Source organism: Crinia signifera, chromosome 1 (assembly GCF_055691185.1).
Source record: "Crinia signifera chromosome 1, ASM5569118v1, whole genome shotgun sequence".
Taxonomy (NCBI): Eukaryota; Metazoa; Chordata; class Amphibia; order Anura; family Myobatrachidae; genus Crinia; species Crinia signifera.
In genome coordinates this window covers 72,236,205-72,299,773 of record NC_139217.1, presented here as the reverse complement: position 1 = coordinate 72,299,773, position 63,569 = coordinate 72,236,205, and the positions used below count along the sequence as shown (strand labels likewise).

At 45.3% G+C, this 63,569-nt stretch overlaps 1 protein-coding gene across 1 annotated transcript; it reads left to right on the top strand.

Annotated features, from left to right (window-relative positions):
• Positions 1 to 18,555: 18,555 nt before the first annotated feature.
• On the top strand, positions 18,556 to 61,796 carry NCAPG (non-SMC condensin I complex subunit G). Its single transcript, XM_083161670.1, has 21 exons — positions 18,556 to 18,881; positions 20,718 to 20,924; positions 23,880 to 24,108; positions 28,390 to 28,535; positions 28,697 to 28,781; positions 29,500 to 29,692; positions 30,434 to 30,583; positions 36,591 to 36,731; positions 37,585 to 37,708; positions 41,892 to 41,981; positions 44,273 to 44,452; positions 45,428 to 45,538; positions 49,585 to 49,704; positions 50,513 to 50,791; positions 51,817 to 51,998; positions 52,717 to 52,891; positions 53,676 to 53,837; positions 54,666 to 54,792; positions 55,937 to 56,026; positions 56,141 to 56,207; positions 61,565 to 61,796. Exons 1-21 carry the CDS (start codon positions 18,771 to 18,773, stop codon positions 61,683 to 61,685), a joined length of 3,090 nt encoding a protein of 1,029 aa, XP_083017796.1. The 5' UTR covers positions 18,556 to 18,770; the 3' UTR covers positions 61,686 to 61,796.
• The last annotated feature ends 1,773 nt before the right edge of the window (positions 61,797 to 63,569 follow it).

Here is a 63,569-nt window from a genome sequence, read left to right as displayed (position 1 = left end):
AACTGATCAGGGCTGATGCATTCAGGTCTCTTTATTTATACTTTTACTACATTTTGTGAATAGCGAATCAGTTAGCTGACTGCATTGGGTCACTGCCAGTTACAGTAAAGCCAGAGCAGTCTCACAGTCTCTGGCTTCACTTAGGGGGGGGATGTACTATGACGAAAATGCGGTAAAACCACCTTTGGGTGGCGATACCCTTTAGAAGCCTATGGGCTTCTATCGCCGCCCGCAGCCCCGCGTCCGCACCCCCCTCCCTGTCCTCTGTGATGCTCCTCATCCCCCAGCAGCATGTCACAGCTGGGGATGTCCTTACGGCTGCAGGGGTGAAGGAGGAGATGCCGGGGACACTGCAGAGCCCAGGAGGTGATGGAGACCCCTCGCAAACCACATTACAGGCATTGCGGGGGCCTCCGTCACCGCACCGCGATGCCAGCCGCATATGTTAGTACATATGCGCTGGCATCGCGGCGGTGAGGGGCGGCCATGTATATTAATACATCCCACCGAGGCAGAGAACAGAGGCAGATTTTATGTGGAGGGACTGCAGTCCTGCAGCCCATAGGTAAAAACCGCCTCTGGTAAGCTCTGTATTCCCTATATTGCTTTCCATAGGCAGTAGATAATGCAGAGATGCAGGTAGGATGGGCAATAAGTTCTGTTTACTTTAGCAGCAGTCCCATACCCCCCAACTGTCCCATTCCTGCAGCCTGACCGGCAGGGGACATAGTCAGCAGCTCCCGGAGCCGTTAGCCATCCCCCACAGCCATGCCCCACAGCGGCAAATATGGGGTGTGGCCTCACTGCAATAGTCCATGCCCCCTTATCACGAGGCCACATCCCCAAAATTTCGGGGGTGCGCAAGGCGTCCCTCCTCCCGCAGACTAAATGTTGGAACGTATGCATTCCTGCCCTCTTCTTTCGGAGTGAGCAGACTAGAGGGCCGAATCCAGCGGCGTAACTATAGCACCGCAGCCCCCGCCACCACGGGGGGGGGGGCCTGTGCATGTGGGGGCGCCGGGGGCTGCGGTGCTATAGTTAAACCCCCCCAATCCCCCGCAGACTTACCTATCTCGCTGGTCCCGGCGGCTCCGTTCTTCTGCTGAGGACCACCACAAAATGGCCACCCCCATATAGCACACAGTTCTCTGAAACTGTTTGCTGTATGGGGGCGGCCATTTTCTGGTGGTCCTCAGCAGAAGAACGGAGCCACCGGGACCAGCGCGATAGGTAAGGCTGTGGGGTATTGAGGGGGGGTTTGCATGGGCGGCGGCGGGGGTGCTTAGCGGGGTGGCGGCGGGGGGACGACACTCCCCCCTAACGGCGGGGGGGCGCCCAAAATGTAGCTACACCACTGGCCGAATCAGACCTGCTCACACAGGTCCGAAATTCATCCCCGTCCCCAATGGTGGGGGTCTGCACACACGCGATTATGCACATGTGCAAACCCTCGCAGCCTGCACCTTCTTCAACTTTTTCTTCCGCAGGGGCACTTGCTGACTGAGTGACAGGCAGTAGGCGTTCCGACGGTCCCGCCCAGCGTTTCATGGGCGTGCCCACAAAAACGGTGGGCGCGCCCATAGAAATGCTGGCCGGGCTCGTCAGTACAAAGGCGTGACCCTGCCTGCTCGGGGTGGGTGGATGTGACGCCAGCGCTCAGCCCAATTCGGCGGATAAGTCCTGGCTTTTTTAGAACGAACAGAGGATAAATCATTCGTTGGTGAGCGAACATGAATGATTTTACCTCTGTGCGGGCGCATGCGAGCGAATGTGTAAGCGTACACATCCGCTAACATTGCGTGCATTCGCCGTGGCTGTGTTTACCTGCTCGTTGGGCAGCAAATTTACGCAGCCTAGTGAGCAGGTCTGAATTACCCTAGGTTTTACCCCATACACCACTGATGTTAGTCTCGAAATGCCCTATACGATGAGACTTATGTGATGGGTAATATTACTCCACATGTGTGACAAGGATAATGCAGTAGCAGCATTATGACAACTCATACGGAATATAACACAAGTATATGGCCAGATTCCAAATGTTGGCAGCAGTTCCCACTGCCTCAGTAATGTGCTGCATGCTCTGCTGCCTGCCAAACTGGGAGCGCAGTCCCTAGCCCTAAATACGGAAGCGTTTCCGCCTTTTCTAATATTTACAATCTTCTAATATTTACAATCAGATTTATTCTGATTCTCAGATCAACTCCACATTCTGGGTATGGTCAAGGTCAGGGAGCTGAAAGTGATATAAGACTGGGTATAGAGCAGAACATTTCTTTTAAAGCATCATCATTTTTTTGTAAAGGTGCCCGTACACTAGTGCGATTTTATCCGATGCCATCCGATTTTAACGCATCGGGCCGATAAATCAGATGAAAAAAATGGGAAATCGCATGTGTTTCGCCTCTGGATCCTATCCGAAGCACAGTCCTGTGTTCATCGGATCGGAGCCGGAGATCATATGGCCTGTACTATAGATTCATTGGGGCAGATGTATTAAGCCTTAACAAAAGATAAATGCAAGGGTGATAACGAGAGATAAACGTCCAACCAATCAGCTCCTTACTGACTTTTTTCAAACACAGCCTGTAACATGGCAGCTAGCAGGTGATTGGCTGGACGTTTATCTCTCCTTATCACCCTGGCATTTATCTCTTGTTAAGACTTAATACATCTGCCCCAGTGTCTGTGCAACCTATGCTGGGGTCACATGCGATACAGGGTATGCAACAGAACCGTATACGATATATTGCATGTGATCCGGATCTCTGACCGGGGTATCGCATGAGATGTTAAAATGTGATACCTCACACATGTATGGGAGCCTTCACTCTTTTTTGTAGGTGAAGTAGTGAATGTTCTAAATAATCATCACCACATACTGTACTGAGGGAAATTTACTAAGATGTGTATTCTACTTTACATGTGATGTTGCTATGGGCAACCAATCAGAATCTACTTCTTATTTATTTAGCACCCTCTAGAAGATAGTAGACAGGATCTGATTGGTTGTCCATAGCAACATCACATGTGAAGTAGAATACACATCTTAGTAAATTTCCCCCACTGTATCTTGCAGAATACAAGTTTGCTGGCTACAGGTAGGCTAATAGTAATTACAAACAGAAAGAAGCAGTGCAAAACCAGTTAAATCACCTTATGCCCCTTTCAGACCGCACTTTGTAAACGGTATATTGCCGTTTTTTTACCGTTTTAAAACGGTAATCTGTGCGGTCTGAAAGGTGCAGGACCACTTAACCGGTTAGAAAATACCGTTTTTTCTAACCGGTTAAAATGCAGGGTCCTACCCGTTTCAGAACCGGTATTTTAGGCTCAAAATCGGGTCTGAAACGGTATTTAGGACCAAGCCAATGAGCTGGGTCCTAAATTCAGCGCAGTGAATATTTAATGAGCGCTCATTAAATATTCACAGCACTGGAGCCGCCCTGCGCCGCCCCGCGCACGTGTCGACACCCCCCGCGCGCATGTCGACGCCCCCCCCCGTGTCGACCTACCCCCCGTGCAGCCGGTATCTCCGTTGTGGATCCCGGCACTGCAGTTCTGTATGGTCGGAAGCACTTATGAAAAAAAGTGTCTTTCAGAAAATGGCTGCCCCATAGGAAAACCTGTTTAAAAAAACTGTCTTTCGTATGGGGGCAGCCATTTTCCAAAAGTCACTTTTCTTATAAGAAAAGTGACTTTTGGAAAATGGCTGCCCCCATACGAAAGACAGTTTTTTTAAACAGGTTTTCCTATGGGGCAGCCATTTTCTGAAAGACACTTTTTTTCATAAGTGCTTCCGACCATACTGAACTGCAGTGCCGGGATCCACAACGGAGGTGTACCGGCTGCACGGGGGTAGGTCGACAAGGGGGGGGGGGGGGTCGACACGCGCGGGGGGGGCGTCGACACGCGCGGGGGGTCGTTGACACGCGCGCGGGGGGAGGGGGGAGCTGCACGGAGGGGAGGGCTGAAGGCTGCACTGGCTTTGACCCTGTATTTGGAAAGTTTCCAAAAACGGGTCTGCCAGTGTCAAAAAATCGGCACTTAAACGGTAATATACCGTTTAAGAGCTGCGGTGTGAAAGGGGTTTTATCTGGCAGACCCGTTTTTGGAAACGTTTTCAAATACAGGGTCAAAGCCAGTTATGCGGTCTGAAAGCAGCATTAGTTAGGTCAGGTCAAGAAGCAAAGATCAATTGTCTGTAACAAAACAAAGGTCAATAACATCATAGAAAATCCAGGAAAAAGACAAACAAACAAACAAACAAACCTATAATTGATATCAAATTGTAATTGTCATGAAATTGAACACTGTCATTTTAGTCTTGCTAAGAAGACTTCAGAAAGGTGCATTTTATATTTAACCAGGGTTGCCTACTTTTGGGCTGCCCTCTCCAGGAGAGGGCAGACGGTACTTTGAGGATGGGGGGTGGAGGCGTGGCCACAAGGATGCGATCACGTGGGCCACGCCCCCATTGTGCAATGCTGATGTTTCAGGCATTGCACAGCAGAGGGTGGGGCTACAATGATGTGAGTTGCGTAATTCGGTTCCAAGGAACCCCGCCAAGAAGGGGGGTTGTGAGAGACAGGCAGCATTCCTTTCCGGGGGGGCTGGAAGGGGGACCCGATTTCCGGGACCCTACCGCCCATTCCGGGAGGGTAGGCAACAGTGGCGTAACTATAAATTTTGCTCCCCACTGCCAGTTTGTGGTGCCCCCCTTCCAGGATCCTCTACAGCGTGTTTCCCCAGTGTGTGACGTGATGACGTCACACGCATAATGGAGAAGCTGAAGCAGGAGAGAGGAAGAGAGACCAGCATACACTGCTGCTTCCCTTGGCTCCGACACATCCCAGGCCGCCCTAGCACACCCATCCGCCTGCCCATCCTGTACACAGTAGCCAATAGCTTGCTCTGTGTACAGTCAATTGAATCAGTGGGGGAATTTGTCATCTCTGCCATGGCCCCACCCGCGCTGCGGCTGACTCGCCTCCAGTGCTCAGTCAGTGGGCCGCGGCAGGCAGCAGCATGTCAGTGTGTCAAGCGGGTGCTGGCGCCCACACAGACCACGCTGCTTGCTCCCCCAAGCGGCTGCTGGGGCTGCCTTACAGTAGTTACGACACTGGTAGGCAACCCTGTATATAACACATAGCAAGGGTGAACACTTACTGGTATGCTCATTGATGGAGAGAAGGGCAAAACAAAACCCAGTTTCACAAATTTATTTATCATCCTAAAATTGCCAACCGAATACATTTCCTGGATGAATCGCTCGCATAAAGTGCAATAATTATGGCTAAAGACAGCATTTTCTTTTCAATTTCTGCATTCTGTTTCCTATCACCATCTCATGTGGTTTGCTGATGGTTTAAGTGTCTTTGTTCTATATATTTTTTTTCCTTTCTAAGGTGCATTTTCTCTTATAATTTAACCCTTTATGAAGTTTCCTGCTTATGTACCTTCACACGTTCTTGCAGTAAGCAAAGCTGTACCCTATATTTAAGATGTGACCTAACCAGTGACTTATACAATGATAATTCTATGTTTGTGTCATATGTATTTAATCTGCTTCTTAAAAATCTCAGGATTTTATTCCTATTTGCAACTACTGCTTTGCAATGTGTGCAGCTACTCAGCTCTCAGAAACTAATATTCCAAAGTACTTTTTTATTGTTTCACAAGGTTGACAAGAGCAGAAGGTGGAAACATAGAGTCAAGATATTGATATTATGCAAAGGCTAGTCTCAGCCTTCCCCCAGAGCAGATATCTACACTGGTATTTAATCTGATTATTTTTATTTTATTACCAGTTATTTATAAAGCGCACACATATTCTGCAGCACTTTACAGAGAATATTTGAACATTCACATCAGTCCCTGCCCCAGTGGAGCTTACAATCTATATTCCCTACCACATGTACACGCACACACATTCTTTCTAGGGTTAATTTAGTTGGGAGACAATTAACCTACCAGTATATTTTTGGAATGTGAGATGAAACCGGAGTACCCGGAGGAAACCCACGCAACCACCGGGAGAATATACAAACTCTGAACAGATAGGCATACAAAAATCGGGTCCCCCTCCTGGCCCCCCAGGAAGGTGGGCAAGTCTCCCGCATGCCCTCCCTGCCCCCCCCCCGGAGCCGCTGAAAGAAATGCCGAAATTAGCGGGTCCGTGGGAATGGAGCGGGACTAAATTGATGCAAATTATGTCATTTTAGCCCCGCCCCCTACTCACGGACCCGCAAATCGCCTGTCATCAGCCTTGTCCCTGCCCCCCGACCAGGAGATTCAGCTGTCCTCTCCGGGCTTCTCCCGGAGAGACAAAATCAAAAGTCGGCAAGCATGCAGTTACGGCCATGGTGGGAATCAAACTCATGACCCCAGCGCTGTGAGGCAGTAATGCCAACCAGTATGTGCAAACACTGAGATACCCACTTTCAGGACCCCCGTACTGAGTAGCACTGTTGGTGGCAACAGACAGGTCACCATTGACACACTATCGCATCCAGCATACAAACATGGCCATAACAGGCAGGGTAATACAAGCTCCATGGGGTGTTTTACAATAATTTGCACATGTGCAGTAGCAAATAGATCAAATACACAAATAATGACATTGTGCAAGGTTAGCAGCCTCCTCTGAATCAAGACCATATTTTCAATCGAGCAGTTGGTGTTCTTCTTCGTCTTATGGTCATTGCAGCTGCTATCGATAAGGAGGAGCAGAGATTACCATAGAGGAATAGAGAGGACATAAGCAGCAGCGACAGTTGATAGCAATGACCGTAATGACAGTGAAATTTTACTGGGTCCAGCAGCTGAACTCAGGCGTAATTCAATAGATCTTCTTGTCCTTACTATGACAACATTGTCCTTGGCAACACCACAATTATTGCCTTTGAAAATGTTTTAACTGTGTGGGAACATAACTGCATGCCTCTCAACTGTACCAATTTCAGAGAGACAGTCCTGTTATTCTGGGAATGTCTGGCTGTCCCACACATGGGCTGCAGTGTCCTGTGTAGGGGGAGCACTCTGACTTGCAGAGCACCTGTTATCTACATACATCGAGTTAGGGATGGAATCATCAATGGTCTAGGACTAGTTATGAATACTTTTAACATTGATTGAGAAAAAGTTGTGTCCAGACACAGCGCTTAGCCCCACACCCGCTATGCCGCCTCCCAGGCTTTCAATGGTCAACAGCTCATTTAAAACTAATGCAGGGGTGACCACCAGTGGGAAATAACATTACGGGTACCTGTACAAATGGTTTAACACCACTGAGGTTTATCCATCAATGGTACCATTGATGGTGACCATAGATGGATAACCCACCAATGACAATTACTACACGGCGCTGCTCAGGGAAAAAGGACTGTCCAGTAGCTCCTGGCACGCTGGGCAACCCCAAGCATGACAAAAAAGGGGACGTGGCTCATGGGTTCGGCACTATACAGCTATACACTTTTGTTTCCAAGCCCCGCCCCCTCAGATGACATCACATGTATAGGGGCAGGGCAGTGTAAAGAAAGACTGGAGATCATATATCTACAAATAATTGGGTACTTATGTATTAGCCGGGCGCCCGGCTACGCTACGTACGTTGTCAGCGTAGCCAAGCCGGGCGCCCTGCCAATATGTGAAGGGCGGGTGGCGGGTTTATAGTTATTTAATGTGTGAAGGGCGGGTGGCGGGTTTATACTTACTGCTCGTTGGGCTTAAGGGCGGTGGGCGAGCGGAGGGGGGATACAGCCGGCGGGGGTGAGCGGCAGCAATGTACGAGCGGAGGGAGGACACAGCTGGCGCGCGCGGGGGGGGGGGGGGAGCGGCAGCAATGTAGTCATTCAGTGTACTGCCGCTGGGGGAGCATCACATGTTTTCCATGCTCCCCCAGTACCACTACGCTAATTGTGTACAAGTGTGGCGAGCGCAAGAAAGCCACCGAGCCCGAAGCGCGGCGAGTGAACGCATATTCTCAATACACCACTACCCAAACTACGTAATGGGCGCCCTGCTAATACATAACCAATAATTGCATCTGAGTTTTGTAGTACTGAAGTACTTCCCGACACATGACGTAAATGTACGTCATGACTTCAAAGTGTCACCGCGTCTAGGGACGCGGTGACAGAGGGACGATGTCTGCTGTCCCTGACAGCAGACATTTTCCCTCATTGCCCAGGGGGGGCAGCGATGCCCCCCGCCATGGGCGATCGCTGCGATTGGCTGTTCAAACGTGAACAGCCAAAAGCAGCGTTTACTGTGTGATGTGCATAATTTTGACTCTGCTGCCCCCTAGTGTCCAAAAAAATTAAAAGCAGGTTGAAATAATGATGTAATAATAAGGTATAGATATGGTCTTTGTTAGTTATTAACTATTTTGAGTGGTATGATTATTTGTCTCACAAGCAGAAAATGTAACATTTTGCAAATTGCAAAATGTTCATTTTTTTTACGACATTTTGGTATTTTTCACAAAAAAAAAAAACTGTATCGACCAAAATTTATCACTAACTTGAAGTACAATGTGTCACGGGAAAACAATCTTAAAAATCACTGGGATAAGTAAAAGCAAAAAAAAGTTATCCCCACTTAAGTGATACCTGTCAGATTTGAAAAAAAGGCCTCTGTCAGGAAGGCAAAAACATGCTGCGTCGGTAAGGGGTTAAAATCTGCCAGTCACAAGCCAGGAATGGGGGGCACAGATATGTTTTTTTTATTTTGCCAATACAGTATCAGCAGCTTTCACATTAATGACTCGCTCAGTTTAGCATGTTGCTAATTCATTGGCTTTCTATGCCCCAGTCTCTCTAGAACATGTGGAATCACACATCAGGGTTTCTCATCCTGAATTCATTAATCACTCCTTAATTAAATTAAATGTACTGAGCAATGTGATCCATTAGGAAACCTCACAGCACAAAATTGTACAATGTGATCAGAATTTAATGGAGTTGGCATCAAGCAAGATTCTGAATTACCAACGTAAAAACCTGATATAACATTAACATTGTGATCTACTGTATGTGAGTACTGCTGTCCAGCGGCTGTCCAGAGGCGGAACTAGTGAGTTGTGGTCGCAGGTGCAAAAATATTGCTCGTTGCCAAGGGGGACAAATATTGCTCATTGCCAAGGGGGACGAATATTGCTCGTTGCCAAGGGGGGGGTCTAATATTGCTCGTTGCCGGGGGGGGGGGAATATTGCTCGTTGCCAGGGGGGACAAATATTGCTCGTTGCCAAGGGGGACAAATATTGCTCGTTGTCAAGGGGGACTAATATTGCTCGTTGGCAAAGGGGACAAATATTACTCCTTACCAAAGGGGAAAAATATTGCTCGTTGCCAAGGGGGACAAATAATGCTTGTTGCCTAGGGGGACCCCCTCCCCACCCGCTCCCTGTTCTGCCCGGCTGAGCTGACCCTGTCCACAGCTATTTTCAATTAAGTCTCCCGCTGGACCGCTAGCCAATAGACGATTGCGGTCCAGCAGCCATCAATGCTGCTCTCCCCATCAGCGGAGACACACAGCCAATCTACCCATCAGCGGGGGCACACAGGCCCTTTCCCCATCAGCGGGGGCACAGAGCCCCTTTCCCCATTAGCGGGGGCACACAGGCCCTATCCCTATCAGCGGGGGCACACAGGCCCTCTCCCCATCAGCGGGGACACACAGCCCTGTTCCCCAACATCGTGGGCACACAGCCCTTTCCCCATCAGCGGAGACACACAGGCCCTCTACCTATCAGCAGGGGCACACAGGCCCTTTCCCCATCAGCGGGGGGCATAGAGCCACTTTCCCCATCAGCGGGAGCACAGAGCCCCTTTCCCCATCAGCGGGGGCACACAGGCCCTTTCCCCCTCAGTGGGGGCACACAGGCCCTCTCCCCATCAGTGGAGGCACACAGGCCCTCTCCCCATCAGTGGGGGCACACAGGCCCTCTCCCCATCAGCGGGGGGCATACAGGCCCTCTCCCCATCAGCGGGGACATGCAGCCCCTCTACCCATCAGGGGGGGGGGGCATACAGGCCCTCTCCCCATCAACAGGGACACACAGCCCCTCTCCCCATCAGTGGGGGCACACAGGCCCTCTCCCCGTCAACGGGGGCCCATACCAATCAGCGGGGGCACACAGGTCTCAGCCTCAGCGGCACAGATGTTGGCAGCATAATGAAAATGTAGCTCCACTGACCACAGGGAGGGCAGAGCGGCCTCTGTGGAGAGGGAACCGAGTGCTGTATTTCTCAATTACATCACAGAGCTGCACCAGGGCTGGGAGAGCTGTCTATGTGCTGCCATATCACAAGCTAATTGGATTTTGCAGTCTGGCAGCCAATCAGGAACCACTACTGCCTGATTGGCTGTCGGACTGCAAGCTTATGGCCGGAGCCACATTTGGAATACAAACCACGCTGTTCGGCGCAGTGGCGTAACTATAAATATTGCTCATCCCCTGCCAAAAAGGTTTCTGGCGCCCCCTTCCTGCAATCAAGGGCGGGCTGGGCCAGGGGGCAGGGTGCCATGTGCCCCCTGGGCCGCTCAAACAGGTACTGTTGCGGGCCACCCAGGGCTGGATTTGCAGTGGATTAGTGGCAAGTATTATGGGCGGCAGGCAGCCAGTGGATGTCCGAGCGTGCCGCGGCTCCAGCTTGGCCGATCGGGCAGCGGCGAGTGATGAGCTCCCACATGATTCAAGTGAGCCGCTGTGCTGCTTGTCACTCACCGCTGCCTACTCGGCCATGCACTTGCAAGCCTGACAGTGTCAGAGGGGCCCGGCCGGGTATGAAGGACACCTACAAGGAGGTGCATCATCACCCCCCCTCTCCCCTTAACGACTTGGTCCAGTCCCATTCTAGCGGCCGTCATGACGATGATGCTGCGCTGCCCTTAAGTTTCTCTTGCCGCTGAGGATCTTCATGGAGCACGGGAGCAGCCCAGTCTCCCACCCGCGCCAGGCACAAGTGTAAGGTAGTGGCAGCAGCTGCTTTGAACGCCCTACAGCCCCACCGCTGAACTGTCCCTACAAGAGAGAGACATCCTGACAGTACCGACGGTGAGTTATTTGTCTGGGTCATATGTATACATGTGTATGAATATTCATGTAAGCATATTTATGTGTGTAGGTATGTATGTATGTATGTGTAGGTATATATGTATCAGTTTGTATGTGTATGTACTGTATGTATATATGTGCGTAGGTATATATGTATGTATGTATGTGTGTAAGTACAGTATATGTCACATCTGTATGACCGGTGGTTGGAATGCCAGGGGTCAGTACTGACACCAGCATCCTAATGGAGAGAATTCGTCCCCCTACACCCCTAACCCTCCCTTCCCGCAGCCTAAAGGTGCTCATACACGGTACAAAAAGTTTGCTGCCTGTACTTTTTTAACTAGATCGCATTGCATCTAGTTCAAAATGCTGGGTGCTTTAGCACGTCGCATGCGTGTTGAACTATATGCGATGTGATCTAGTTTAAAACGCACGGTGCGCATCGTGTATGGGCGGTGCTAGACACACCCATTGGGCGGTGTTAGACCCTTTGATGTTGCACCCCCTAATAAAATGTGCTGTGCAGGCCAATGGCCGCAGGCTTAGCACCCTGACTGCTAGTGAGCCCACACATGAACAGATAACGGGAATCCCTGACTATTTTCTAGTATTCCAGTGTCTTCTATTTGGCAATACATTTATTGGTACATGCAGAAGAGGGTTGTGTGGGTTTGGGATTACGCAGGGGGGCCCAGAAATATCAGTGTACAGGCATACCTCCCAACTGTCACGATTACAGAGGGACAGTCCCGATTTTCGGGTCCTGTCCCGTTGTCCCACCGGCGGCAGGCATTGTCCCGCTGCGGGGGGTGGCAGTTGGGAGACCCCCAATCTAATAGAATAGACGCTGTGCGCACAGCGTCTATTCTCGTATGAAAATGAGGTAGCAGCTAATTAGCATAAGCCACGCCCTCATTTGCATACACCCCACCCCCTTTTCGGACGCTCGCGCAGCATATTTCTTCAGCACACAAGTTGGGAGGTATGGTGTACAGGGCCCCAAGATTTCTGTTGCCGGCCCTGCATATATGTGCCCAACTCTTTCAGATGCCTTACTTTATGCCTTTTGAATATGTTACATGTCTACAATATGTGCATTTACTTTGCACAGCTACATAGAAACTTAGAATTTGACGGCAGATAAGAACCACTTGGCCCATCTAGTCTGCCCCTTTTTTTAAACATGTTACCTCAAACCATATTTGATCCTTATTTTTATGGAAGGATATCAATATGCTTATCCCAAGCATGTTTAAATTGTACTACTGTATTTGCGTCTACCACCTCTGTTGGGAGGCTATTCCACTTATCTACTACTCTTTCTGTGAAAAAATTCTTCCTCACATATACCCTGAATCTTCCTCCCTCTAGTTTCAGTGCATGTCCTCGTGTTCTGTTGCTCCTCTTCCTGTGAAGAATGTCTCCCACCTGTACCTTAATGTCTCCCACCTGTACCTTAAGTTTCTATCATGTCCCCCCTTTCCGTTCTCTGCTCTAAAGTATACATATTAAGATCTTTTAGTCTTTCCTGGTACGTTTTGTGATGTAGGCCATGCACCATTTTAGTTGCTCTTCTTTGTACAGTCTCTAATGTATTTATATCCTTCTGGAGATATGGCCTCCAGAACTGAACACAATACTCTAGGTGAGGTCGTACCAATGACCTATACAGTGGCATTATTACTTCTTTCTTTCTACTGCTGATACCTCTCCCTATGCAACCAAGCATCTGACTTGCCTTCTTCATTGCTCTGTTACATTGCCTACCTGCTTTTAAGTCCCCTGAAATAGTGACACCTAGATCCCTCTCTTCCTCTGTAGTTTCCATTATAGTGCCATTTATACTATATTGAGTCTTTGGATTTCTGAGACCCAAGTGCATGATTTTGCATTTTTTGGCATTAAACTGTAGTTGCCATTCTCTTGACCATTTCTCTAATCTGCCTAGATCCTCAATCATTTGTTTTACCCCTCCTGGTGTGTCTACCCTGTTGCATACCTTTGTGTCATCTGCAAAAAGGCACATTTTACCCTCAATTCCATTTGCAATACCACCAATAAAGATATTAAAAAGCACCGGTCCAAGTACAGATCCCTGGGGTACTCCACTTGTAACCTTTCCCTCCTTTGACTGTACTCCGTTTACTACAACTCTCTGTTTTCTGTCCTGCAACCACGCTCTTATCCATTCAACTATCTTAGAATCCAATCCCAAGCTTTCAAGTTTATTTAACAGTCTGCGATGTGGGACAGTGTCAAAAGCTTTACTAAAGTCTAGATAAGCTACATCTACAGCCCCACCTTGATCTATTACTTGAGTCACCCAGTCAAAAAAGTCAATAAGATTTGTTTGACATGATCTTCCCCCAGTAAACCCATGCTGTTTTGGATCCTGTAAATTGCTGGTTTTGAGATATTCTACAACTCTTTGTTTTAAGAGTGTTTCCATCAATTTCCCTACTACTGATGTAAGGCTCACTGGTCGATAGTTGCTTACCTCTTCCTTGCTTCCACTTTTGTGCAGTGGGACTAGTGGGATTCACTGTTTTCCAGTCCTCTGGGATTACTCCAGTAGCTAGTGACTGGTTGAATAATTCTGTTATTGGTTTTACCAGCTCCCCTTTAAGCTCTTTTAGTATCCTTGGATGTATCCCATCTGGCCCCATTGATTTATCCACTTTCAGTTTTGAGAGTTCTGTGAGGACCTTCTCCTCTGTAAATGTACTTGTCTCTCCCTCAGTTTTCTGACTATACTTGCAACTTAACTGTGGCCCCTTCCCCTCTCTTTCAGCAGTGAATACTGAGCAGAAATAATTATTAATATTATCTGCTATTACATTGTCCCCCTCAAGAAAACTTCCACTCTCTGTCTTCAGTCTAATTATTCCACTTTTTGTTTTTCTCCTTTCACTTATATACCTAAAAAAAGTTTCCCCCCCTTTACCCACTGACTGGGCCATTTTCTCTTTAGCCTGGATCTTGCAATACTGTAACCTTCCTTCTCTAACATATTGGGGGAAATCCAATTATCTGCGAAGCGTCAGACCAGCCTTTTCCGAAGCACCCAAACTTGCTCCTCTCCCGGCCTTATTTCTGAATGTTCTCACCCCTGCTTGCAGCCCTACTTGTGAGTATGTTTGGTTTAATGACTTGTGGGTGTAATAAATGTGCAAATAATTTGATTGACTCAATACATTTGCTTTAAAACTATCAAAAAATAGTATCACTTTAACCTGTGTGTCCATTACAAAGTCATAATTTGCTGCAGGGTCTATTTATAAAGATTTGCAGAGCGATAAAGTGGTGAGAAGTACCAGCCAAACAGCCCCTAACTGACATGTTACAGGTTGGGTTTAAAAATGACCAGTTAGGAGCTGGTTGTCTGGTACTTTATCACAGAGGCGTAGTAAATGGACCCTTTGTAGCGTCTATTGTGCTGCTACTGATGCGACTCCCTACAGCACTGGCCACCAACAGCCATGAACTCTCTAACTGAGCGGTGCCACTGTGCCAGTAGTAAGTGTGCAGCAGCGTGTCTGTTATTCACTACGAGTCTGAGTTAGAGATGGGTCGTTCATGAGCAAAGCGGATCTTGGTTTGGACGGATCCCACAAAAGAGTAAGTGAGCCACCAATCCCCCCCAAAAGTGTAGTAAGTCTTTTACTTTCAGTTTCGTTTTTCATTACAATGCATTTGCCTGAGCTCAGCACTGCCACCTGTGGCAGCTGAGATGTACTAACTCTGGAGACGCCCTCGATGGTTGCCATCGATGGTGATTATGCACCCAGCCATCGGTCAGTGTTTTACTCGGTCATATATGTTCTTATTTGTTCAGCTCAGTAGCGAACGCAGGGGGGGTTTCTGAGTACCCAGAAACCCCCCAGGAGTCTAAGGGCCCTAGGCTGAGAGCTGAGGGTCCCCTCTTTCCAAGGGTATAATAATTTTAAAAATCGGCCCTTGGGAACCAGAGATATCTGACTTCAAAGCAGTGGTCCCCATCCAAGCCTGTTAATTGCTATTCCCAGTCAGATATTTCAGGTTCGGTCTGACTTTTTTCTGAGGGTATATTCCAAAAGCTGGGACTCTCCCCCTTTGATGGACACTAGCAGCTTGTCTCTACTGTTCCCAGAACCAGAGATATCAGTCTTCCAGCAGCTGGTTACTGCTCCAGCTCCACACACCTGTTATGTAGTTTTATATACTCATTGGCGATTGCTCTGCCTCCTGAACTCTCATCCCCTAGTCCCATTTGGTAGGTGGAATTCTCTAGTTTTTAATTCCATTAAAATCTAAGAAATCTATTTCTGGGAACTGGAGATATCTACAGTCAAGCAAGCTGTCTCCCACCAGAAAATTATGAATAACAAGCCCACTCCACTATACACCTCTCCTCTACATATTGAACATCCTCTACCCCCCTGGAAGTTATGTATCAGGGCCCCTTCATTCAGCCCAATGCCCCCTTCTCCCACCCCATCTCCCACCATCTGTGCAATAAAGGGGTAATTAGTGGAAATTACTGATCCAGGCCCTACATGCTGAGCGGTTGATATAATACCCCCTACCACCTGGGGGACATCAAAGCTTCCCCCACCCCTACCGCTGGAGGATCAGTAGGTGCCCCAATACATTGCTATGCCCAGGGGTCTACACTGTTGTTGACGCCCCTGTATGTATGTATATATATATATATATATATATGTGTGTGTGTGTGTATATATATATATATATATATATATATATATATATATATATATATAGAGCAAAAAGAAGAGGGCACTCACCAATTGTAGAATGTAGTTTGAAGAGAAAAATGTATTTATGCTTACATGACAGGGCTAACGTTTCGGTCTTGTTCAGACCTTTGTCAAAGCCAAGCAATACAGAGAGCAGGTCCTTCCACCATGAACACCCAATGCATACTGGCCACCACAGCAGTATATATACCTGTTACACATCACATGGTATATCAAACAGCCAATCATAATAACCTGGCATTAAACTCATATTCTAACAAAACTGTATAGTTGCTACACAAGTTGTATGGCAGATAGGCATTGCGCTATGCTAATCAAGGTTAATTTATATGAAAAAAAGCAAAGAATACTATAAAAAAGGGAAAACGAACTCACATAGTATTGGCCGGAAGTTGTGTGCGCTCCATGTTGCTGGAACGCATATCGGGTCCCGGAAATGCCCATAAGCAATGTGGTGTGGGTGCTGGAAATAAGCTACATTACCACAGCCAGTATAAATAGCGCAGATAGCGTCTTACCTCAGGCGCTACTAGAATAAAAGGTAACTTACAGAAAAAACGAGGAACAAGCAGTAGCTTGTAAGCTGCCTCGTATAACCAGGAAGTAGCATGCGTTCCAAGCTGTTGGAACGCATGCCGGAAAACAGGAAGTGGCAATAACGCTGTCAGCGCAGCCCTGGTGACCTAACCAACCTCAGGGAGAGCTGGAAAACTAGCGCAAAGAAGCGCATGAAAAACTTATAAGTAATGTATCTTATTAAAGAAGGCACACAACATACCCATTAAATAATCGCTGGAGACACATTTATAAACTAAATATATAATGGGCAATATGTTGAATTGATAATATAACCTTTGATGAGCAAAACGCTGCTATGTTGCCAAGACAACCAGTATAGACATGATATATGGTACACAGGCTAAACACTGTTATAATGGTGGTCAGAAAAATCTCATAATATGCACAAAAAATTTATACAAAAATACAGACAAGACAAACAGATAACACATATATATATAAAAAAAGGCAGATGTCGACGATGTCGACCATAGCCCTCCACTAGAGTGGGTAAAATGTAACATAGGATGCCTCATCAGTATCCTATCTGACTCTACCAAAATCAGCCAAAGTTCACAAAAAAACATTCAAGGAGTTATATTCGTTCAATCCCTTCGGGGTAACCGTCCCCAACGTAGCAATCCATTTTGCCTCTCGTTGCTTTAATTTTCGTTCCCGATCGCCTCCTCTCGGGAGTGGGGGTATATGGTCAATGACCATACATTTAAGACTTGAGATGGAATGTCCCATACGGAGAAAATGTAATGCCACTGGCTTATCACTTTTGTTTGTATCTAGCGCTTGTCGAATTGAGTGGCGATGGTTCGCCATGCGCTCTCTAAAACTACGTGTCGTCATGCCGACGTACATCTGACCGCACGGGCACGTTAATGTGTAGATCACATGGTTGGATGTACAAGTCAGCCTGTGACGTATCTGTATCGACTTGCCACTATGTGGGTGGGCGAATGTCGCACCCGAAGACATTGACCTGCAAGTCGTGCAGTCAGCACATCGGAAGCAGCCCTTACGGCCAGGTGTAAGCCAGGTTGATGCCCCCTTCTCAGGTTGTAGGGTTGGTCTCATAAGAAGTTGTTTAAGGTTAGGACCCCTACGATAAGACAACATAGGAGGCTTTTTGCTGATGTTCCGAAACTTGGCGTCGGACGTAATCACAGGCCAATGTTTTCTGACCACTTTTTCAAGGTGGTGGGAATCGGTGTTAAAGGTGGATGTGTAGATCATACGATCCTGGTCAAACACACGCTTTGTATCCGTGGCATCGAACCTTGCTCTTGCTTTAGTCAAACAACGCTGGATGGTGTGGGGTGAGTACCCTCTTTCAAGAAAGCGCTGTCCCATCTCAGTCAGCTGTTCTTCTGCTAAAATATCAGAGCTGTTATTTCTCATAACTCTGAGAAACTGAGAAATCGGAAGGCTCTCTTTGAGGGAGGGCGGGTGGTGACTCGTGGCGTAGAGGACCGTATTCCGGTCAGTCTCTTTCCGAAAGAGGGTGGAGCTTAGTGTGTGGCCATCCTTGTACACGGTGACATCAAGGAAGTTCATTTTTTCACTGTCGATGTTGTATGTGAACTTTATCGGGTTGTCAAGCTGATTAAGAGACTGTACCATCTCAAAAAATTCTGCCTTGGTGCCATCCCATAATAAAAACACATCGTCTATAAAACGTTTATAGAACCGTATTTTAGAACCAAAGCGTGGTAACAAAATAGTCCTCTCGTACTGACCCATATAAATGTTGGCATATGCGGGTGCCAGGTGTGTGTGTGTGTATATATATATATATATATAATTATTATTATTTATATACATTTGGACTATCTATAATTCTTTAACTGACCCGGCATATACTGGGTCACCTAAGTGTCCATCGTTGTGCTTTGCTCCGCCCCTCTGGAAACCCCCTTCTGAAAATCCTGCGTTTGCCACTGCAGCTCACTGTTTAAAAGTAAAAAAATAAATGTTGATTTTACCGTTTATGGCAATAAATGATTGTAAAACAAATTATGTTTCATTATTATCAAATTACCCTTTTTTTTTCAAAGAGAGCAGACGAGTCGCCTAAAAGATACGGATCTTTCCACGGATCGATCACTCCATTCTAGCTCTTTCTATTGACCCGTTTTGCGGCCCATCTCTAGTCTGAGTACTACGTGCTGTCACTCACAAGTGCGCATGCGCAGGGTGTCCTCCGCTGTCGCTCGCTGGTCACGTGGTGTTTGAGTGCGATGCTGCAGACAGTGCGCAGGCGCAGATTTTTGAACGCGAGCGGGATCCATCATCCGGGGGGAAGTTACTGACCGATTGCTGCCGCTGTTCGTTACCGCGTCTCACTGCTCTAGCGATTAGCACCGTGGGGCGAGTTGCAGACATGACCGTGGAGAAGAAAGGTCTCCAGATAAAGGAGGTGTTTGACCTGTCCCAGAAGCCGCACCAGAACCATGCCAAGCTCATTTCCGCCCTCAGGGTTACCTACGATAAGGTGTGTGTCAAGTGTTCTTTAAATGTACCCCATTATCACCAGGGGGGCGCATGCTGAGATTTGTAGTTCCAGAAGAGCAGGCACTTTCTTGTTGCGACCCCCTGGTACTGCTGCCGGCTGTGGGGGTCCCTGGGCTGGTGCTTGGTTACTGCAGGGCAAAACAATGCAGAAATAATACCTGTATAATGTACAAATTGTTTTATTTATGGACCAACAAACATGATGATTACAAGATCCTGCTTGGGATGGACATGGAGGAGTTTGCCATTAATAGCAGCATTAGTGCTGAACAGAACCTTGACTGCTAGGTGGAGGTACTGAGGGGCAGGAGATAAGTGATAGCGTTCATTCTAGCACCCGCTATCTTTGAAAACCCATGCAGTTCCTCTTCCCTGCCTGGGGTGTCACTGTCTGCTGTAGTGCTTCTAGCACGATGTGGTCTGTATATCAGCACTGATATGCAAACCAGACGTGTGCTAGAAAAACCACAGCAGACAGTGACACCCCAGGCAGGGAAGAGGAACTGCATGGGTTTTCAAAGATAGCGGGTGCTAGAATAAACATTACAGTAATTTACCCTTGGGTGGGTGGAGAGACTTTGCTGCTCAATGGTTGATGTCCACGTCTAAAGGTGCCCACACACACTGCAATAATTGCATGCGTTTTGGTTCCCATCGCATAACACGCAATTTGCATGCAATGCGATCGGGACCTAGTTCAAAAAGTAAGTGGAGCACATACTCTTTGAATTGTGCGATGGGATGCCCGCGGGAGCGCGCATCACAAAGCAAAAATGCTCCGTGTATGGGCACCTTTATAGGAACACAATCCTGTTCTTTGGTCTATGTTGCTACTTATCAACTTGAAGCCGATCGGAACAGCTGAAAGCTACCCGCATCTAAAGGGGCCCATATATCCGTCATCTATCGCGGGCTGTGTTGGGTGATTTGCAAAATGCAACATGTTGGACAAAATGAATTTGCTGATTCCGAGTCAAAAATGATCCAAATTGGACAAGGCTGAAGGTGGCTTCTTATTCGTAATCCAGCTTCTTATTCAGAAAATAGGCTGGCAAAGGGGACCTATGCCCCTTTGCCAGGCTATTTCATGACTAAAATCGCATTGGCACAGGCAAAATACAATTGAGATTTGTGTCATGGATATTTTTTGTTTGTACAATAATAATTTAACGATCCTGCTTAATTTAATTGTTTTAATATTAACATTTTCTGAAGCACGACTGGTGCCAACCTACATACTGTATCGTAGTATGCCTATAACTCTTCCCGGACAGCCCGCTGTGGCAGGGCAGCTGAGCCGGAAAATTTCCAGGCATACCACCAAAATGCCACTATCTATATGTATACCACCAAAACAGTTAAGAGTACATAATCAAAAAAACCGCCATGTAAGTTAACATAATGTTTCAAGGGCAACAACTCTTTTTTCAGGACCACTGGTGGATCACATAAAGTGCTTTGCAGTGTCGGTAATACATGTTGGTGTTATTGCTCCCTGATTCGCGTCTTATCAATGTGAAGCCGGAAGAGCTTTGGTGGAATAAGTACCACTGTAGTAGTATATCTCCACCCAAATAACCAGGATGAGATGTCGGCAACTGTACCACAATTTGTCTGCTATTGAGTTGGCATTATTTTATTATTAGTATTATTGTCGTTGACATAATTGGCATATACCTAGCGAATACTCATCTAAATGGTGGTTGTTGCGTACTTACCTGTCTGTTTCAGAAATGACTATCCCTTTATCTCCAGTTGTTCCCTAGGTGGGATCTGTGCGTGACACTGACTTTCTTTTTTATTTTGGATTCCACAGATTGAGGATAAATCCATTTTTCTGGAAGAATTTATTCACTACTTGAAGTACCCTTTAATAATATACAGGAGAGAGCCAGCCGTGGAAAGGGTTATGGATTTTGTGGCCAAGTTTGTGGCTTCATTTCACAATTCTGATAATGAAGAGGAAGATGAAATGGATGAAGAAAATTCCCCTGTCAATTACTTAGTTAATTTCCTTCTACAGGTATGAGTGGCCATTATTGGCCATGTAGTGGCGGGGAGGGTGTTCCTGTGTTTCCAGACTGTTGTGGGGGTGGGGGGTGTATTTTACACTATATTTTACGCTATCCATGATAGCGTATAGTGGTGGCCTAATTTGTATACAATACACTGCATGTAGGTTTTTTTCCTGTTTTTTTTTTTTTTTTTGGCACTGTATAAAATATTTTTCACAGGAGCTATAACCTGTGCTATTTATATGCTCTGCATGCAACATTGGATGGTGTAATTAGTGTTCATTCTACCACCATGCATCTTCCAAAATGCATGCAGTTCCTCTTTTCTGCCTACGGTGTCGCTTTCTGCTTTGGTACTTCTAGCACAGGCTGGTCTGTATTTCCATACTGATATGCAGACCATACTGTACTAGAAACAGACAGTATTAGGGTGGCCTGCGCAGTGTGTCTTGGTTTTAGGTCATGCTGTGCAGGCCGCACTGCTGTGCCTCCCCTGCCGGAACACTCCACCTGACTCTCAAGCATCTCCGGCATCACACCCACCACCTTCCTCCACTCCGTTGCCGCCTGCCTGGCTTCACCGTTCCCCCTAGTAAGTCAATGTGGGGGACAGGGGCCGGGTTTCTTTTAGGGATGGGAATCCTGGGATTGAGCATTTTTCAATCCCGATTCCAAGGATTGAAAAAATGCCCAGGGATTGGCATCCTTACACATTATAAAGTGACACCCCAGACAGGGAGGAGGTTTTATAAGACGCAGGGTTGTAGAATGAACACTAGTTCTGAAAATACTCTTATAAAGAAGTAGCAGAATCAAGTGTAACTGATTTTTGTTCAAAGAAATGTTTGTAATTTGTGTTCAGTGGCAAGCCTTTTATATGGTTCAGTCTTATTTTGTTTAATTCCAGGCCAAATGTTTCCTATTGATAGTCAGCAAATAATATGAAGTAAATTGTACTTATCAGTCATCATTAGCTTAGGGCTGGGGTAGCCAACCCTAGTCCTCGAGAGCTACCAACAGTGCATGTTTTGCAGGTCTCCTCACAGAATCACAAGTGAGCTAATTAGCTCCATCTGTAGATCTTTTAAAATGTGTCAGTCATTAATGAGTGCAGCTGTGCAGCAGCTAGGTTGTATGGGAAATGTGAACTGTTGGTAGCTCTCGAGCGCTAGGGTTGGCTACCACTGGCTTAGGTTATGTGATGGTAGGCTGGGTTGCGCTACTGTTTGTCCACATTTTATGATTGGCAGCATTGGTTTTGCCTATCACATGAGCCATAAATAATTTGATTTGACAATCGCCCTGGACCATCACCTGGTGGCACCACTTTAAGTACCCCATTGCACTCTGTGGTATCAGTTATGGAACCACTGGACTGGCCTGACTATTTAAAAATTATGTACAAGAATTTACAGTAAATCTTATTTATAGAGCAACTTTCTGACCGTTTCACTTGATAAAAAAATGCACACCTAGTAATCTACTATATGGGGAGAACTTGGTCTGTGATATTTCTAGCCAGATATTTAGGGGATGCGGTCATTTGGTCTACTGCATTATGGTCGAAAGTCATTAGGTCGAATCCATTAGGTCGACATGCTAAAAGGTCGACATGACTCTAGGTCGACATGGGAAAAGGTCGACATGATTCTAGTTCGAAAGGTCATTAGTTCGACAGGTCATTAGTTCGACAAGGTCATTAGTTCGACATTGTCTATGTCGACATTCACAAGGTCGACATGGAGTTTTTCACTGTTTTTTGAGCCAACATGTGCCGACAGGCGGTATTTCATGCCCTACCATCCACTAGGGCGTGGTGGGAGAATAAAATAGTGTGCCGAGCGTAGCGAGCGATGCGAGGGGATGCAGTGCACTTTAAACTGTGTCCATGTCGACTGTGTTGACATTCAGGTAAAAAAACAGTGAAAAACCCCATGTCGACCTTGTGAATGTCGACATAGACAATGTCGAACTAATGACCTGTCGAACTAATGACCTTTCGACCTAGAATCATGTCGACCTTTTCCCATGTCGACCTAGAGTCATGTCGACCTTTTAGCATGTCGACCTAATGGATTCGACCTAATGAATTTCGACCATAATGCAATAGACCAAATGATCCCAACCCATATTTAGTCTATGCTATAGTCTAAAGTAAACTTGTTTCTCAAGGACAGAACTGTAAGCCTGGTAGGATAAGGCTGTGCATTCTGCTCTCAGGGGTAACTCTTTCAGCTCCAAATTAAACATGGTTGTCTGTAACCAAAGATAAAATGTGTAATTCTTTATAGGATGAGAGTTGTGAAGCTAATTATCTGGATAGCTCAGGAGAATTTAGCAGCGTCGTTTGTTCATTGTTTCCCTAGTCCCAAATAAAGGCAGGCAACCTATAAGGTGATATTTGACACAGGAGAATTGCGCTACAATCTGAGAGGCCTCTGATTGGCTTCATAGCTAAATCTTTTTCCTCCTATGAGAAGGCTGATGCATTGACTAGATCCACGTAACAACCTGAATATCTCATATCCTAATTCCCAACCACTGCATGGTTGATGCCAATGCTCCAGGAGCTATTGCTTTTGGTAGAAAATGGCAACCAGAAGTGTTACCCTTTCATTTTATACCTTTATTAACATTTGTTTATTTAGAACAGTTGTTCAGAACCTCGGTCCTCACACACAGTTCATGTTTTCCAGGTCACCTATGAATTTTTATAATGTGGCAGCTGCAGGTGACCTGGAAAACGTGCACTGTGTGGGGGTCCTGAGGACCAAGGTTGAGAACCACTGATTTAGAATGTTCTATGGTGCTTTACTAAGGGGAACAACCATATTCAAAAAATAAAAAAGCAGTCTAGAGTCTACATGGTGGTAATAGCTTAATAACCATAGCTACAGGAAAGTGTTATGCCCTTTTTTAATGCATCTATTCTTAAGAATATTCTGTATAATCTTTGTTTTCAGTCTCATACAGCTAATAGCATGGCAGTGAGGTTCCGGGTTTGCCAGCTTATTTATAAGCTATTGGTAAATCTGCCAGAAAATGCTCAGATCGATGATGATTTGTTTGATAAGATCCATGATGCCATGCTGATACGGGTGACAGACCGAGTGCCCAATGTGCGGATTCAAGCAGTGCTGGCACTGGCTAGGCTTCAGGACCCGAGCGATGTAAACTGTCCAGTTTCCAATGGTGAGAATAAAGTTTTATTGCACTTCAATATTATGTTAATAAGCATATCTCTAGAGAATCAGTTACACTGCCTGCTTTGTAATACATGGAGAACTGGTATCATTATACATTGTTTTTACAACCTCGTAATGTGGAGCGTTTATACTGGAGTAGATTCTGTTGTCTGTTCCATCCTTGCTATATAGCCTGCAAAAACAACTATGAATAGGTGAGGTTGCTGTAGTTACATCACTAAAAGCTCAGACGTACCCACCTTAGTGAGTGTTTTGAACTCTAAAAAAAAATAAAAAATAATTCTGTGATGTATGTCAGTGTTTAAAGAGTAATTTTTGACATTCTGTGTTTTTATATGGGCTATTCATGTTCTACTGGCAGTATTTTTAGATATTCAGAGATTGCATACATACATACATACATACATACATGTGCCACGGTGTATTATGGAGACCGTGATGAATTTGGGCTGTCATTTCGGTGGACAATGTGGTATAATCTGCCACATACTAAAACATTTTTCACCTTATGATCCTTTTATATGGTCACCTCCACCCAGTTCATGCAGAACAAACAGAGTTTGGATCTAAACAAGGATAATGATGGGGGAGATAGGAAATCCATTTATGTGGCATTGTTTTGTGGGCTGTTGCGCTAATCATCAGGAGTGATCACCTACCCCCTTTGCTTTATTCGAGCAGTAACCGGTAAAGCAGTGTTTCCCAAATTTTGGCCTTAAGTACCCCCTACTGTTCATGTTTTCAAGGTCACCTGACAATTGCACTCATTACTTACTGACACATTTTACAAGATACACGGGTGGAGCTAATTACCTCCCTTGAGATTCTATAGTAGATGTATAAAGCAGTGATAAAGGAGGAGAAGTGATAAAGTGCCTGGTACTTTATCACTGGCCAATTAGCTCCTGACTGTCTTTTATTTTTTAAACCCAGCCTGTAACTTAACAGTCAGGAGCTGATTGGTCGGTGATAAAGTACCAGGCACTTTATCACTTCTCCAACCTTATCACTGCTTCATACATCTACCCCTCAGTGAGGATACCTGGAAAACGTGCACTATTCCCAGTTACAACACCACCCATTCCACAGTGAAATGAGGTATTAATCAGGTGACTTTTAGCATAATGCGTGACCTGGGGCCAGATCCGCTTAACTAATAAACAGAACCAAAAACAGTGACGTGCATTGTCCACCCCACTCCTGTAATATAAATGAGTGGAGCAACATCACCTAGGGAAACCCCTGTGCAGAGAAAGAGAAGCGCTGTGGAAAATATTTATTTAATTTATTGCCAAATATTTACATTGCGAACACATATTCCGCAGCATTTCGCAGATAATATTTGAAGTCACATCAGTCCCTGCCCCAGTGGAGCTTACAATCTATAAACCCTACCACTGTTCAGATTCTTCTGTGTACAAGGCTGATGGGAACTTCTTATGGGAAACTGAGTGCAGTTAGCAGAAGCATCCTGTGGTAACCATTGTATCATTCCTGTAGAGAACATTGAATGATCCATATAATCCTGGAAATGCCTGCAACAATTAGAAATATAGTGTTTAGTCTAACGGGATGCAGTTACAATCCCGGCGTTCAAAATCCCAGCCGCCGAAATCCCAACACTTTCTCCCTCTATGGGTGTCCACGTCACCCATAGAGGGAGAATAAATGAGTGTGCCGAGCGTAGCGAGGCACCGAGCCCACGCAGCGAGCCCGCAAGAACGGCGATTTCCCCCCCCCCCCCCCCCTTGTCGGGATTTCAGCAGTTGGGATTCCGGTGTCGGGATTTAGTACCACTCCCAGTCTAACACCCTACATCTTTCAAAGCCTGTAAGGGTAAATAATTGAAAGGGGCTGTGCAAGTCAAGTGGGAAAATGCTAGTCACACTTAGAAGAAAGGGGTGGAGTGCTCCACCTCTGGATGAGTTATTTGTATCTAAAAATTAACTTTTATTGGGTTTTAGATAAAATAGGTACTAGACAGACATATACAGACGTTGACACACAAACATATAGACATGTATTAAATCACACTACAGTATCTGTGCCCCACGGGCACTGTGTCCTCTTGTACTACCTCCGCAGAGGTTAGTTGTGTAAAGATTCCCCAAGTGGGGTCACTTGGCCCTGTCCCCTGACCTATACGGTTGTCCCACTGAGTCCAATGTCCCTGTTTCAGGGAGGGGGTCTTTCTGTTTTGGGGTCAAGGGTTACGCTGTTAGGGCCTAGATGTTCCTGTGACGGACAGGATGGATCCTGGGGTTCTGGTCATACAATCAACCTGTTGCTTAAAGGCTTCGTTGGTAGCTGGTAATAAACAGGGTTCACACTTTCTAACAGTTTATGCAATATATACCGTTACTGGATTGATGTTATTGTATATCACACGCAGGTTCTAGTTACCCACAAAATCGTGGACACTGTTACGATATAGCCGCCGGAACTAGTGGTAAAAACCCCAAAACCGCCCCCTTCTTTTGAGCTAGTATCTTATATCCCATCCTTATCTAATCTTAGACCATTCTAAACTCAGATTTAAGTTTTCAATTGATTACGATACGTAATCACAAAACCAAAGAGTGCCCCAACAAAAGAGAGAGTCGTTCCTTCTTTTCTTTCTACATATTCTTACTCTCTAGGGCGCACCTCCACACCTGTGATCTATAAGGGAACCTCCTGTTCTCATACCATCAACTTACTGTGGACGTTAACACTCATTTATTCATATTCATCGATTATTAGACATACCTGTGCACTGGTCCATCTCCCCTTAAATCCAACATCTTTCAAAGCCTGTGCCCTTCCTCTTTCCTGCCTGGGGTGTGGTGCTTCTAGCACAGCGTGGTCTGTATTTCAGCACTGAAATGCAGACCAGATCTGTGTTAGAAGCACCACAGCAGAAGGCAAGAGGAACTGCATGGGTTTTGAAAGATGTGGGGTGCTAAATAGTATTTTTACGGATAGAAGGGTATGTGAAATGTGTATCTACAGTGTTTTGCCTGTCATTAAATCAGAACTGCTAGACTACTAATATTAATATAGTGATAGGCCTGAAAAAATGCCAAAGGCTGCTCCACAGCTTCTGCAATGTTAATATTTGCTTTGTGTCCCTATTGGCAAGGGAGAATGTTTGTTTTTTATCCCGCCAACGCACCATATTTCAAATGGGTGAAAAGCCCCGTACACAATTTCAGCCAATATCGCCAGGGATATGGTTGCTGAGTGACCATATCCCCGTGCGTACGCGATGACGGTCGCTAGGAGCGCAGTACTGGTTGCAGGAGCATGCTTCTGCGACCAGCGGCTATCTACTTCAATGACTCTGTTTTCATCAGCGATCATCGCTGGTCACTGATGAAAACGGGACACTCAGCAGTTTGGTCGCTGAGCGATATTAAGTCAAAATTGCTCAGCGACCATATTGCTCCGTGTGTACAGAGCTTAAGGACTTACCATTCTGGAAGTCAGGATTCTTCCAAAATACAAGAAGGGATATATAAGAATTTAAACAAGCATGATCCCCAAAAATGTAATTTTTTATATTTATTTTACTTAACTTTTTTTTTTGTTAAAAATAGAATATTAAGTTTGGTACACCTAAGGTTCCTGTAGCTATCTGTTACTGAAGGGAAAACTGGCAGAACTTAGACAATTGAATACCCCTTTCACACTGGAAAGCGATTGCAATACAGTTACAAACTCCTGGATGCGAAACGGCTTGCAAGATCTTTCACACTATCCGCCTGTCCCGGCATAAAGCCGGGCGGTGACATAATCGGGAGGTGGGGCAGCGCTAGGAGATGTCGGCATCTCCCAGTGGCGCCTTTACAGTGCAGTGAACGGGGATTCACGTTCACGTTGGAACCGGGACAGACTTCCAGGACCCTTTCACACTGACCAGTTTCCCAGGTTGTTGCACGTTCATGTGCTATAACCCCTAAAATATTTATCCGTGTGAAAGGAGTATTAATTGCTTAGATTTTTTTTGTTATGTTTTTGGTTCCCTTTCTTCCTAGTTTCCAGGCATTGTACAAGCTGCTACTTCTGGCGGCATTACAATTGTCAGCAATAACTTGTACAGTAGCTAGAAGCACGGCAGACTACTACATCAGCAGAGCACAATGCTGAACTAGTGCTTGTCGTAAAATGCCTGGGGGGGACAGGCTTGTTCCTGTAGGATTCATATAGATCTTCTCACATTTTTTTTTTTTTTTGCTCATGTTAAAGTCAAAATTAAGTTAGTAACTATCCATCCTTCACTTTGTAGTATACATGCACTTGCTGGAAAATGACTTGAATGCAGAAGTACGGAGAGCAGTGTTATCTTGTATTGCCCCATCTGCCAGGACCTTGCCAAAAATTGTGGGTCGCACCATGGATGTGAAGGAACTTGTGCGGAAGCTTGCGTACCAGGTGACTTAGTGGTGCTTGTAGCACCGTGATGTGTGGTAAAACAAGGGTAAAGCGGTTCAGAGATGTACAGTGCTGGGAATGGGGAGTATAAAAGTGTATGCATTACATGTTAAGTATTGGTTTGCAAATTGACTCCCTGTCTATTTTGCCCCCTAATAAAGGTTTTGGCGGAAAAGGTTCACCTAAGAGCATTAACCATTGCTCAGAGAGTTAAACTCTTGCAACAAGGCCTGAATGACAGATCAGGTAAGATCACATGACCAGGGCTTTTCAAGGCTACAGAATGTGTGGGCTGCACATGATCAGTTTTCTAATGATTCGCTCCATTGTGCTACAAAGATTTCAGTCTAGAATGACCTCCACTAATAATTCATAGCTAAAATATTTGCGTCCTTCAAATGTTAGACCTGAAAGAAACTTTAGCAATATTTGAATAAATTGTGATTTTTTTTTTTTTTTTTTTTTAGAGATATTCAGAGCACTGCAATTCTTATACTGGATAAAGGTGCATACACACTGGGCGGTTTTTGCCCATCTAATCGATTTTCCCGGGGGTAGATTGCTTTCCATCCCGTCGCTCATCTGCTGGTAATACCAGCAGATGAGCGGTGGCCGACGATGTGGGATCACTCATCGCCAGGCCGTACACACACTAGGCGGCTTTTGAGCTGATAGCAGCTCAAATGACAAAATGCCCAGTGTGTATGGGCCTTAACTTTGTTCCATGTTACTTTCTGCTTGAACTAGTTACCAGGACGTCATAATGACTGAACACCATAACTGTTATGTTAGCCCCGGCGGCTGTGCGCGTCCGAATGGAGCAGCACTCAAAATGCTCCATTGGATGCCGTCTAGTTACCACTGGCACCCACAACGCTTGAATTTCCCCAATAGACGTGAGGTGCAATGTTAGCCTTTTATTATATAGGAACTATAAATTAATTGTAAAATATTCATCTTTTAGTGGCAGTGAAGGAAATTATGCAGAAGAATCTGCTGCAGTCATGGCTGAAATATACAGAGGGGAACATCTTGGAGTTGCTTCATCGCCTGGATGTAGAGAATTCTCCAGAAGTTGCCGTTTCTGCACTAAATGCAATGTTCTCTCTCTCTTCTCTTGGCGACCTTGTTGAAAAGTGCAAAAACATTGATGAAAGGTAAAATTATTAGATATTTTTTAAATAAATCCATTGCATGCAAAGTTAGTTATTCATAACATGTGTATCTTTTTGAAAATCCACAATTGTGGTGCAAAATTGGGGCGTAAGGAGACAAGTTGATGTGCCTTTGCTAGTGCTTCCATTGTAGTGGCACATATGTGAATCTCGTGGCTGATTGCATTGACCAGATATTGTTTTAAATTAATTAATACGCTTAGCCCGTTTCATCTTTGTTAGGGGCTGGCGATAGAATCCCGAGCCCCTTCCAGCCTTTGGAAGGTAGCGCACGTGCACAAGACGCTTGTGCGCCCCGTTCCGACTGAGCTCCCCCCGGTTCTCGCCGCCGACTCTTGCCCTCACCTCCCCGCACTGCCCCCCCCCAGCCCTGCCCATCCCTGAAGCGGAGACTGACAGGGTCACGCCGCCGAGAGATTGTGACGCGCATCCCAGTCTGATGGAGTCCCTCTCCGCCAGCGGCGAAATTCTCGCCAGCGCCGGCAATGAAAAAGAGGGGCTCCATCTGTAGATACACGGAGGACAGCTGTGGGTTTGGTTTTTCTGTTTAATTTCCTTTCATGGGGCAATTTCTGTTTGTAGCTGTTATGTGACATTCCATCTTAGATGCCCTATAAATGGTGTACAGTATTTCACACCAGTCTTTATACTTATTTCAGGCATAGAACTAATGCAAAAATGTTGTTGTTGTTGAGCTACATTCTGTCAATTTTACTTTCTTAGGAAATTGATACCCCTGGACACTCTGAGCCCAGAAAATGTTCTGTATTGGAAAACCCTGTGTGAATATTTAAAGTCAAAAGATGATGAGGGAGAGGCTGCCCTAGAGCACATATTACCAGAGCCAGCTGTTTATGTGGAGTATCTGTTGAGGTAAGATTTGTTAAAGTAAAATAAGTTCAATAGGGCCATCTTGGGTGAGTTCAGTATCACTATTTATAGTCCAAAATCTGCTGCTATTTGCCATTTGCAAACTGGTGGCCCATTATGCAATAGATAACACCTATCCTTACATATCCATTCCCTATAGATTGTAAGCTTGCGAGCAGGGCCTTCCTACCATTTTGATTGTCTGTAACTACCCTCTTTGTTTTATTACGGTTTCCATTTGTAAAGCGCAACAGAATTTGCTGCGCTATATAAGAACCTGTTAATAAACAACATTTTCTATTATGGAGGTGCAAAGTATTGTACTGATTCTGTTCCGTGAAGGTATGCAACAGAGCCCATTAGGATAGTTGCAGTAAAAACAATTAACAAACATTTTAAAAGTAGCAGGTAAATAACTTATGAACTGATTTCCTAAAATTTCTTGCAGCAGGTTCCAAACTCAACTTTTTACTTGTTTCCTAGCACGGCCACACCGATTTTGATCGGGTCGGAAAAATCGCGTCGATCGCATCGCATGCGATGTGACCGACGCGATGGACCCGATTTTTACATTGATTCAAATGTGAATAGGGTCCCTGGGACCCTATTTTACATTGGATTCAATGTAAAATTGTCCCCAGACCCCAATTTTAACCCCCCTGATGGCTCAAATGCCCCCATTGTGAACGACACCCTACGATTGACGGCAACCCGAAGCGTAGCGAGCCCGCGATTGCAATGTTAAAAATATTTTAACATTAAACCCTATGGCAAAATCGCATTCATCTCATCGGTCGCGTGCCATGTTAATGCACGCGATGAACGCGATTTTGCCTTTGCTGGCAAAATGGACCAGATTTCAAAGGAAATCGGGTCCATCGCGATACTCGTGTACCTTAACTTAAGGTACACGAGTAGTAACGATTGTGGCCGTGCTAGGAAACAAGTACCCTTAACTCTTCATGTTTAGAGGTACCGCAGCTCTGAATCCCAACTGTACAGCTGTATTTCTAAAACACTATATAGGACAAATGAAACCATTGGTAAAATACATTTTATTTATATGCTGCCAGGGCTGAATATCCAAGAATTTTTATTGGATATTTTCATAGAAGAAAAACAAATATTAAGCATGTTTAAAGACTCTCCTGGTCTAGTTGCACGGATACAAGACAACTAAGCTTTGCCGATGTTATAACTTCTGCCCATTAATTATTTTTTTAGAAGGATTAACTCTTCATTGCTTGTGACTGTTCAGGCAAACATTGTGAAGCATACTTAAAAATACAGTAAACATTAATGCTTTAATGGATTAATGCTGTCATTTGTCTTTTTTCTGTATTTCTCTGTCATTCATTAGGGATACTGGGGCAGATGTATGATGTGTCATTATGGGGGAGAAGGGGTATCGGCGCACGTTATGTGCACTGATACCGCTTCTCCCCCATGTATGATAGAGCCGGGAATGCGGTAATGGACAGGGGCGCTATGCGCCCCTGTCCATATCGGCGCTGCTATCAAAATGATAGCAGGCCGAATGTATGAACGGTCAGCATCGCTGACCGTTCCGCACGAAGCCTGCTTTGGCTTCGCCAGCATCAGGCTGGCGAAGCCCTATCTAAACAGCAGGGACAGCGCTGTCCCTGCTGTTAGGTCTGGGCTGCGCTGGGGATCTCGCGTGAACAGCGAGATCCTGCGCATGCCCAGTGCGGCCGGCCGGGGGACAGGAGATAGCGCATCAGTATTACCTGATGCGCTATCTCCAGAAAGGGACATCGCCGAAGGGGGGAGTTAACGCTCCCCCGCTTGGGCAGACAAGATGTTAATACATCTTGTCGATGTCCCTTCCTGCTTCGCCTCGCTATTGAGGCGAAGCAGGAAGTATCATAGCGGCGCGATAAGCGCTGCTATGATACATCTGCCCCACTGGGGATTCACTTAGTACTATGGGTATAGATGGGGTCCAAAGGAGCCTGTGGACATAAAACTTCAAACAGGGTGTGCTGGCTCCTCCCATCTATGCCCCCTCCCACAGCTCAGTTTAGAACAGTGTACCCTCAGGGGTTGCTTCTTCCTCAGGTGTTAATGTACCGTAAAAGTGTAGGATTTTAGAGGTTATTCAGAGGAGGAGCAGGAGGAAGGTGGAACCTGTTTTGGAAGAGGTTTATTCAGCTCAGGGTCTCGGGCCTCTTATTGTGCCCATAAGAGATGTGTTACAGATCCCTGCTGAGGAATCTGAGGTGCAGCAATCCTTTTTCTTTACACAGAAAAGGGCTAGTGTCACCTTTCCTGATTCTAAAGATTTGGATGACCTTTTCAGAAAAGCTTGGGCATCCCGGTTAAAAAATTTCCAGATTCCCATGCGTCTAGTGTCCATCTTCCCCTTTGCTCCAGAGGGCAGAAAGGTTTGGGAAATCCCTCCAGCAGTGGATGCATCGGTCTCACACCTGTCAAAAAAGACAGTCCTGCTGGTTCCTGGGGCGGCTGCCTTGAAGGATCTGGCCAATAGAAGGATTGAGGGCATGTTAAAATCTATTTACATTGCTGCTGGTGCGTCCCACAGGCCTGGTGGGTGGAAAGGCCCTGGTTGATATGACAACCCTTGTTAAACACATGCAGGATTCCACACGTGTCCTTTGATATCTTTTTAAGGAGGTCGGCATCATTAATGCCAGGACCTCCACTATGGCGGTCTCGGCACGCAGATCATTATGGCTGATCACGTGGATGGCTGATGATGAATCCAAAGAGAGTGTAGAGGCACTTCCCTTTATAGGGAAGTGGTTGTTTGGAGGGGAACTGGACTCTTGGATTTGGATGTCACATGGTCCTTTCCGAACTCCCCCATTGGAGTACTTTTGCGGGGGCATCTTTCGGCATAAGCCCAGGGGTGCCTCCAATGCCGCCAGGGGCGGTAGGGGAAAACAGCGTAGACCCACCGCGGCCAGCTAACAGTAGCAGAGTACTGGCTCTGCCTCCTCCAAATCTTCAGCCTGATGCCATACCTCAGTCCCTGGGGGAACTAGAGGTGGGGGCGTGATTGCTGTTCTTCGGTCCCATCTGCAGTCTTTCCTGCCAGGATTCCTTGTTACGGAAAGTTGTTTCCGCCTGTTGGGAAAGTTGGTGGTGTCCGAAGAGGCCATACAATATGGGCGTTTCCACGCCAGGAGTTTTCATTTGGATGGTGGGCTCCCACCTACACATGCATCAGCTGATACGGCTCAGCTCAGTTTCTCTGGCGCCAGTGACGTCAGTCGTCCACCTGTTGGAGGGACCATAGTTTGGGATCCAAAATGTTGTCCTTTTAATGACGAATGTGAGCCTAAGAGGCCTAGGAGCTGTAACCCAGGGGTACAGTTTCAGGGCAGTTGGTCAAGCCACGAGTCTCTCCTTCCAGTCAACATCCTGGAGATTTACAAGGCTCTAATTCAGGCCTCCCATCTGCTCCTAATCAGACGATTCAGGTGCATTCCAACAACGCTACAGCTGTAGCATATGTCAATCATCAAGGAGGGACAAAAAGCAGGGCCTGCATGCGGGAGGTCTCCAAAACCCTCCATTGGGCAGAAAAGCATGCACGGGCCATTTTGACCATTTTTATTCCAGGCATGTGTGAGGCAGAATTTCTCCACGACCTTTACTCAGGGGAGTGGAGTCTCCACCCACAGGTGTTCCAGCTGATCACGAACCGGTGGGGTTGTCTGTACATAGATTTGATGGGGTCGACACCATTAGGTCGAAATGCAGGAAGGTCGACACAAGCATTAGGTCAACATGGGGAAGGTCAGCAGTCAAAAGGTCGACATTGGGTTAATCACTTTTTTTTTGTCCCGAATTTTGACACAATCGACGTGGACACTGAAACGTAGCACCACGTCCCCTCACATGGCTCACTATGCTTGGCACACTATTTTTTTCTCCCACCACGCCCTAGACCAGTGTTTTTCAACCACTGTGCCGTGGCACACTAGTGTGCCTTGAGCTGCTCTCAAGTGTGCCCCCAGATCTAGAGATGCCCAAACCAGTTTACAGTCACCACCAGTTCAACTGTTATTTATTGGTCTCTTTTCATGTAAAGGGCCAATGTATTTAATTTTTGTTACCTGTGGGGACCAGTGTGATTGTTTTGTTTATATGGGGGCCAATCGGTTTGGGTTTTTTCCTGTGGGGGCCAATGTGTTTTGCCCTGTGGAGATCTCCTGGTGTGCCTTGGCAATTTAAAAATCTTATTTAGTGTGCCGCAAGGTAAAAAGGTTGAAAATCACTGCCCTAGACTATGGTAGGGCATGAAATACCGCCTGTCAGCACATCGGCTCAAAAAAAAAGTGAAAAACCCCATGCCGACCTAATGCTCATGTCGACCTTCCTGCATGTCGACCTATAACCGTATCCCAATTTGATGGTGTCCCGGCTCAACAAGAAGCTTTGCCTTTACTGTGCCAGGACCAGGGACCCTCAGGCGGTGGCAGTGGATGCACTGTTGACGCCTTGGTCATACCAGCTGGTATACGTATTCCATACAATTCCTTTGCTGTCCTGAGTACTCCACAAAATCAGGATGGAGAGGGTGCAAGCAATTCTGATTGCCCTGGACTGGCCACGAAGGGCATGGTACGCTGATCTTCTATCCATGTTTGTGGATGAACCTTGGCCACTTCCGCTGAAAAGGAATCTTTAGCAGGAGCCGTTTGTTTATCCGGGCTTACGATGACTGTTTGTCGGCTTGGAGGATGAGCGGCCGATTTTAGCCAGGAAGGGTATTCCGGGAAACGTGATCCCTACCATGATTCAGTCTAGAAAGCCGGTGACGTCCAGACGCTATCATCGGCTTTGGAAGAGATATGTGTCATGGTATGAAGGAAGACTATGTTCTCCTATGATTTGCTCTGTTGCCGGAGGTTCAGACATTTTTACAAGCCGTTCTGTACAACCAGCCTTTTTTTTTTTTTTTTGTACCTCCTACGGCTCTGCAGGACCTGTCTGTGGTATTGACCTTTTTTGTAGTTCTCCTGGTTTGAGCTTTTGGACTGCGTTGAGGATAAGTTCCTTACTTGGAAAGTGGTCATGCTTGTGGCTTTGGACTTTGCTAGACTGGTCTTCGAATTTGGGGCTTTGTCGTGTAAGTCCCCCTATTTGAAGTTTTTATAGGACAGAGCGGAGCACAGGACTCTATCACCGTTTTTGCCAAAGGTGGTTTCGGCAGTTCACCTTACCCAGCCAATTGTGGTTCCAACTGGTACCACGTCCATTCCAAAATCTTTGGATATTGTACATGCTTTAAAGATTGATCTTAAAAGGATGGCTGGGACTAGGGAGTTTGACTCCCTTTTTGTGTTTTATGATGCTCACAAAAAGAATTGTACTGCATCAAAGCAGTCAATTGCTCGCTGGATACAGTTGACCGTACAACTTGCTGAGCTGCTACTTGGTCTGGGAAGAACACATTAAATTCTACAGGTTTGTTACCCCGACCAAAGAGGATACAAAGTTTGGGCAGGTGGTGCTGCAACCGTCTCACCACGTTCCCGCCCATTCTGGAAGCTTTGGGACCTCCCCATAGTAAGTGAATCCCCAGTATCCCTTATGAATGATAAGGGATACTGGGCGCCGTCCTCAGTGGTTCCCCATTCTGCAGGTGGAGTTGAAACTTGTCTTGCAAGTTATTACAACAGTTTGTTGCTTTCAGTTATGAATGGTGTGTTGGTTTGTTTGTGTCACCACTTGTATCTTAAGTTTACTTCTCCTAAGTATGTCTTCCTCCTTCGGCCATAGTTTTACCTAGACTGAGCTGTGGGAGGGGGCATAGAGGGGAGGAGCCAGCACACCCTATTTGAACTTTTATGTGCACAGGCTCCTTTGGACCCCATCTATACCCATAGTACTAAGTGAATCCCCCCAGTATCCCTTATGGACTCCGAGAAAAGGATTTACTGGTAGGTATAAAAAATCCTATTTTCTTTTTTGAGATATTTTTATTTATATTCTAAGCCAACCTTTTACCTTTTTGCAGTTATCTACGGACTCTCCCTGTTCTCACAGAAGAAGAGAAAACAGACATGGCCAAAATTGAAGAGCTGATGACTAAAGCTTTCATAGGGCAGCAGCTGATTTATATCATAGGCTGCCTGGATACCAGTGAGGAGGGGGGAAGGTAGGTCATTGTGGCTAAGTTGTGTACTGGTTAACTTCCTCTGTTACATCTTTCATAGCACAAGCATTTCCAAAGCATTACATGTATTTGGTAAATGTGAAGGGAATGATTTTAAGTATTATGGTATATTTTATATTAAATTAGATTTTAAAGAAAGTAACTGCCAATGAAGAGCACACAGAAAAACATTGTTTTTCAAATCAATTTAGAGTACAGATGAAGCACTCCCATATTGAGGCACTTATGAAATAACAGTCCTAGTGATAGGACTATTAGTCTGTGGAATACTTTTTCTGTACTCCAAATTTAATTATTCCCTTTGACGACACTGTTGAACCACCTTTCGTGGCCCATACATGTTTCAGGTGCTACCGGGTAGACAAGGACTCCCATTCACCAGCTTTTATTAATTCCTACAATTCTACTATTTTGCTTGCTCCCTCTTCCTGATCACTCCTTTATCAGAAGTCCCACCCCTATGGAATATTAATGTAGTAGCACCTGTTAAATAGAGGCTTCGTCTCACAGCTATATTGCACCATTCACCATGCAGTTTGCACTAGGGAGCCCAATTCTGGGATCTGTGGGATCCTGAGGTGTTTGCCCAAGAAACACTGGGATTGAAGCCTCCAAGACCTGGATTTGCAGGATTAGCCTGAACATTTAGTTTTGCATCGCTCAAAGGGTGTCGGCATTTTCTACTGAAACGGGGTTACACTATTTGTATGGTCTGTAAGAAATGCGGATCAGTGTAAATAAAATGCAGGGAAGTCCAGAGGTACCAGATGCCAGTTATGTGTTATTTAAGGTTAACTGCGTGTCTATGGAATTGATGCATTTTTATTCTCACCAGGAAACGTCTTCTTGCTGTCTTACAAGAAATACTCATCATGCCTAATGTTCCAACTTCCTTTATATCCTCTCTGGTGGAAATTCTGCTCAGTATTCTCAAAGAGGATGACCGAAAAATTTTAACTGTATGTGTTCGATTCTTTTTGTGAATTATTTGTTTTTGGTGGTGTTTTTTTTTGCGTGTTGTACATTTTTCGCTGACATGGGATGTACATAATTGTGACTTTATCTGGCAATTGTGTCTCCAGTGGCCAACGAACACACAAATGGGCTATATTGTTTTCTATACCTCTTTCACTTCGCACAAATAACCCAGGTCGACGTGCAGTGTTTAAAAGGGCCTTTTGAAATTACACAGGTCCAGCAACCCAGCATTCCGACCAGTGTTAAAAGGTTTAATCTCGGGTTGGACCTGGGTTGCTGTGCAGTGTGCCATTCTCACTATAGGTAGTAGGCACCATCCCCCCTGATGACACACCGACCTTCCGCACCCCTTCTGACATCAGAAACCCAGCTTTGTGAAAGGTGTATGAGAGGGGGTCTCCAAATGTAAAAAAAAAATATATATATATATATATATAACACACAAATAGGGTCAGTATACTTCTGTTTTCAATATTAGTTTTAAGATGTGTATACATAGTAAATATTGATTTTATTGAAATCTTTTGGTTTTTATAGTGTTGTTATTATTATAATTTTATTTATAAGGCGCCACAAGTGTTTCGCAGCGCCGTACAAAGGAACAATACAGGGAGACAAAGCTTGGCATTACATTGAATAAATAACAAAAATACAGTACAAATAAAGAGCGCCACAGTTCAATACACATTACAGCTTGGATATAAGTAGTGAGGACTCAATCAACATACAACTAGAGGCTAGATGCCAATGATGGAGATGAGTATGCAGACGAAGATGGTCACTGAGTGTTTGAGTATAGGAGAGCTGTGAGTGAAATGTGAAGAGAAGAGGGCTTTGACAACAGGAGGGAAGAGGGCCCTACTCGGAGGAGCTTACAATCTAGTAGGAAGGGGAGACAGACAGATTACAAGTGAAGATTACAAGAGTGAGAAAAAGTGAGATTACAAGAGGTGCAAGCAAGTGGGTGGTGGTTAAATAGCAGGATGTAAACAGGCAAGAGGTCGGAGAACCATCTGGTTTATGCAGTGGAAGGGTACGCTTTGATGAATAGGTGAGTTTTCAGTGCCCGTTTGAAGCTTTGCAAGGTCGGGGAGAGTCTAATGGAGCGAGGGAGTGCGTTCCACTGAAGGGGTGCAGCACGGGCAAAGTCCTGTACTCTAGCATAGGAAGCAGTGATCAGGGTGGAGGAGAGACGACAGTCGTCAGCCGACCGTAGAGGACGGGAGGGTTTATAAATGGAGATGAGGTTAGAGATATATGGAGCAATGTTAACGTGTTAACTGCCCCTATTTATAGTATCTGATATAAACCCAACATCACACAGCAGCGCTCTATTGGTACTTTGTGTACACCTCATTGCACTCTATTGGAAGATGTCCAATACATTACAGATGTGTCCATGTAGCCTCCTTACGCATTAAACAGCCCTTCTAGTCTCATCATGCTGCGGCATGACTCTAGCGCCGAGCGTCTTTGCATTTGACCTTTTTCATTACAATGCCTCCAATATGGTGTGAACAGGACGCAAAAGCAGGTTCTGCTGATTAAAATTATATGAAGCATGTCTATATTCTGTGTGCAGCTGTATATGCATATAAAATTCTATGTTAGTGTTTCCCAAAAATACACTGTAGCGTAGCATTTTTATTTCATGCCAATGGTGGTCACTGGAAACAATAGGGTGTGGAGCTTCACAGAACAGGCACCAAGGAGTCAATCTCCTTGAGTGCAGGCCAGGCCCCTCCTCCCCGTACCCCACCTCCTGAGTTTTAGTTTATTTTGTTGGTGCCTCAGGGCACAGGTTTAACCCTAGTTTTTCTTCTCTCTCTTCCTTTTTTTTTTTCCCCCACTGGAAGCTAGCTTTGGCTTAATAGCCTCTGCTGGGCTGCCCTGATGGACTGTGGCTGGCACGCTGACCTCTAAGGCCAGTACCGCCAGCCACCCCTGCAGCACACGAGGGAGCCGTTTCTGGTCCGTCCTGATGTAATGTTGCTTTGGCAGCAATCCAGGAGGGTGGGTGCGCCCCCTGGTGGTCCTGGCAGCAGATCAGTGTTGCCACAGTGCGACAACTGGAACTCCAGGAAATTCTTCCTTGAGCAGGGACACCTGGTGGTATCCAGACGGGGATGGGGCTTTCCTGTCTCTATGCCCCATTAACCTGGCTGGTACTCATCTTGGGTTTCCAGCCCAGGGGAACATCTCTCTACATGGTGCATCCAAGTGCCATTTTCAGCATAGGGCCACCACAGAGACCAGCACACCTGCCTCCCCCAGACCTCACTGTCCTGGTGCAAGGTTTGTCTGACTCCTGGTTAGAGAGTTTTAGTGTGCCCTTTACTTCCTTTGCTGTTTTAGTGTATATCTGTGTCTCGGGCTGATATATGCTATGTCATTTACGTAAGTGTGTGATATGTAATAGCTGACACTTTGTATTGACAGCAGCACAAGTGCCTACTCCCTTTTTCTTGGTAGTCAATCACTGTAATCAGAGTACATTTACAGGCCTCCCCCACTTATTCATCTATTTGCAGTCACATAGGACTGTTTGAGTGATGTTGTCTTTTGCGAGTATTGTGTATTATATTGAATCCATAGGCATGTCCTCTGCTAAATCCTCTCACAGGGAGAAGGGAGCTTCTGCACTGCGTGCTTAAACCTGAATTACCTGTAAGGACATTTTTTTTTTTCCTCAGTGAAGGAACATGACAGTGTTTCTGTGAACGCTGCTCTGCGGGAAATCCTGGCGGTCAGCCCTTGGGAGGCACTCCCCCTAATGGTGGAGCCTGACTAGGCATTCCCTCTCATTAGCCATAAGCGAATTAGCCACACAGCTGGCGGGCACAAGAATGCCGACGCAGACTGTAGCCCCCCCAACAACAGGTTCTTCCTACAGAACCTTAGGTTTTTTGAGCCTGCTTGGGTTCAGGGACTATCATCCTCAGTACAGGGGTTGGTAAGTGTCAAGCTCCTTACAGCATTTACTTGTTTCCACAGCCAAATGCAAGACACCTAAGCACAGCGCAGCAGTATATCCCACGTTGTAAGAATCGGAGTCTGAGGAATTGTCAGATGAGGCTGACTCAGACTTCCGACGTGGATTCTTCCTCTATGCAGGATGAACACATGACTCAGAACAGGGTGGATGCTTGAATTAAAGCGGTTAGGACAACGTTTAAAATTAAGGATTCTTCAAACGTAGGATGCCTCTATTTCCACTTCGGAACAGTTGGATGAAGTCCTAGCTGATGCTTGGTCTCGCTCACACATTCATTCTATCAGTTTGTGCAGGAGGATTGTAAAACTCCTCCACCAATGGATGCCCATGTGGTACGCTTGGTTAAGTCCACCACATTATCCATTACTAATGTGGCGTCTCTCAGGGATCCCACAGATAGAGAACTGGAGCAGTTTTTGAAGTCCATATTCACCAATGAAGGAGTTGCGCCTTGTCCGACTCTCGCTTTGGCCTGTATGGGATGTCTCCTTTTCTCCTTCCTTGAGGCTTGATTAAAACTGAAGACCGGAAGGCAGCGTATGGGGGAGGAGGGGCCTAGCCTGCACTCAAGAAGATTGACTCCTTGGTGCCTGTTCGCTGAGGCTCTACCCCCACACCCCATTGTTCCCAGTGACCACCGAGGATTCAGAAAAAAGGGATCTACCGGTAAGACCAAAATCCAGCGGTTGTATGCTGTAATCACACAACGTATATAGACATGCTGCATAAAATGTTAATCAGCATACGTTTAAGTTGCTTGTGCATCCTATATGCATCATTTTGCAATACGATGCATTGTAACAAATCAAGTTACTTATAAGGGGAATACAAACGCTATCCAGAGAGTACCCTGGTCAGAATCAAACCTATTACCCTGGCATTGATTGGTAGCAAAGATAACCTAATTGAATTTGCCCATTGTTATTAGGGAAGTGCGCTCACTACAATGTTTTCAGGTTTATGTCATCCAAATCTGCTTGTTAGTAGGACTTGCACAATTCTTTTTCCACCAGTAGGGAGCAGCAGATATTTGCAAATGCCTTTATGACTGGTTGTATATACTTTTAGTTATCCAACCTTTTTTTCTTCTTCTGGTGTATACAACCTTTAAGTTTCTAATGTAATTCTAGCTTTCTTTAATAAACGTCTTTCCATCTCTATTACTGTAGGTAGCAGAAATTATTTCGGAGCTGCGAGAGCCAATAGTCACTGTGGATAAGCCTCCAGACCTTGCGGAATCTAGGAAACTACAAGTTAAGGCAAGTTCTGCTGCCAATGAAATGTATGGTATTCCACTAACAGTGAGGCCTACACTATTGATGCTTGTACATGAAGGATAAAGAACACTGATTTGCAGCATTGTATTGTTTGTTCTGACATGTAAAATCCTTTCATACAATGAAAATTCCAGGAAACTGCTAAATTAAAAGGAAGGAATCCAAGTAGCAGTGCTTTCAGTTTGAGAGCTTGCAGCGTAGAAATCTGGTGCCCAGTGGCTTAATTTCATGAAGTACACTCTCGATTCTCAAAAAAACGCCATTCCCAGGTATAGCAATAATGTTGCCCATTAATTCTGCGTTGCACAGCCTGGATGAAGTACATGGGGACATCACCCTGAACCCCCAAAAAGTGTCCATTAAAATATCAAAACGTTATAGATTTTTATGTATTAATGGTTAGATGTTTCTGCAAAAATTCAGCGTTTTAGGGTACATGAAAATGGTTTATTTGATTTATATTATGATTATTTAGCATTTTCATATTTGTTAGGTGTTAAAAAATAAAAACCCTCTGAAATCCAAACTGGAAGTTTAGAAAAGCCTTTCCCATCATTACTACACCTTTTTACATATCATTTTTATCATATCATTTTATCAGGTTATTTAAACTTATTTTTTTATGTGATTTTCAAGAAAACCCCCTTTTTTTTATTGGCGGATTTTACTACAGTATTTAAAGCCCCTTTCTACCTGCTCATGGAGGTGCGCACAAAGACCCATGACCCAGATCATGATTTTGCTGCCATGATTGGCTACAATTTTAGAATTGGATTGCTAAAAAATTAGATTTTTACCCAGTTTCGATTCACAAAATCTAATTTGATGTAAAACACTCAATTGGTTTTGCTGCCAAGGTGTTTGTTAATTCCTTCCATATTATATTAAAATCCTTCCAAGTGTATTAAAGTGTACGCCACAGTACAGAATGTACTTCCCCTCTCACCGTCTACAAGTTACCGCCTGTGACGGACTCTTCCCACTGCACCGCATCAGGTACCTGGAACCGCTTCACTCTTGGTTTATGTTGCACCATCACCTGCTTGGGATTGACATTTCTATATACCAGTGCTACATTTAGTAGTGGGTGGTGTGCTTGATCTTGAAGACACTGTGCTCAACCCCTAGAGAGCTGGAAAAAGGATACTCTTCCTGACTGGTAGTCACAGGATACAAGTAGATGCAAGCATCCTGAAGTAAGAAGATCTTATGTCTTAGAAGATGTATATCTACTTAAAAGAAATTGAAAACGAAAAGACAGTTAATTGTAAGCTGGGGTGTAAAATAAATACTGCAGCATAGCGATGTTCTTAAGCAGATTCCATGATTGTGACGCTGATCAAGAGGATACTCACAAAATAGGGCTCGAATAGCACCTCTTAAATTTTAGTGGCACTACACGAATCCAGCCTCATTGTTTAACTAATCCATGTTCTGTGCATGTGCATCCTGCTGGAGAAGACATTGGTCCTCCGCTCATGAGGCTGCCTGGGTAAAAAGCTCCAATGTTGGCCACTGTCAGGCTTCCGGTGTTATCTTTTTGTCTCCATCCTAAGATCAGCTTTCCTACACGACTACCAGGGATTGCGTTAGGACACGTGTTTTGGTTCCAAGCACTAGGTCATAACTCTCATTGGTACAGGCAGCTAAATGTCCTGGTATCCAGTGCTTGGCTAAAGTTCACCTTGAACTGGCTCTATTATGTCATTCCTAATGCAGAAACAAATAAAAATACATTATTATATTGTGTATTTATATATTTTTAGTTGTACTTATTTTTACTGCACCAGTTAACTATTTTCCTGCTGGGGCCCAGAACTTTCCTTGTCATGCGCCACGGCGGTCATTTTGGAAACATAAGTGACATTGGGGCAGCGTTGTCATTTTGCTGACAGAAAATTTGGTGAGGGAAAATTTGGTAGAAAAATGGCAGGGCGTTATGTGCTGAAGAATGTGACTCCTCATATCCAGTAAGAGCATATTTACTATGATGATAAACTGGGCAGCACTGTTACTACCACTCTTGGACATCATGTTTCTGCATTTCTACTTGGTGTAGAATGTCTGGAGCACTGATTTGGGGAGGAGAGGTGTCTGGTCAGTTTGGTTTTGTGGTTAATGGAAGGACTGTCATAAGATTATTGCTACTTATGTTTTGAGTGGTGACTGTAATCATTTTCCTTCGTTAATTTTTTTTGTGTAAAATGGCTCACCCTGGGGACCGACCCTATTGGGCAGTGATTGATGGTAAAAATGTTGGATCCTTGTTTTAGATTGCTGATGTAAAAGTGCAACTGATTGAAGCCAAACAGGAGTTGGAAGATTCCATAAATGCTCAGGACTTCAGCCGTGCCTCTGAATTGAAGGAAAAAGTAGCAGAGCTTGAAACCCTAAAAGTGCAGCTGATTAAAGAAGCAGAAGAGCCAGAACTTAAAGAAATACGAGTGGAAAAGGTTTGATTTTTTTTTTTTTTTTTGTGTGTGTTGCTGACCACTTAATGTATACAAGTGGCTAATATGTGACCAAGTCACTCCTGGAAAACAAGTGTCATTTATGGGTTCGCATTATGCATAAATGAGACCCACTATCCGGCACAACTTGAGCATTGAATTTTGGACTTTTCACTTCATCACTACCAGTTACCTATTCTATTTTGTCTGCTGAAGTCTTATCCACAACATGAGCTCAGGAAAAATACAGTGAGGTGTACAAACAGCATAGGCAGTCAGCTGTGCCTAAGTATGGACAGCAGAAATGTCGCTATCTCCTCCCTTCTCCCTCATTTGCTTTTCACTGCTATGGACAGACAGCAGAAGCATCTATCTTCTCCCTTCGGACCCTGTGATATATCAGATCCATATCGGTGGAGGCTAAACCTATTCTGTGCTTTTGGTTACAAGGGAATGTGAGATGTTTAACATGGTGTCTGTAGTTGAGATACTTCTGTAATCCTACAATGTAAGTGCCATGGTGTTATGCACACTATTTATCCAAACACGGACATAATATGATTGGAACACTATTCAGAGGTGATTTCACCAATACATGGCCAATGATAACATTAGGGTATTAGTTGTGCTGTGCGCCACTCTTGCCCTTTGTGCTTTCTCTTTCTCATTGCAAAGACATTATATTTAACTTGACTAATACTTTTCCTCTGAAACCTAGCTGAAGCTTTAGATTGTTTGACTATACATTTATATTCATAGGTTTCATTGCTTTTTGCCCTGTATTTTGCTATATTTCATAAGGTTCATTTATGTGGGTTTCGCTCATTGTGTTACACGCTCGTTATGTGACACTAAGCAACTTATTGAACAATTGACGCATTGTATATCCAGTTGGTTCTCTTGTCGTGAAATCCCTCGCCAGTGTACTATCATTGCTTCGTTCTTTTGTTTTATAAATGTTATTTGTCTCTTTTGTAGAATGACCCTGAAACTCTCCTGAAGTGCCTGACTATGTGCAATGAACTTCTAAAGCACATCTCTTTGTCTAAGGGACTGGGAGGAACACTGAACGAGATTACTGAATCATTGGTAAGTGTAGGGGCCGGAAGCATTTACTGTGTGTCTAATAAATTAGCACAATTCTCAAAAAAGGGTATAATCCTAAATAATGACAATATTAACCGGGCAGCATGGATAATGTAATGGTTAGCATTACTGCCTCACAGTATTGAGGTCCTGTGTTTGATTCCCACCCTGTGCAGAGTTTGTATATTTTCCCTGTACTTGCGTGGGTTTCCTCTGGGTGCTCCGGTTTCCTCCCACATCCCAAAAATATACTGGTAGGCTAATTGTCTCCCAACAAAATTAACCCTAGAATGTCTGTGTGCGTGTACATGTGGTAAGTGAATATAGATTGTAAGCTCCACTGGGACAGGGCCTGATGTGAATTTTCAACTATAATCTGTAAAGCGGAATATGTGTGCGCTATTTAAGAAACTGTTAATAAATATTGTGGTAGCAGTAGAACAATTACTCGCAGCTGCAGCATCATCAGTTTCAGTACAAAGAATATTTTCCACATTTGGTTTGGTGCAGTCAAAACGGAGAAACAGCTGGGTACTGACAGCTGCAAAACTTGGGCTACTTTTTAAGGTGTTCAATAAAAGCTATTGCTGTTTCTTTCCTTTTGCAGTTTGTGATTAGTGTGTAGTTGCTGTGCGATGTCATGATTCATGGGGACACTGTCAAGTCCTTTAAATTAAACATATTAGTTACCGTATCTTGGTTTATTTGTTTACTTAATCAGTTTTATACAAATCTAATTTAAATGTATAAAAATCTGATTTAAACAAGAAAACCATTTTTGGTACTTGTGTATTATAACGGCGCCCACGAAATCGGCCGAAAATCGGCCGCAAATCGCATGGAAAAATCGGATGCGATTTTGCGGCCGATTTTTGGCCGATTTCCGTCCGATTTTCGACCGATTTTTCACTTTTTCCAGCCAATTTGCATGCTGTTCCATTAATGCAAACCTTGCACACCCCCGATTTCCATCGTAGTACATCGCATGCAATATAGTGGCATGTGATGCATGTGAAGCGATTCGATTTGTAATTGTACAATCACCCTGATGGGTGCTTACAATGTTAAATGCACCGCCATTGTTAACGCCACCCCTACTATCAACGCCAACCCGAAGCGTGGCGAGCGTAGCGAGCCCGCGAGGGGCGGCGGTACGCGTCCTCCGACCTTTTCATACCCCCACTATCCACGTCGGCGTGGAGTTGATTTTAGATAGTGTGGCGAGCGCAGCGAGCCACCGAGCCCGAAGCGTGGCGAGCGGACGCGGAATACATGTAAAGTAATCCGCGTCCCTTCGCGGGGCTCGCTGCGCTCGCCACGCTTCGGGCTCGGTGGCTCGCTGCGCTCGCCACACTATCTAAAATCAACTCCACGCCGACGTGGATAGTGGGGGTATGAAAAGGTCGGAGGACGCGTACCGCCGCCCCTCGCGGGCTCGCCACGCTTCGGGTTGGCGTTGATAGTGGGGGTGGCGTTAACAATGGGGGTGCATTTAACATTGCAAATCACATCGCATCGCATGCCACTTGCTGGCATGCGTTGCTATGCGATATTTAATTGTACAATCAGGGGCATTTTCCCGAAAATCACATCGCATACCATCGCATAGTACCTGGGGGTGTGTAAGGATGGAATAACATGCAAATCATCAGGAAATGGCCGAAAATCGGCAAAAAATCGGACGCAAATCGGACGCAAAATCGCATCGCAGATCAAATCGGCCGATAAATCGGATGCGATATCGGATGCGATTTGGAGTAAATCGGGCGCCGTTATAATACACAAGTACCCCATTTTTTTTCTTTTAAACCATGGTTTTTCCACATCCTGGCTAGTCCCACACAATTGGGCCTTATTTTGGTTCATTCTTTCTGACAAAATCCTTTTTAGATGGGCAAAACCATGTGCACTGCAGGTGGGGCAGGTGTTACTTGTGCAGAGAGAGTTAGATTTGGGTGGGGTTTTACTTCAAAGTGAGATCTATATTGCAGTGTAAAAATAAAGCAGTCAGTATTTTCCCTGCACAGAAACAAAATTACTCACCCAAATCTAATTCTCTCTGCACATGTTACATCTGCCCCCCTGCAGTGCACATGGTTTTGTCCATCTAAAAAGGATTTTGTCAGAAAGAATGAACCAAAATAAGGCCCAATATGTGTATTGCAAGTAGTTTTGTACCTAAAGAAATAGTCATTTATGTTAGACCAATAAATATATTTATTAAAACCCAGCATTTGTAGCTCATGTAATATGGACCTGAAGTTGGTGTAGCTTATGGAGCCCCGTGCATTCTTCCCTCGGCACTGCTGTAGCTTCTGCCTACCAATTGCTGTAGTGCCCCAGCAGATGATATCCAGGGATTTGCTGTATTCTAATACAGGCTAGTGGCTCCCAGATAAGGGGTAACCTGAAGGAAATGCAGTATTGGGCTACGTAGAGGGTGAGCCAAAGCCTAAGGTGACCCTAACTGTACCTTGTGGCTTTAGCTTTTGAGGCCACCAATAAGGATCCTGAGCACTAGATAATTCATACCCACATCCATAGAACTCTGTGCAGGGTGTATTACATGGTAACGTTTTGGCAATTGCATTAGTTGAGCATAACTCAGACAACATTACCCTGTGGTTTATTTTCCCCTTTCAAAAGATGAGCCATCAAACCAGCCACTATATCAGGCCCATTAAATCTGGCAAGTTCCAGACCAAGCTACCTTCAGGATTACCATTGTCCCTCCGCCATCTTGGCTCCACCGTGCAAACAAATGTTCTATCTGCTAAGGGGGGAACTTGATCTATACATTCTGTAGCAGACCCTTGATGGCAAGGTAGCTTTTGCATTATATTGCTGTCCCTTATTTTATTTGTCAGCAAGTTCCCTTTTTTCAGCTGCTTGATCTGCCCCAGTTTTCTTTGAGCTGGGGAACGGCTTCTTCTGCTGCGCGGAGATGGGTCAAGACAGGCATGACCAGTTTTTGTATTGGAGTCTGTAAACTTCTAATCCTAGTATTGTGCCGAAGATCCCAAATTAATCAGGACTGGTTAGGGTTTGCCTTGAACATTGTGTTTCCCTTTTACAAAAGGGTGCAGAGTCCCATTTATTTGTCTTCTAGAACAATTGCCTCATTTGCCAGTTGATGTGCAGTCCAATCTGATCTTTTGTAATTGGCTGCTGGTCACAAATGGTGCCAGTCTAAATGGGAGTGTTGTGGTCATTCTCAGCCTGGAGTTAATGGCAAAACAGTAAGCTGGGGTACCTCTTCTCAGCGGTTTAAAGGTATCGAACTCCCCCCCCCCCCCCCCCCCCATGCCACAGTAGGGTAGTAGTGCCATACAGTTCCTTTATCAAGCATCCACAGACAGTAAGCTGGTAGCCATGCCAGAATATCACTGTTCCCCAGCTTTGTTTATCCCATCCATTCATTGATCTCTTGTGTGACCCAGAAAATCAGCCTTGTGGTGGTTTGGCTCCTTTCAATACTTCCATTTGGGGCAAAGGGGCCTGGAACGATAATCTCAAGAACTCAGCCTGCATTCTCCCCCTCTAACCAGAACTGGGCAGCATGGACAATGTAATGGTTAGCATTACTGCCTCACAGCGCTGAGGTCATGGGTTCGATACCCACCATGGTCCTAATTGTGCAGACCAAACATGGACCATGTTTTTACCATGAGTACCCGGATTAAACCCTCGTGTTTGTGTGGGTTTACTCCGGGTACTCCCGTTTCCTCCCACAATCCCAAAATATACTTGTAGGTTAATTGGCTCCTAACAAAACTAACCCTACAATGTCTGTGTACCTGTACATGTGGTAGGAAATATAGATTGTAAGCTCCACTGGGGCAGGGACTGATGTAAATGTTCAAATATTCTCTGTAAAGCGCTGCGTGTGCGCTATAATATAGACTGTTAGTAAATAACTCCATGGCATGTCTCTCATGGATCCACTTTGCTAATGTTACATTAGGTAAAGGTGTTCTCTAGCTTTCTTTGAATGTCAAGTTATTGGTGGTGCTCTGTGATTTGTACATTGCTTTTCTGTTTTGTCATAGGTCCTTCCTGGCATAACGAACGTTCATCCCTCTGTAAGAAACATGGCAGTCTTGTGCATTGGATGCTGCGCCCTACAGAACAAGGACTTTGCCAAACGACACCTAACTTTGCTGTTACAAGTAAGAGATGTGTGGGCAGCGGGTGTATTCAGTCAGGTATTAGACTCCCTTTGCCCCAAAAATAGAATGAGAACTTGAATCGCAAATGACAACATGAAGCATAACTTTCTTTTATTCATAATTGTTGAGCAAGTCTGTGTAGTAAGTGGCTGGTGGTGTAAGTCCACGCGCTCATCAGCACTGCATTATTGGCTGGAGGGGATACGACGGTCTTACAGAATGCACAAAGCAGTGCTAGTCTCACTGCACTGCATCACGCTACCTTGTACTTGCAGACATGTGAGTAGACCGAGCAAAGGCAGTACTATGCAGTGTGTCTTCCTTGCACTGCATGCTCTCTGTATTTCACATTACACACAATACTGTATTCAGCCTGGAAAAGTGATAAGGTGGCCGGTAATAATGTAGCAGCCAATCTTCTCCCAACTGTCAAATTTCAAACCCAGCCTTTAACTTAACAGTTAGGAAAAGATAGACTGCAGCACGCTTAATACATCTACCCCTCATTATGGGGCAGATGTGATAACCCTGGTGAAGGAGATAATGCACCAGCCAATCAGCTGTGTTTGAAAAATGACAGGAGTTGATTGACTGGAGCATTATGTACTTCTACTTTTTTTTCCACTTTATCTCTTTACCAGGCTTAATACATCTGCCCCGGTTACATGTTTGGAGCATAGGGGTGTTTTAATGCTCACAAACCTTTTGCGGCTTCTGTAACAGTTGGTTTTATATTTAGACGTGTTTAGCTTACCTGTGCTATGTATGTTACCCTCACCGTGTCCTGTATTGTGGGATTCTTTCACAGATTGCGCACCTTGATGAGGTGAAGGTAAGAAACAGTGCTCTGAACGCAGTGTTTGATCTTCTCCTGCTGTTTGGGCTCGAAATCTTGAAGTCCAGCAAAGATGGCCCTGAAGCACCTCCAAATAAGCCTAATGAGGACACAGATGACCCATCTGAGAGCACCCCTGAGATGGAACAACCAGACTCGCCAGCCAATAAGACTGATGACGATGAAGTAAAAGCAGAAATGTCAGCCATGAATTCCATCTTGAAGCTGTTCTCCGACTTCCTGGATAGTGAGGTGAGCAGAAATATGTGCGTCACGTTACCTGTCACTAGTGCGCGGCGTATTGCACTTTCGGCGTATTGCGACTTTCTGATTACACATAATGGGGCAGATGTATTAAGCCTGGAGAAGAGATAGAGTTCAGATAAAGTGAAAGGAGATAAAGCACCAGCCAATGAACCCTAGTTTGAGTTTGAAAATTACAGTTTGGAGTTGATTGGCCGGTGCGTTGTCTCCTTTCCCTTTATCTCAACTCTATCTCTTCTCCAGGCTTAATACATCTGCCCCTAGTGAGAGTAGAAATCAATTGCTGTAGTCAGATGTACTGTTAGTGATGAGAACTGTGCTCGCATTTACATTCCTGGTATCTAAAATGGTATTATGCAGCATGTGACCCCCCAGTAATGCACATCTACGTGTCACATTATATATGTTATTATGGATCATCTGAAACTACAGTTGATCTGATCCTTTCACAATAACATATAGATGTTGGATCTGTCATCTAGCAAGATGGGGTGATTCAGGTTGGTTTGAAAAAGCAAACTCCTTCTTTAACAGACAAAACCATGCGGGCTGGAGTTACATGTGCAGAGAGAGTTAGAGTTGGGTGAGTTATTTTGTTTCTGTGCAGGGAAAATACTGGCTGCTTTATTTTTACACTGCAATTTAGATTTTAGTTTGAACACACTCCACCCAAATCTAACTCTCTGCCCATGTTACATCTGCCCCACCTGCCGTGCATATGGTTTTGCCCATTAAAGGAGTTCGCAAACCAACCTGAATTAGGCCCTTTAATGTGTCCTGGACACAATGCTTAAAATATTCTAAATGATATTGGCATATCTGCGCACTTGTCCTGTCAGTCTCCTCCAGTGTTATAGGAGGTGACACTTGGTGATCAAGTTTTTATGGCTTTATATCTAGCAGCTACATCTGTAGTCACTTTCTGGTCATTGTCTCTGAATAATGGTTTCCCAGATCCCATACTTTTGCTTTTTATTTGATCCATTCGACTGTTTTTGTTGTGTTTATCAAAGATTCCAGAAATAAGGACGGAGACCGCCGAAGGATTGGCCAAGCTGATGTTCTCTGGAAGGCTGATCAGTGCCAAACTCCTTTCTCGCCTTGTTCTGCTGTGGTACAATCCGGTGACCGAGGAGGACACAAAGCTGCGGCACTGTCTGGGGGTTTTCTTCCCTATATTTGCTTATTCTAGCCGGTAAGAAATGCAGTTTTGGACTTGTCATTGGAAATATTTTTGGATTTATAATCCCTACATTCTAGATAACATTGTGATGCTAAAATTACTGTGAAGAATAGTGAGGGAGCAGAGGATGGCACCCAGTCAGCGGACTAGGGGAGATAATGGTGTCATCCGATAAAGCGGGAAAGGGAATCAGTACTTTGGGGGGGGGGATGGGGATATTTATTTGTGGAATGTGTTCCGTGTCTTCATGCTGTTCTAGGTTTAGGCAGACTCTGTACTTTCATATGGATTTCCAGACTTTTTTCTGTCTCCAATATAGGTGACTAATGCAGTTTAAAGTCTCTGCTCATACTGTGTTATTCAACTTTTTTGTTTTTCCTTGATATGTTTTGGAACATGGGTTATAATGAGGTTTGGGTTCAGAAATGTTCATACCGTGTAATTATCTTGTCTTCATTCTAGCACCCTGCTCCTTGTAAAATCCTTACAGTTTCTCCTTCCTGCCTGGGGTGTCACAAACCAGACTGTTGTAGAAACACCACAGCAGAGAGTATCTCAACATTGAGGTAGAAACCAGCAGTCAGCGACACCCCAGGCAGAAAGGAGGAACTACAAGGATTTTACAAGGAGCAGAGTGCTAGAATGAACACTAATTATCTAAATGTAAGGACAGGGAATAAATCCTTACTCCATGGCAGCTGTGGTGACCACCTTTTACCTTCTCACGCAGTACAAATCAGGAGTGCTTTGAAGAAGCTTTCTTTCCCACACTTCAAACGCTATTCAATGCTCCAGCCTCCTCCCCTCTTGCCAACGTTGATGTGGCCAATGTTGCGGAGTTACTGGTCGATCTTACCAGACCAAGTGGCTTAAAATTGCAAAAGAAACCATCTCAGGACTGTCAGGTAATTGTATACTTGTTTTACTTATGCAGACAGCTAAAAGAGTCCAGTTCTGTGTAGACCAGTGGTTCCCAAACTGTGCGCCTAGGCTCCCTGGAGTGCCTCGGAACACTTGCAGGGGTGCCTCAGGTTGGTGGTCCAGAACCAATTCCAATTATTTATGATCAATGAAATTAGTGCTTGTGGCGGGATGCGGTTAATTTCCCGGCGGTCGGAATCCCGACACTGGAACCCCGACCGCTGAAATCCCGAAACTTTCTCCCTCCGTGGGTGTCCACGACACCCATAGAGGGAGAATAAAATAGCGTGCCGAGCGTAGCGAGGCACCGGGCCCGCTGCGTGGCGAGCGCAGCGAGCCCGCAAGGTGGGGCGATCCATGTCCCCCCCTTGTCGGGATTTCGGCGGTCGGGATTCCAGTGTCGGGATTCCGACCGCCGGGATCCCGACCGCCGGGAAATCATATCGGATCCCTTGTGGCTTCCAGTTATAAAATATGTGGGTAAACAGAAGTGAATCATGTTCCTCACCACATAACTGGACCTACGGATAAAATTCAATCCCAATATATTTAATTTTATATTTATTTTTGAAATTCTCAGTAACAAACTTTTTGCCTAAGGGTGCCATGATACTGTAGGGTGCCACGATTCAAAGAGTTTGGGAACCACTGGTGTAGACTATAGCTGGTCCTAACCATATTATTTAAAAGGGCGGTAACCCTTCACGGGTGTGTGTAGGTGCAAGCATTGGCGACGTACATGATTTTATTCTTCCTGATTTCTTCCAGGTTGCCACCGTGCACGACAGCTTGGCTTTAAAAATCTGCAATGAAATAATAAAAGACCCCACGTCTCCGGATGTACGCTTGTATGCCAAATCCTTGTGTTCTCTCGAGTTGTCTAAAGATTGTTCAAAGGATCTGCTGCCCATTTTGGATGTCGCTCTAGAGGTAACATTAATTTAGACACGCACGCCATTTAATTTAATTTGATTTAGTAAAAGATGCCTGCCGCAATCCCCAGTGTATTTCATTTTGTCTTAGTACAGCGCTTGTAAGTTCTTATGTATTTCATGGCAACCGTTTCACGAACAATGGATAATGCCAATTTACAGTCTGTGGTGATAAAAAAATATATATATTTTTTTATTTACATTTATTTACACACTTAATTTTTTCCCTGGCTCTTCACTGCCCATACCAGTTTGTGGTGCAAAATTGCCTCGCTAGCTTGAGTCAGCCAAAAAGAGACCAAACAACCATAATATTGTGTGCATCCATAGCTGTATCTACATACTAATTGTACCGTAGCGTATAATTTGCTGTGGTCGCACACAGAATATAGGCATGCTGCATATCATTTGCTTCAGCAGATGCTGCTTGTGCACCCTGTTTGCATTGCAATTGTTTTGCCAATAAAATGCATTTTTTACGTGAAAAGATAGGCATGGCATAGGTACAGTAATATTGGCAAACATATCCACAGCATTTGAAGAAAGTTGTGGGCATATAATCTACCTTTTATAAAAGGCTACCTTTTAGCAAAAAGAAGGGATTTGGCGTCTATGGAATCTCGTTCACCAGAGCAAACAAGCATGTTTCACAATACAGCATAACTTCACCTTCATGTTGGACATCAGCATGGTTTCCGCTGCTGTATTAACTATGATTGCAAGTGGTATAAAGCTCTTCTATAATAAATTATTCGTTCTCCATGTCTGTACAGATGGGGCCCGAGGGTATGTTTTTATTTACTTTTGAACCTTTTATGTTTTATAGGACATTACAGATAAAGTGTGCCAAAGGGCAATAGAGAAAGTCAAGATGCAATTAAACAGTATGGTTCCAAAAGAGAATGACACAAAGACACCCCTGTGTACTGCTAAAGAGCAAGAGGATGGGGAAGGTAACGTACTACATACAGAGTTTACGTTTACAGGGAGGGACAGGGAGTGAATGTGGCGGGGGAATATGTGGGTGTGCATCTGGTGTGTCATTGATGGTCTATTAGTGTGAATAGAATGGGAATTGTTTATTGATATATACTGTACAACTCCTAGGAATAATAATGCTCTCTAATCCAGCTGATCCCACAGGATTACATTTTATAGTATTCCTTCCTAAGTAGGTATTCCTCAGGATCACCTATTCCATACAAAGCACCTTGTTTAGTATTAGCAATTTCAGCTAAAAAGCAAAGGTTCTCAAACTCTGCCATTACAGCCCAGGTTGTATCCTTGATTGAGCTCAGGGGACTCATTGTGTTTGACCACCTCTAGCTTTAAGAGCATACCTTTTTACTTAAACTAGATTTGGTATAGATATTGGCCGTTCACAATGTTGCCATGGTTGTACTTAGCTTGTTGACCTGGATGTTATGTCGGCATGCTGTTTTTTTATTCTCATTCTGATTCTGAAGGTGGCCATACACTACTGCGGGCTTAGCCAATCTGTGTCTCCCCAGCTGTTATGAAACAAGTCCCAGCATGCATTGTCACTGTTTTGCTATTAGGGAAGGCTGTAACTGTGTGGCAATGCATGCAGGGAATACGTAGTTTCACAACGGCTGGGGAGCCACAGGTTGGCCAGGTCTGCAATACTGGGACTCCACACCTCGGAGAAGTCGCATGCGGTCCTGTCCGAATGCCAATGCATACAGGACCACAAATCGGATTAGATGTCAAACACATCCGATTGGGCCACTTTTCATCTCATTTCTTGTCCCGATCCATGAAAACTGGCCAGATTGGATTAGTGTATGGGCAGCTTTACACTAATGAAAAGTAAACTAAATGATCAAGTCAGCATTTTAAGTCTTTCAATATCGACATGAGAAAACAGTGATGCAATTGTATTTTTATTTTTTTGTCTAGCCTGCATGGATAATGCTAATAGTAGACAATGATTTTATCTATAATCAGTCACACAGGCTACATTACTAACTGTGATATACATGCAAGTTACTGTTTGACTATCCACTATTGCTGTTGGCTGCTCAATCCAGTGGTTTCTACAAATTAACTGACACTGCAAATGTTTCCTTACTGTAGGGAAACAAACTGAGGAAAATGATGATGTGTTTGAAGAACAAAATCCTGAGGCATCAAAATTAAAATCTGTAAAAGGGAAATCTACCAAAGGTAGGAAGCTTGTATTATATACCTGATGTGATTGGAGAGGATTGTCAGATGTCTAACTCCTTCTCCCGTATGCTTAGGAGGCACCTGATTCTAGTTTGTCTTTTATCATTGCAGGCCGCAAAAAAGCATCTTCTGCGAGTAGCCGGAAGAAGAGCAGTCAGTCTGCAGATCAGGCAGAAGGGTATGTCACACTATTATCACTCATACAGCAGCAAATAAGGCCAATAGGTTACTAGCGTGTATAGAATCAAGGGACAACAGTGTTATTGTGGCACTTGTTAGGTCTTCGGAGTACAGTTCTGGGCCCCACTACAAAAAAATAAATAAAAAATTATTGAACTGGAGAAGGTTCTGATAAGCGATGAGGTCATGGGTTCAATCCCCACCATGGCTCTAACTGTGCGGAGTTTGTATATTCTCCCCGTGCTTGCGTGGGTTTACTCCAGGTACCCCAGTTTCCTCCCACAATCCAAAACTATACTGGTAGGTTAATTGGCTTCCAACAAAAATTTATAAAAAAAAAAATTAATAAGAAACTCTTATTAATAATAATAAAGGGATGGATAAAATGTTATGAAGACAGATTAGCCAAACTAGGAATGTGTACACTTGAAAAAAGGGCATTTAAGAGGAGACACGCTTAACATGTAAAAATATATTAAGGGGCAATATAAGGAACTATTAAGCACCCTCTTTACCCTAAGGTCTGTGACCAAGTCCAGTTACCAAGAGAGGAGGTTTCCTACTGTTAGTAGGAAGGGGATCTTTACGGTTAGAGCAGTGAAGGTGTGGAACTTGCCGGCAGTGGAGATGGTGATGGCAGATACATTAAATACATTTAAGATCCGATTTGACACCATATCCAAACTAATTATGCTGATGATAGCACTAAAATTACTAATCCTAGGGGAGGAGATCACATCTAGGCTTTAGTCCAATGAGTCTAGCATAACATGTGGAACTTGATGGACAACATCTATTTCTTCTTCTGGTGACATCGGGGTTGTAGGCAAATCCAGAGGACGATGGTACCAATCAGCAAATTTGAGACATTCCAGGATGCATGGCTCCTCTTCCTTATAATCCCGTCTCCATGCCCAGCTCCTAAGTTATTTGTTGGTGCCAGCAGGGTCTGCCTAAGGCAACCGCACAAGCCTTTTATCTTTTTTTTGACTGAAACTTTATATTTCACTAGTGCTTAAAGCTAGAAGGGCTAGCGACGCTGTCAGTCCTAGCGGTGACTACAGCGCAGCAGCTCCATCACCCCTGCTGGCGCCGAAACTCCCCCATGACCTGGGTCAAGCAGTGTACTTGCGGGCAGAGGTGGTGCCCGGTGTCTAGCACCTGCATGAGGCACTTCCCTGGTGGCCATTTGCCACTGATCCTTTTTCGCGGCCCTCAGCTAATGCAGACAGGGACACAGAGAGCCTTATCAGCCACCCGAAGATCCACTGATTCACTGCCAGAAAGCCTGGGCTATTCTTCCCTATTAAATAGAACACAGCCAGTCAAAGTAGCTACGGCAGTTGCAGCACGGAGATCCTTGTGGCTGTGCTCTTGGAAGGCGGAACCCTGACTCTAAGAAAACCTTGGAAGAGCTTCCCTTTTGTTTGGATCCCAACTGGATAAGATTGTGGCTACTATGGTGGCTTGTAAGGTGACTATCCTACTGTCTGCTCCTACACCACGTCCCCATGTTGCCTTCCAGGTTTCGCTTCCAGGCAGAGGTAGGGGGACATCCTTTTTCAAGAACCCAATCCAAGGCTGCCAAGTCCTCCAAACCCAAGGGTAAGCGTCTCTGGGCCACCAGGCGCCCTAAACCAGAGGACAAACTCTCTGCATGATGGGGCAGGCCACCTCCTGGGGCATCCCATGGTGGGAGGCCGCCTGTTGGAGATTTCAGACGGCTGGCTGGAAACCACAACAGACTCATTGTTTCGGGATGTTGTCTCCCAGGGCTACTCCCTTTCCTTCCAGCATCATCCACCAAGCTCTTTTCCAGAAGTTTTTCAAAGGACTTTGAAAAGTTCAGGGCTCTGGAGCGATTCATCCCGAAGCTCCTACAATCCGGAGTCATAGCACCAGTCCCTTCGTCTCAACAAGACTCGGGATTCTACGCCAGCCTCTTTCTAGTCCAGAAACCCAATGGGTCATACCATTCCATTCTCAACTTAAAAGGGCTCAAGTCCCGACGTTCTGAATAGAAAAATTGTGGTCCATTGTCTTGGCCTTACAACTAGGAGACTACATGGCATCCCTGGACATTCAGAATGCGTATATGCACATCCCCATCAGGCCTGAACATCAGCGGTTACTGTGGGTTGCACTGCAGGACCATCACTTTCATGCTCTGCCTTTGGAATTTCTACTGCTGCCCGGGTGGTTACAAAGATCAGGGCAGTGATGGGCAGCACACTTCGCAACCAGGGAGTCGGGTTACTTCCATATCTGGACAACCTGTTGATTCTGGCACAATCTGCAGACATTCTCAAGGACCATCTGACCTTAGTGATGGTGGTCCTAGAATGCCCACGGCTGGATGGTGGCTTATATCAACCACCAGGGTGGCACTTGCAGTCGGGCTGCCATGGCAGATACATCCTGCATTTTTTCAATGGAGAAAAAGATCCCTGCACTCCTTTGAGTATTGCTATTGGACTTCTGCGATGTTACCATGTGGGGACCATGAAACCCAAAGAAGAAAACGGGGTACTTATGTAGTATCTGGGCTGCCGATTTTCTGATTGTATGCCTTACCTTAAGGCATACAATCAGATGCGATTTGACGCGATTTTCGGCAAAATCGCATGCGATGCGATTTTGTATAGGATTCAATGTTAACAAGGTCCTGTTCATTTCCCCACTATCCAAGTGGGCATAGAGTTGATTTTATAAACTGGCAAGTGCACCGAGCCCGAAGCGTGGCGAGCGAACGCAGATTTCTTAAAAAGTATTCTGTGTCCTCTCGCGGGGCTCGCTACAGGTTTATATCCAACTCCATGCCCACTTGGATAGTGGGGAAAGGAAAAGGACCCCTTTTTCCCATTGAATTCTATGTTAAAATGGACTCGGACCATTTTAACATTGAATCCTATGGAAAAATCGGGACCATCGCATACGATTTGGTCGCATGCGATGCTACCGATCCGACCCGATTTCTAAATCAGACGCCCAGATACTACATAAGTACCAAAAACGGGAGTTATGGTAGACTTGCCTTCGGTTAACTCTTTCTCCGGGGTTCATAGGACCAACAGGGCACCCACCATTATACGCCTGAGGTATTCCTTAGTGATTTAAACAACCTTGGTCACTATTTCTTTCACCCTATGTATGAGAGTGCTGGTATGTTCATCATCTGTCTTCTTCCATCTCCGCTTCCTGATATTGGCTAATTAACAAAACTGAGGAGCTGAGCATGGAGGTAGGGTTATATGGTAGAGGAGCAGTGCATCCTGGGATGTCTCAGCTTTGCTTATTGGTGCCACGGTCCTCTGGATCTGCCTACAACCCAATGTCGCCATGTGGGTCCCATGAACTTCGAAGAAAAAGAGTTAACCGAAGTTAATCCTTCTCGTTATTTGACCTTATCTACCTGTTACAATACACACACACACACACACACACACACACACACACACACACACACACACACACACACACACACACACACACACACACACACACACATACATACAACATACATAAACAGTAACAATATTACAGCAGTGTAGTTTCTTCTGTATTTGCCTCTCCTGTATGAAGCCAGCCATCTGCTGCTGCATATACATCAGTAATGAGCAGGTATGTAATGTGCGTCTCTGAGATGTATCCTGTGACAGTATCAAGCTACCAGCCGCCAGTCCATTCCTTCTGATGCAGTATGAACACATGAGCTCACGCCAACCCCTATTGTAATCTCAAAGGCAGCTGGCACAATAAGCCCCTTGGTTTCAGTGCTGTGTGTACTGGTACTTTACTTTTTTTCCCCCTTCTTATTGGTACTTAGTTTCCACCAGCATGCCAGCTGCTGGTATCTGGCGGGCCTGCCTACACGGACGCTCGCAGGTCCATTGCCAATAATGGGGTGCGTGCACCGCATTCGCTGGCAGAGTTGGCGATCGGCGTGCCGGGAGCCACTCCGAGGAGAGCGGCTCCATATCTGTACATTATAGATTGCCCTACAGACTAAGCTCCACCCAGAGGTTAATGACCAACAGCCGCTGGCTCTACACTCAGTCGGGTTCTCCCGCATGTGGGCCCGCAACAGGAGACACTGTCAGCCACCCGCTATTAACCTTGCTTACCCCACAGAGGGAGAGACGCTTATTTTACAGGTCTTAGCAACTGTGGCCATTGTGTTACAATCAGATAGTACTCTGAACTCATTTACTAGTAAGAGGAACCTTCCCACAGTGCTAATCACATATATTTGGGTCTGATAAGGGGTACACTGTGAGAATACTACAAATAAGGAATAGTGGGGCAGATGTATGATCCGTCGTTATGGGGGAGAAGGGGTATCAGCGCACGTTATGTGCACTGATACCGCTTCTCCCCCATGTATGAAGCGGCCGGGATGCGGTAATGGACAGGGGCGCTATGCGCCCCTGTCCATATCGGCGCTGCTATCAAAATGATAGCAGGCCGAATGTATGAACGGTCAGCATCGCTGACCGTTCCGCACGAAGCCGGGTTTGGCTTCGCCAGCATCAGGCTGGCGAAGCCCTATCTAAACAGCAGGGACAGCACTGTCCCTACTGTTAGGTCTGGGGCTGCGCTGGGGATCTCGCGTGAACAGCGAGATCCCGCGCATGCCCAGTGCTGCCGGCCGGGGGACAGGAGATAGCGCATCAGTATTAACTGATGCGCTATCTTCAGAAAGGGACATCGCCGAAGGGGGGAGTTAACGCTCCCCCGCTTCGGCAGACAAGATGTTAATACATCTTGTCGATGTCCCTTCCTGCTTCGCCTCGCTATTGAGGCGAAGCAGGAAGTATCATAGCGGCGCGATAAGCGCTGCTATGATACATCTGCCCCATAGAGATGCTCCACCCAAATCTACATCAGGCAGTTGGAAGGGGTGGCATGTGGGGGAGCTGCATTGAGCAGTGTAGCACTGCTTTTGATCCTTCAGCTTGAAGCAGAAATAGACTTGCCTGACTGAGCCGCGGCTCATTATGAACTCACTGAACTAGGATGTTTAGGCAAGTGTGCTGTCTTTCATGCTCTCACCTTATTCACCCCAAAACGAATAGGGAATTCTCCTTTCCATTTACTATTATAGATATTGAGTGTACACAGTAGACAATATTACAAACTATAACACTTAGAAGGGAAAACATATGAGTTATGAAACCATCATAAAGCAGCATTTCGGATTCTCTAAAGTGGCACGAGCTCGCCAATCCATGTGCTGGTTCTCCAGCTGGGGATGTGACTAATCTTGTAGAGTCACTGGAATGGGGTCCCATCTTCTGTCAGTGCTAAACTGTTGTCCTGATCTTGTGGCATTAACGTGTCCAAATTACATTTCAGGCAAAAAGAGGAGGCGGAGGCTATTCCAGTCTCTACACGGCCGTCGAGAAGAGCTAAAAGCCTGGCTATGGAGAAAACAAAAAAGAATCTCTCCAAGCTTTTGAATGAAGAAGCAAATTAATACAGTATTGTTTGCAATATCAATGATCCATATGGAAGGTCAAATGTGACAGTGACACACTGCAGGGATATTATGTATGTAGTGCACAAATAAAGGGACATGTTCTATCTGCTTTCTGTGTTTGTTCTGCCTTTCAGTCAATTCAACAGACCAGGTTTTTAATACACTGATCATATAGCGGGTTTACTAGTCGCATTGGCACCACAGTATAAGAACAAGGGAACAGAGAAAAGTACAACTAATACAGGTTCCAAATGCTACAGGTGATATAAAACAAGCAAATTGCAGCAGATAAAGTGAGACAGTGGTGACTGACTGAGATGCTTTAGGCCAGGAGTCGCCAACGCCAGTCCTCCAGAACTACCAACAGGTAACTTGTGATTGTGTGAGGAGCCCTGGAAAACGTTAAGTCATTATCTCTACCCAGGGATCTCTTGTAATTTGGCAGTGAGTAAGAATGCAGCTGTGCACCCCCTATTTGGTCTGGAAAACATGAACTGCTGATAGCTCTCAAGGGCTGGAGTTGGCAACCACTGGTTTAGGTCAGTGGTAGCCAACTCCAGTCCTCGAGAGCTACCAACAGTTCACGTTTTCTAGATCACCAAGCCGCTGCACAGGTGCATTCATTACTCACTGACACATTATAAAAGATCTACAGGTGGAGATAATTACTTCACTTGTTTAGGTTGTTACAATACAGTATGTAAGACAGCTGCCTATTTGTGGCCTCCAGTAAGCAAGGTACTGATTCTGGAAGTCCTACAGGACAGTATGCCTTCCGTATTCTGGCGCTGGAATCACAAAATTATGCCCCTTTCAGACCGCACTTTAAAAACGGTATATTGCCGTTTTTTTACCGTTTTAAAACGGTAATGTGTGCGGTCTGAAAGGTGCAGGACCACTTAACCGGTTAGAAAAAACCGTTTTTTCTAACCGGTTAAAATGCAGGGTCCTACCCGTTTCAGAACCGGTATTTTAGGCTCAAAATCGGTTCTGAAACGGTATTTAGGACCCAGCCAATGAGCTGGGTCCTAAATTCAGCACAGTGAATATTTAATGAGCGCTCATTAAGTATTCACAGCACTTTAGCCCCCCCCCCGCGCGCGTGTCGACGCCCCCCGTGTCGACTTACCCCGTGCCGATATCTCCGTTGTGGTTCCCGGCACTGCAGCTCAGTATGCTCGGAAAGCACTTATGAAAAAAGTGTCTTTCAGAAAATGGCTGCCCCCATACGAAAGACAGTTTTTTTAAACAGGGTTTCCTATGGGGCAGCCATTTTCTGGAAGACACTTTTTTCATAAGTGCTTTCCGAGCATACTGAGCTGCAGTGCCGGGATCCACAACGGAGGTACCGGCACGGGGTAAGTCGACACGGGGGGGGGGGCCGACACGGGGGGGGGGGGGGGGAGTTCCGACACGCGCGGGGGGCGTCGACACGCGCGAGGTGGGGGAGCTGCACGGAGGGGAGGGCTGAAGGCTGCACTGGCTTTGACCCTGTATTTGGAAAGTTTCCAAAAACGGGTCTGCCAGTGTCAAAAAATCGGCACTTAAACGGTAATATACCGTTTAAGTGCTGCGGTGTGAAAGGGGTTTTATCTGGCAGACCCGTTTTTGGAAACGTTTCCAAATACAGGGTCAAAGCCAGATATGCGGTCTGAAAGCAGCATTACTGGGAATGGCAGCAAGTAAGCCACAAAAGTGTGTGTGTGTGTCAGGATAATGCAGTCCTATTCCAGACAAACCAGCTGGATTGTTTCTCTACACTCCCATCAGCATTAAGCTCATGCTTAGAAGTATGCAGCAAATAACAATGCCAACCAGGTGCTGGAGTGTATGTGTAATCGGAACATATAGCACAAAATGGAAGGTACCATACTGAAAGAC

Coding starts and splice junctions, on each gene's coding strand:
- NCAPG (XM_083161670.1), top strand. CDS start 18,771: ATGACCGTGGAGAAGAAAGGTCTCCAGATAAAGGAGGTGTTTGACCTG. Junction 36,732..37,584: donor ACCAGTGAGGAGGGGGGAAG/GTAGGTCATTGT, acceptor TATTCTCACCAG/GAAACGTCTTCTTGCTGTCT. Junction 56,208..61,564: donor TCTGCAGATCAGGCAGAAGG/GTATGTCACACT, acceptor ATTACATTTCAG/GCAAAAAGAGGAGGCGGAGG.